Raw genomic sequence first — 72,089 nt, 5'->3', positions numbered from 1 at the left:
CGCCGGGATTTTCTGCTTCCCGCTCCGCGTTGGTTGACGTGGTGTGCTCGCGCTAGCTCCACCAGAAAAGCGCTTCTTCAGCGCAAGTAGTCGCTCCGCTACTCGGCGGCCCGCTTGGATTTTCAGAAGGTCCTCCGTTGTGCGCTCGAACCCGTTATTCTCCATCCCACTTCTGACACCAATGTAGCGTTTTTACGCCGGAAAGAATGCTGGAGAGACGAGTGAGCTTATTTGCTGCCCAAGGCAATGGCTGGGAGTACTTTATTAAGCACACAGCATGTAAGGCATGAGCAGCACCTTCACTCAGGAGCCTACATCCAATTCAGTGTCAGCCTGAACTGGAGCACATTTTACACATCACACCCCCCTCACACACAACAGGGCCGAAGCCACTAACCAAAACACCTTTCCCCATCATGGTGAACACACCGACATTCCCGCAAGGCATGCTGGCCGCCCACGCCACAATACTATATAATATTATTCAGCATTCCATATTGATCGGATCATAGGTTCTAACAATGATTTAGCAGTAAATCTTGACTTAGTTGAGTCTCTAGTCAGGCCCTGGGCTCTCAGTCTACTGCTAAGACAAAGATTTATTTAAATAATTTATTATTTGTTTAATTGTTTTTGAGCATCACTTTTAACAATAGACATAATCCCAAAGCTTCTTTGCAGAAATCTTTACATTTTGAATAGGAGTTAGAAATTTACAACGGCTAGAAATAACATTTAACCCACCTAGAGATGCAGTAAAAAAAACATGCATCATCTTACTGTCAAGGGGTGGGATATACTAGACAGTAAGTGCACAGTCAGTTCTTGTCATGGAAATTAACACTAGAAGTCCCAGAGAGCAGCCATTTGGCTTTTCTACCTATAAAACCCGCCGGACAGCCGATGGGCTGGAGGGCTTTTAGCTAATATCCTTAATCACCTGTGAACAGATGCTTTTGTTATGTAAACAAAGTGGGGCCATGCTGAGCCACTTCAAGGTAACTTGTGTTTTACCTTGCCATCTTAGGGAGAAATCAACACACATGGGTTTTTTTTCCTTTGTTGCTGAGATTTATTAATAAAAACAGTGCAAAATAAAATAAAAAACAAACCAACCATTTGTACACATATTTACAAATAATAATAAAAAGTGAGTGAGTACATTTCAGCAATCACTCACAATCATGGCACTGCCATGGTATCTTTAGTCTGCATTTACCACATGTGTATCTATAGCAGTGAACACATTGCACAGTGGCATGATTGGGTTTGCATTTGTGTTTGACCTGACACATGGCTCTTTTTACAGGGCTAGGTGTGGAGGGTTGTGTCCAAAGCAACTGTTCTTTTCTTGCCTTCTTCACAGCCATATGAGAGTTAGCCAACTCTCTTGCAAGCTTCACCAGGAAGTCCATCCGTCTTGCCTGTGTCCCGGTGCATGCTTGATACAGCACATGTGAATTCATTGCTGCCATGTCGATCGTGTTATAGAACACGGCAATTGGCCAGTGCCATGTTCCTGTGCGGACAGTGTACTCCCGCACCATCTGGTCCATCACATCCACGCCACACTTTGTGGTGTTGTAAAGGAGGACAGTGTTTGGCTTCCTTTTGGTGGTATTATCAGTCTGAACCACGCTGTGCATGCTGCTAAGAATATAGTCTTCTTTCGTTTGGCCGCATATGCCGTCAGCGTGGCAGCAGTGGTTGAAATCACCTAAGAAATAAGATTTTTATAGATTTTTTACGCACAGTGACACACTTGGAGGTGTTGATTCTAAAAATTTGAAACACAAACATAGAATCACAAAAGACCTGCAACATACCAGAGTGGTGAATTCATTGCAATCTGTGTGTCTAGCAGATTGAGGAATTTCCCGGCGAGTCCTTGTTGACTGTGCCGAGGATGGTGGTTTTCCGTCTAAGAAGTTTTTGCGCAAGTGACAACGATGTAAAGAAATTGTCTGTGATAACATTTCTGCGTGTGTCTAGGAATGGTTCCATCAGCCTCATCACTACATTTTCAGACAGTCCCCACTGGGACGATTGGGGTCCTTGCCAAGATATGGGAGGACATTGCAAATGTACTTGTATTTTAGGTCACAGAAACAGCAGGAAACAGCACGCGGGTGGACCTGTCATCAAAGCGTAGGTGTCGCATGATGTCTTGGAAGCGGTTTCGTGGCATAGTTCCAATGATCTTTGGGTTTCCCAGGTTTGCTGACCAGCAGTCACGTAGTGATGGAACCTTAGTAAGCCCCCGCAAGATGACAATTGGAATGAATGCCATTAGTTCAGGGAGGTCCATGAACCAATGAACATGCTCTGTTTGCTGTGCATGTTGAATAGTCCATTCTTGAATGCTATGAAGCATGTCAAGAGTGATAAAACACAGGAAGCTCTGAGGGCGACTCGAGATACTTTTCCTGGCCTTAGCCGTTGGCTCTCCATCTGCAGCGTATGCTTCTATTGGAGAGAAAGGGAGACGGGTCCCCACCTTTTGTTCACTGTCTCTGTCAGGTCAGTCCCCAAACAAGCTCTCTTTTTAGTTTGAGAAGCAGTCTCCTCATCTGCAGTGTGAACAAATTCAAATTGTGAGCAATGGGAAAGTCAAACAAAATCACAAATGCATGCATCGTATCGTATCCTCTTTTGTATCGGAATAATGTCTAAAATATCTTACTTACTATATCCACTTACTTTTTTTAAATGAAATAGGAAATAATATGAAATGAAATATCTTCCTAAATAAAATTTATACAATTAGGGTTAGGGTTACTAGCTAACCCTAACCCTGCACACACAAAAAGTGCAGGAGGTTCATCACCACAGAATTCTTGAGGGCAATGAAGTAGTAGGCTATGTGCAGTGAGATTTTATCCACCTCAGCACAAAAGGAAGTTCTCTGCTTTTAGCAGCCCTTCCTCCCTCCCCCACACAAACAAACAGGCCACCAGCAACCATTCGGGTTAGCCATTACTAGCTAACCCTAACCCAAACCCTGCACACACAAAAAGTGGAAACTGTAAAAAAGGTAGGGTAGATATTTCTGTCACTCCGCTCTGCTTTTTTAGTATTTTCCACTTACTTGTTTGAAATGAAATAGGAAATAATTTCCACAGGATCACACTGATCTCTGACTGCTCTTCCTTTAAATACCCTCCCATACAATGAAGCTGATTCAGTATACAGTGAAGTGTCAACAACAGCTGGGATTCCTTAAATTCCCCCGTTCTAGTATATCTCAAATTCCTGAGCAAGCACTTTTCAGAAGGCCTTTTATGGTCAGCTTCTGCACGTAAGATTGCACATTCTATGTATAGCTTTTTTTTTTTTTTTTTTTTTTTCCGGCCTGTCAGTATCACAGATAACACATAGCAGAGAGTATGTGTAGCTGTTCTATCATCATTCACAGCCATTTTTTTTAAAAATTTTTATTTATTCATTTATTTATTTATTTATTTATTTTGTTTGTTTCCCATATTATAACAGACAAGACCGGGGACCAAAAAAAGAGAAGAGAGAGTAAAAAAATAAATAAAAAAAAATCAACCCAAAAAAAAAAAAAAAAAATTAATAAATTAATAATAATAATAAAAAAAAGAATAAAAATAAATAAACAAACAAACATTTAAGGGAAAAAAAAAAAGGGAAAAGAGAGAAAAAAAAAAAGAAGGGGGGGGTGAGAGCAGCGGCCCCACTGGCCACCGCTGAGCCCGGGGCAGCCCACCAGGCCCCACAACAGAGGGGAAGAAGAAGGAAAAAAAATAAATAAATAAAAATAAATAAATAAATAAATAAAAAATACTCCCACCCCCACATTCAGTTGACTCCCAGACTACATAGAACAATAGACACCCAAGTTAGGCCCGTCCTCCTCCTGTAATGGACCCCCCCTGCAAAGAGGACACTTGCAGATGGTAGAAACACACCCACCAGCTGAAGAGGCCCCCCAGCTCCACCGATGCGTCGAAGGTCCCCGCCCAGGGCCGGGCACCAGGGCAAGCACCAACCCACATCCCAGCAGCACACCAGCCAGGACCCAGGCCCCCCAGGCCCAGCCGGAACCCCAGCCCAGAGGAAGAGCGCCCCGAGGACCCCAAACCCCCCCCGGACCTATCTCGGAGCGGTACGGCCGCCAGGCCGGCAACCTATGTCCGCCGACACGGGCCTCCCCAGCAGCGCCGCGTGCGGACGGTGGGGGGGGAGGAAAAAAAATAATAATAAAAAAATTATAGTAAATAAATAAATAAAAAAAAACACGGCCCGGGAGCCACCCGCGCCCCCTCCAGGCCAGGACCGCAGCCCCAGCGCCGGACCCCCCAAGAAACCCACCCCGCAAGAACGCCTAGACGCCCCAGGCCAGCATGCCCCCCGCCGCATCAGCAACCAGGACCAAACCGGACAGAACTGCGGCCCCCAGCCACACTAGGTAATGGAGCCGATCAAAGGAGCCCAGAGAGATTGATCTAATGTGGCAGCAGACGCCGTGTCAAGACTAATATAGTCTAACAAATGATCTCTATATTGGTTGATATTAAGATTATTTCTATTTTTCCAGTTCATGAGGACAGTCTTCTTAGCAATGCATAAGGCGGTGAAAGCCATGTGGATTGTGTTGACCTCTGTAGTGACACCCTCTAGGTCACCCAACAAGCAAACTGAAGGAGAGGCTAGAATGGAACATTTAAGACACTTTGATAAGTCTTCACAAATCTCATACCAGAATTCCTGAACAGGTGGACAGAACCATAGAGCATGTATGTAATTGTCAGGTGTGTTGTTTTGGCAGTGTGAGCAGTTGTTAGAAGCTGTAAGACCCATCCGGAACATCCGATGACCTGTGTAGTGCACTCTATGCAGAATTTTGTATTGTATTAATTGTAAACTGGGATTTCTAATCAGTTCAAAAGGTTTTAAACATATCTGAGACCAGAAATTGTGGTCCCAGCTGACTGATAAATCTGCCTCCCATTTTGCAATAGGAATCGATACTGATTCATCTATTTTGGATAGTGTCCTGTATATTTTAGATAATAATTTGGGGGTCCTGAGGTCAAGGAATTCTGCCACTCTTGGTGGTATTTGTAATTTGATATGATCGGAATAAAATTTCTTTCTTATTATAAATTTAACTTGTTGATATACTAAAAATCTGTTCTTGTTAATCCCATATTGATTGACCAATATATCAAAAGGAATAAAATCTGTCCCTTCGAATATATGTTCCAAGTATTTAATAGCTTTACCACCCCAGTCCCTGAAGTTTATCATATTATTGTTTTGTACTATGTCAGGGTTGTTCCATATGGGAGTGCGTTTGCATGGGATTAGTGAAGACTCAGTCATTTTAAGAAACTCCCACCATGCTGTCAGAGAGGAGCTGATACTGATGCTTTTGAAGCAAACATGTCGTTTGATGTTTGAGCTAATGAATGGTAGATCTGAAATCTCTATATTATTGCATAGTGCCTGTTCTACATCTAGCCAAGGCTCATCTAAGAGGGTGTGTTTTAACCACCCTGATATGTGTTGAAGCCTGTTGGCTAAGAAATAGTGGTGAAAGTTCGGCAGATCTAGTCCTCCTTTGTCCTTGGTCTTTTGTAGTGTTTTTAAGCTAATACGCAGAGGTTTACCTTTCCAAAGGAATTTAGAGATGGAGGAGTCTAGAGATCTAAATCAGTCAGTTGACGGTTTGCTTGGGATCATTGCAAATAGGTAATTAATTCTTGGCAAAACCATCATTTTTATTGAAGCTACCCTTCCCATGAGTGATATGGGTAGAGACTTCCATCTGGTTAGATCATCTTCTATCGTCTTTGAAAGTGGGATGTGGTTTAATTTTGTTAAATCTGCGAGCCTAGGTGAGACATTAATACCTAAATACTTAATATTTCCAGATTGTAGTGGAGTGGAGGAGGAGGACTGAAAGGAGCAGTTAATCGGAAGAACAGTAGATTTTAACCAGTTTATTGAATAATCTGAGATTCTTGAGAAAGAGTTTATTAATGTAATAACCTCAGAGAGAGTGGTTTGTGAATGCTGGAGAAAAAGTAACACATCATCTGCGTAAAGACTAACTTTATGTTCTATATTCTTGCATTTAATGCCTTTAATCGCTATAGTCTGTCTAATAGCTGCTGCTAGTGGTTCAATAAAAATTGCAAAAAGTGAAGGGGAGAGAGGGCATCCCTGCCTGGTGCCCCTCTTAAGATGGAAGCTGGAGGATGTTTGGTCATTTGTCCTGACACATGCTGTTGGAGAATTATATAATATTTTTAACCAGTTTATGAAGGAGTTTCCAAAACCAAATTTGTGTAAGGTTGCAAATAAAAAATTCCAATTAACCCTTTCAAAAGCCTTTTCTGCATCTAGAGACAATATTGTAATTTGAAGGTTTTTATTACATGAATAGTCTATCAGGTTAAGTAATCTGCGCGTATTTGTTGAGGAGTGCCTTCTTTTTATGAAACCAGTTTGGTCTGGATGGATTATGAGAGGGGTTACCTTCTCTATTCTTTTTGAGAGCGCTTTTCAGATTATTTTAATGTCAACATTAATAAGTGATATTGGACGGTAGCTGTTAGGCAGTACCGGATCTTTACCTGGTTTTAGTAAGAGACTAATGTTAGCAGAATTCATATTTGGCGGGAGTCTACCATTTTCCTTAGATTCCTGCAACATTCTGTTGAATGTTGGTGCCAGAATTGTCCAGAATTCTTTATAGAATTCTTTATAGAATTCCGCTGGGAAGCCGTCTGGACCTGGAGCCTTTTTATTGGGCATACTGTTCAAGGCTTCCTAAAGTTCATCTGATGTCAGTGGAGAATCCAATGCCATCGCTTGGTTGTCCGATAATTTCGGAAGAGTTATATGATCAAGAAACTGGTCAACTTCTTCTTTAGACGGGTTCATCTGTGGTGAATAAAGAGATTCATAAAAGTCCGTGAAAGTATTGTTTATTCTTTCAGGGTCATATACTGTGTCCCCAGTTGAGTTTTTAACAGCATATATAGTTGTTTTTTCTTTATTTATTTTTAACTGGTTAGCTAGGAATTTACCAGATTTGTTACCATATTCAAAGTTTTGCCAGCGTAGTCTTTGTGCTAAGAACTGAGTATTTTTATCAATAATTTCATTTAATTCTAGTTTTGCTTTACATATTTTCTTCAATATTTCCTTCTCTTGAGAGGATACATAAGCTTCTTCTAGAGATTTGATTGTTTCTTCTAATTCCTGAATATATTTATTTTCTCTTTTCTTTTTATGTGATGAGAATGAGATTATTCTACCTCTCATCACAGCTTTGCCTGCTTCCCAGAGAACAGATGCTGAAGTTCCAGGCTGGTCGTTATAGTCTAGATATAAAGCCCATTCTTTCTTAAAATAATTAGTAAAATCTTCATCTTTAAGCAATGATGTATTAAATCTCCAGTTTTTACTTGGTGGAGTGTCCTTCTTGTTTTTTAAAGTTAAAGATACAGGAGCATGGTCGCTGACAGCTATGGTGTGTATTTCTGTGTCTGAAATGTCACTCAGCAGTGAGCTGCTGACTAAAAAATAATCCAGACGAGAGTGACTGTGATGAACTTTTGAAAAAAAAGTATATTCTCTACAGTTGGGGTGAAGAGATCGCCATGCATCGCAAAGTCCGTAGTCGCTCATGTACTGTTTAACTATATTAGTGAATTCCCAATTACGCTGAGTTCCAGCTGTGCTGAGCCTGTCCCTTTCTTTATTTAGTCCAAAGTTGAGGTATCCACCAAGAATCAGTGCACAGTCTAGATGTTCAGAAAGTGCAGTAAAAAAAAGTGTGGAAAAAGGAGGGGTCATCAACATTTGGACCATATATACTGGCAATACATAACTTTTTATTAAATATAGAAAATTTAATGATTAGATATCTACCCTCTGGGTCTATAACTGTGTTGAGTACTGTAAATGTAACATTTTTATGTAATAAAATTGCTACCCCCCTTTGCCTAGAGTTATAGCAGGCTGCGAACACATTAGGGAACTCAGCTGTTTTAAGTTCATCTATAGCTGTGGGAGGTCTATGAGTCTCTTGTAGTAAACAACGTCTGCTTGTAGTCTTTTAAGTTGGTAGAATATTTTTAATCTTTTCTCTCTGGAGCCAGCTCCATTCACATTCCATGTGACAAGCCTTAGTGCACCCATGGATGTGTGTATGTAGCTAGTATTGCCTGCTGTGTGTGAAGCTTAGATGAAAGAAATATGAGCGAGCGTGTATGTGTGTGTGTGAATATGTCCTGTATGTCTGTGTGCGCTAAGAGTACGGTGTGGTAGTATTGACGCTGAGTGAATATATATTTGGTCGTGCCGTGCCGATGTGTAAAGATATAAAGTGCTGTGTGTGTGTGTGTGTGTGTGTGTGTGTGTGTAAATAAGGCGGGTGATCAGTACAGTGAGAGAGGTTAGTATTAAGAAAGACAGCAGAAGAGGGAAAGAAGAAAACAGGAGGGGATGCATGAAAAATACAAAAAATAAAAATAAAAAATAAAAAATAAAAATAAAAAATAAAAATAATAATAATAATAATAAAAAAAAAGAATAAGAAACTTGACAGAAAGAAAAACATTTATATAACCACATTTAAACGCTGTAGAGACTGACGGTATCGTGGTAACATATCAAATTCGATTACTGGAAGAAAAACGAAGAAATATAAGAAATAAAGCGGATTCTTATCTGGAATGGTGTTAGTAAAGCCAGGGAGTTGTACTGGAGTCGCGATAGAGCTGGCCGTTCACGTAGAGACGGTCCACGGCGATGACCGCTCGGGAGCCCTTCTGGATTAGAGAGCGTCGAATTGGAAACAGAATTTTGCGCCGTTCCAGGATCTCTTTGGGAAACTGGTCGTTTACGCTAAAGTCCGTTCCTTTTAACTCCCTGCCGCGACTTTTCACCTGCTCTTTCTGTTTGAAGAATCCAAATTTGGCCACGATAGGACGCGGCCTCGGAGCTCCAGGTCTCTTCGCACCCAGCCGATGGACTCTTTCGAGGGTGATGTTTTCCACTGTGTTTTCCGGAAGCTTCAGATATGTTTTCATGAAGGTTTTAATCGTAGCTTCTGCGTTTTCTTCAGCAGATTCCGGGATACCGGAAAACACCAAGTTTTCTCTCATGCTGCGAGACTGAAGATTTATGACGGTCTCTTTTATTTTTTATTTTCCTCTTTCAGATGGGTTACGTTATCAGTTAGAGACTTGACCGAGTCCCGCAGCAGTGCGTTTTCAGCAGCGAGTGTAGAAACCTGCTGCTGGCTGAATTCCAGTGATTCTTTCAGGGCCTGGAATTCACGGTGCAGGATCTCGACCAGGGACAACCTCGCGTCGAAGCTGGACAACCGCTTGTCGATTGAATCCAAGATGTCAGTAAAACTTTTCCCTGTCGGCGATGCCATTTCAGGAGAGTCTGCCGGCCGAATTTTTTTGGAAGATGGCGTCTCGCTTTTAGCTGGGGAACCTACAATCTGTGCTTTCTTCATGACTATGCTATCGTAGCACAGGTCGATGTAACCCAGGAGAGTTTCTAAATCTTCCTCGTTGTCCTCGCTGTTCATTCAGTTTTTCCGCCAAGTCTCCGGCGTCTGACTTCACCTACAGCATTTCCGGTCTGCCCTATGTATAGCTTAAATTCCTAGGCAAGCACTTAGCAATTTTACAACAAAAAATGTCAATTATATTCCGATGGGTACCTTTTGTTCCTTAAAAGTAAGTAAAATTACATAAAACCAAATAGAATTTACTCCCATATATCCCCCCTCTGGGTCCCACATTAAATGTTTTCTAGAGTGCAAATCCATGTGCTAGTTTTCCTAACACTAATCTGGTGATTAAATCAAATCACTGGATTTTACCAACCTATGTATTCGCACTCTAGAGGAGGGTCGGCCAAACGTCTCTTTCCTTACTTTGACTAGGACAAGAGTAAAAGACTCGACCTCCATGACATTATACTTCCCATAATACAATAACATAACATGAATATGTAATTAATTCAGTGCTTTTCTAAGATTATACTCGTTGGATAACGTATATAATCTAAAATGAAACATGCATAACAGTACAATTTTAAAAGTAGACATAATTTTAAACAGGCTTGTCGTAATACAGTATAATCTTTAACTCAAATACTTTGCGCATCGTAGAGGGTCGCCTTTTGGGGAGAGGCCAGGCCAGTGCTTTCACCCAAGGCATAGTTCATCATTAATCATCATCTTCATCCTCATCCGAGGTGCCTGAATCCTTTTCTGATTCTGGTGAATCACAATCAGAGCTGCAAATGTCTTTATCCTTGGTTAGGGGTATTTTTTCATCTTGCTATTTTAATACCTCTATTTTCTTGAACTGTAGCTATAATGACCAAAGATTTTAATATAGGAAGTACACAACAGAACAATAATCCTTCTACTAATATAGCAAATCCCAATAACACAAATTTAGGAAACCATGCTCCCCAAGCTCCCAGTTTTAGGTCTAACCAGTCTCATATTTTACTATCCCAGCATTTTTCAGTTACTTCACGTCTCAGCCATCAGGTGCTGTATTATTAGGGATATATGTACAACATTGATCACCGAACAGGACGCACACACCTCCTTTTTCAGCCAATAACCAATTTAATGCTTGTCTATTTTGCCAGGTCATTGTACTGGTAGCTACTAATTGCTCTCCTGATGCAGCCAAAGCATCTTTAGTATAATTAATAAATCTTTGTTGATTATAGTAAGGATAATTTATCCATTTAGCATTTTTATTAGGAGTTATCCATATAAAAATACAGCGCTCGGGAGGAATTTTGGCCCACTCATCTTTGCAGAATTGTTGTAATTCAGCTTTATTTGAGGGTTTTCTAGCATGAACCGCCTTTTTAAGGTCATGCCACAACATCTCAATAGGATTCAGGTCAGGACTTTGACTAGGCCACTCCAAAGTCTTCATTTTGTTTTTCTTTAGCCATTTAGAGGTGGATTTGCTGGTGTGTTTTGGGTCATTGTTCTGCTGCAGCACCCAAGATCGCTTCAGCTTGAGTTGACGAACAGATGGCCGGACATTCTTCTTTAGTATTTTTTGGTAGACAGTAGAATTCATGGTTCCATCTATCACAGCAAGCATTCCAGGTCCTGAAGCAGCAAAACAACCCCAGACCATCACACTACCACCACCATATTTTACTGTTGGTATGATGCCCTTTTTTTGAAATGCTGTGTTACTTTTACGCCAGATGTAACGGGACACGCACCATCCAAAAAGTTCAACTTTTGTCTTTTCGGTCTACAAGGTATTTACCCAAAAGTCTTGGCAATCATTGAGATGTTTTTTTAGCAAAATTGAGACGAGCCTTAATGTTCTTTTTGCTTAAAAGTGGTTTGCGCCTTGGAAATCTGCCATGCAGGCCGTTTTTGCCCAGTCTCTTTCTTATGGTGGAGTCGTGAACACTGACCTTAATTGAGGCAAGTGAGGCCTGCAGTTCTTTAGATGTTGTCCTGGGGTCTTTTGTGGCCTCTCGGATGAGTTGTCTCTGCGCTCTTGGGGTAATTTTGGTCGGCCGGCCACTCCTGGAAAGGTTCACCATTGTTTCATGTTTTTGCCATTTGTGGATAATGGCTCTTACTGTGGTTCGCTGGAGTCCCAAAGCTTTGGAAATGGCTTTAAAACCTTTACCAGACTGATAGATCTTAATTACTTTTGTTCTCATTTGTTCCTGAATTTCTTTGGATCTTGGCATGATGTCTAGCTTTTAAGGTGCTTTTGGTCTACTTCTCTGTGTCAGGTAGCTCCTATTTAAATAATTTCTTGATTGAAACAGGTGTGGCAGTAATCAGGCCTGGGGGTGACTACAGAAATTGAACTCAGGTGTGATAAACCACAGTTAAGTTATTTTTTAACAAGGGGGGCAATCACTTTTTCACACAGGGTCATGTAGATTTGGATTTTTTTTTCTCCCTTAATAACATAAACCTTCATTTTAGAAACTGCATTTTGTGTTCAATTATGTTATCTTTGACTAATAGTTAACGGTTTTTGACGAGCAGAAACATTTAAGTGTGACAAACATGCAAAAGAATAAGAAATCAGGAAGGGGGCAAATAGTTTTTCACACCACTGTATGTACACATTGGGATCCGCCTGATAAGCGCTTTTTACTTTATGATTGGCTTCTAAGTCACTCTTCACAGGTTGTTCTACTTCCCAATTCGTTTTTGATATCTCTTGAATCATTCGTACTCTAGCACAGATTCCTTTTCATCCTCTTGGTAATGTTGCCCTAAACAGCGTTCCCCCACAGAGCCAGAAAAAATCTGATACTGGTACTGACTAGTCATTGTAACAGAACTTTAGTGGAAACAATAATATGTGGTTCCTGCATCTATGCGTTATAGTTATATTCGCTTGCACTGTTACTGTTGCATGAAGTACAGTTTTTATAAGGACTTCGGATCGGCCTTAAAATGGCCCCATGCTGTAATTTCCTTTTGTCTTATTGAAGCATTCATAACTCAAATGTATAATCTATTTTATACTCAGAAGGGAACTCTATCTTTTTAGTCTCTATTCTTACGTCTAACTCCTGACTTTGTAGGATCCCTCTCCTTGCTTTTTTCCTCCACATAGATTGCTTTATGTATGGCAGTTAGTTTCTTCATAGATGATCTGAGTTCTAATTGTAATTGTTCTAGCGGCGGATCTTTATAGGATCCTTTAAAGTTTTTCTAAAATTACGTAGTAAGAGAGGCGAGTTGCTCGATCTGTCTGCTGTGCTTCGGTAAGCTTTTCTGGCGCCAGTGGAGAGTCTGTCAAACACACACACACACACACACACACACACACACATTGTCTGTCAGAAAGGTCTTTGTTTATTAATAGCAAAAGATAGGGTTTTTATATGTTTGACCAAACGCCTGTGCCATAGACATATGTTACTACAAAGAACATGAACCATTGTAAATGTCCTGGTAAGATCCTGAAGAATCAAAGGAAAGGAAGATAGAGAGGTGTCCGTCCAGAGACAGATCACAAGATGTTAGGGGGAGAGGGGGAAGGAGACAGAGGGGGAAAGAGACATAAAGAGAGAATGGGAAGGTAAGCATGGGACACACGTTCATACCTTAAAGAGCAGATGCAAGAGGAGACAGGAAGATTTAACATGTTAATATTAGATCTATGAGGAAGAGAGCAAGAGAGTAGAAATTAGTCCTTTATACAGTATATAAGATAACTCTAAGTTCTGCAGAATGGCACAGGCATGGGTCGACCCGTAAGCATTTCATGCAGGGTAAAGTGTGTATTTCTGTTAATCTGCATGCGATAGCTTATTTGTGCAAGAGGTAAAGCATCAACGCAGTTGAGTTTTGTACTAGCACAAATTTTGTTAAGCTTGGCTTTGAGAGTGCCGTTTATTCTTTCTACCATACCCTGGGACTGTGGATGATAGACACATCCAAATCTTATTCTCAGCTGTTGTAGTACCTGCTTTACAGTTTTCTGAATGAACCCTGATCCATTATCTGAACTGATTTCTGACGGAATTCCAAACCTAGGTATCACTTCCCTAAGGAATTTGATAACTGTTCCGGCAATCTGCAGAAGCATTGCTTCTACCCATCTACTAAATCTGTCAATTATTACAAGTATGTACCTTTTGCCTCGAGCATATTTTTTCATGTCCACATAATCCATAACCAAGTGCTTAAAAGGTCCTTCTGGTACCAGTATATGGCCAATAGGTGTCGCTGTTCCCTTTCTGACGTTATGCTTAGCACATATCTCACATGAAGCTAGGAGCTTATCAACCATAGCATGCAAATATGGAGACCAATACCCTTGTTGCTTGATTTCTTACTACCATTCCTCTAGCACAATGGTCAAATCCATGGGCATCTAAAATCAGAATGTTTAACAGTGCTGTGGGTGCTATGATCAGACCTTCATGTGACGGACTGACCCCCAAGGGACAAAAACCCTCAGGAAGTCCACAGGGTAGAGAAGAAGAAAAGTTAACATCACAACTGCAACCTAAAACATCTTCCAAGCAGCTCGGGCTCCCACCCTTGCAAGCGCTGTGCTGCCGCTGTTGGCGTCAACCGCTCATCAAGAACTCTCAACGAGACTTCGTGCCAGAACTCCAAAGTCCAGCAATGAAGAAACCCTCAGGAGAAGTTCCAGAGCGCGGCCATCGGTAACCAGGCAACCAACGCCTCACTGAAGGGCTTTCCCGACGGACGTCATCTCTACAACAGCGCAGCAACCAATCAGCAACGCTGTGATTCCCTTCGCTGGAGGCGAACCCACGGATGAGAACGAAACGTAACGCAAGTAAACAAACAAAGCTGCATACCATGCTGAAGTTGGTGCTCGTTTTATAACTAAACCGTAAGATTGAACCCAAGACTCTGCTCTTGTGACTTTCGTTGATCTAGTAACCAGTACTAGAATAACTTCATTCATTTGCACTTGCCAAACTGTTTGTGTTTTTGTGTGTGTGCGTGCGTGCGTTCAGGTTAGATCAAATAAATATTCGTTTCTTTATAAAGAAATGTTGTCTTGGTCATGTGTTTTAAAGTCTAAACATTTTCCCAGATCTTGTTACCTTGCTCAAAATTGTGAAATACTAGATTTTGTGTTATAGCCGTTGGCCATGTGATAACCAGAACTGGTAAGATTAAAATGTCTACATTTACTGGTGGACAATGCAACCGTCATGTGTTGTCTTAATCATGTAAACCCTACATATTAATGATGAAGAATGCCGGCAGCCATTCATTGTCATTAGTACGTTAAAACACTACACCAGGGTAGCTTGGACTTTTCTCCTATTTTTCTTTGTTAGTTCTTCAAACTGTAACTGAGTCAGCTTTCTTTGTAGTTATTTTTCTTAAGCTTTCAACTTTTGCTTACTTTTCCTATACTGTTCAACAGCATGTGAGACATGATCACAGAACTCTTTGTGTGATTTAGAGGTTAAGTTGACCACATCTTCCAGTTTACTTTTCACCGGTTGAGGCATGGCATTTACTATAGATTGTCTGAACAGTGTAGACAACAGTGCATCTCCTTCAGGATCACTTTCAGTTTCTTGTTTCCACCTCTTTAACTGCTTTTGAATGTACAGTGTTGGATTCTCTGTTTCTTCCAACTGATCACCTTTTAATGCTATTGAGTCTACTCTAGTTGGACATTCTGCACGCAAGCCTTGCCACACAGAAGGACGATTAGCATTAAAGACAGTTCCATCCATATGATATGTATCCACAGCCTCACTCAAGTTAGAAGAATGGAGCACTTCTTTCATTTTTCCTCCTCCCATAATCTTTGCCAACAGAGCTTTTATATCTCCTACGGACAAAAGTTTGCCTGAGGTTTTCCTTATAGGACCTTGATCCATTTCCCTGCACCCTCGTGGATTTTAGGGAGGTGATTGACAAGTCCCTCGAGATCTTGAGTTTCCCATGGTACATATTGTCCCCGTGCACCGTCAATTAAAATTGGGAATTGTTGCGCTAGGTGCCTAAGTCTACCAGTGTTCCTTCCCTTCCTTATGGTTGTATCTATTTTACTTTTTGCTTATCCTGGTGTTCTAGTGCTCCTGTCTAACCTCTCTCCACTTCCCTGCACCTTTTCCTGTTCCTCTATCTTATCCTCCTTCCCATATTACTTTTTTACTCTCTGTAGGTCCGCTCTTACTTCCTTATAACAATCTAACGGTGTGCTTTCCTCTCTATCCATCCTCGTATCCTGCCTCTTTCTTGACTTCACACCTGCCTTTCTGTAGTCTTCTTCTAAATCTACATGCCCTTCCATCTGCATTTCACCAGAGACTTCCACCATGCCCTTGAGCATAGGGAATTGACCTAGGCGTAACTAACGCTTCCTCTCTGTTATTCTGTGCTTCACTGTCTGACTTTTTTTTTACTTTTTCCTCACCTGCTTTTTCTTCTGTACCAGTTCCTCTTCTTCTTTCTTAAACAAAGCTAGTGCTCAGATAAGTAAGGCGGGGCCAGATTTTGGAGGCATTTAAAAACAAACATACAAATTTTAAAATCCACTCTATAAGACATAGGCAGCAAGTGCAGTAAAGCCAGCACAGGGGTTATATGCTCTTTTTTGCGGGTTCCTGTTAACATTCCCGCAGCAGCATTTTGAACCATCTGCAAATGTGAGAGTAGCAATTGACTAACCCCCACATTAAGTGAGTTACAATAGTCCAAATGGGAAATAATAAAATCATGGAGCACTGATTTAAAATGCTGCCTAAAAAAAAAAAAGATTTCACTCTTGCCAGTCGCCTTAACTGATAAAAACTGGACTTCACCACCGCACTAACCTGGCTGTCCAATTTAAAATCACTGTCCAACTTAAAACCAAGGTCATTTACAACAGGTTTAAAATATACTTCCAAGGGTCCCAAATAAACAGAGGATGGTTCACAGGGACCGCTGGATCCAAACACCAAAACCTCTGTTTTCTGGTCATTAAACTTTAAAAAGTTTAAAGCCAACCAAGCTTTTATATCATCTAGGCATGTCAGGAGATGTTTTATGGAGATCCCATCCTTCTGCTTCAATGGGAAATAGATTTGACAGTCATCAGCATAACAAGGAAAGTGGATCCCATGCTTTCTAAGGATGGAGCCCAGAGAAAATAAATACAATAAAAAATAACAGTAGCCCTAAAATAGAGCCCTGTGGTACGCCACATGGCAAAGAAGCAGAAGGTGATTTGAAGCCGGAAAAACTAACAGAAAAATATTTATTTGTCAAATAAGATTTAAACCAACTTAGTGCCGTGCCACCAATACCTGCTAGATCACTTAAGCGGGATATTAAGATATTATAATCCACTGTGTCAAAGGCAGCTGTTATGTCAAGAAAGACAAGAACAATGTGGTTACCGGAATCGCATGCCTCTTAATGACTCTTAATAGAGCAGATGCTGTACTTTATGGTGTTTTTTAAAACCTGACTGAAAAACTTTAAATATGCCATTTTCATCTAAAACATGTTTCAGTTGACAAGAAACCAAAAGCTCTAACACTTTGAAAAGAAAAGACATCTTGAAAATAGGCCTATAATTAGCCAAAACTGTGTGATCAAGACCACATTTCTTAAGCAGTGGCTGTATTATTGCATGTTTAAGCTTTGCAGGAACCACACCAGAGGACAAACCTCTATTTAAAATGGCAAGGACAGACTGCCCTATACTAGGAAATATTTCCTTAAAAAATTGTGGGGGAAGGAAAACCTGGGGGGAACTTGCAGGCTTAATATAAGTAACCACATCCCAAAAGGTGGTGAGAGTCACAGGTTCAAACTGAGTAAAAACAGAGGTGCAAGAGACAAAAACAGAGGAATCAGTTTCAGGAGCTGTGATAAGAGTTACAATTATTACACATATCAGATGGATCTTCACAACAGACATTTGATGGTCTTTCAGTCAATGGTCTGAAATAACACACGTGGATTATGGCTGTTGGAAGAGATAATATTTGCAAAGTATTCCCTTTTTGACTCTTTAACAGTGTTCTGGTAGCGGTGCCAGCAGTCTTTTGGAATTTGAAACGACACTAGCATTTTATCCTTTTTCCATCTGCGTTCTGCTCGGTGACATTCCCACTTAACAGCATGAGTGTGGTCATTAAACCAAGGTTCAGGTTTGATCTTAGGCTGCCTGGTTTTTAATGGAGCCAAAAAGTCCATAATGATTTGCCAATTAGAATGAAACCAGAAATGTAGCTCTTCTGCTCCAAAGGCATCAGAAGGAGCATCAGCTATCCGATAGTGTTAACTCTGCAATATTACGAACTAACCAGGGATGATCAGAAGACTTAGCGATTAGCAGTTAGCCCTTTGTAGCGTGGATGGTAAATCCAAACGCGGAAGCAAGCGAGTAGGCAGGATAACCACGTGAATTAGTCTAAGGACTAGTCCTTAGTCTAAGGAGCAAGGGAAAAACTGAAATTTAACCCGCGTCCTATAGACACACACTCGAATTAGAAAGTAAACTCAAGAAAGTGAGTACTCACGTAATGGCAGACGAACAATCTAAACCGACATATGGGCGAACTCAATGACTGAGTGATGTGAAGTGCCATCTTGTCTCCTTTAATGCTTCCTGGTTCGCGACCTTACTACTTCCGGGTCCTAGTGCCGGTCGCAACAATAGTGTGTATGACATTCAAATGTCCGGATTCATGAATATGCAAACATATCTTATTTAAAACGTTACATATTGGCAGGGGGAATTGCCAGAATTGAGAGGTTTAAAACTATTTAACAAGACCGAGCAGACATCTCTGCCTAAAATGTATTTTGCCAGCAAAACATAGAATAAATAGAAATAAAATATTTAATGGTACAAATCAAATCAGACTTCATAATCACTTTGAGTGTAATACACAAATTTACTGAATATATTATGTTTTTATCTGTATACAGTATGTGTTTGTATGTGAATATATTATATAAGTATGTGTTTGTGTATGCGTCTCATATGTACCATTCATATTAAATGCAATTCATGATAACACAGAGAGTTTCTGTTGATAAGTGTATGTTGTCAAAGTATTTGTGGACATATAATTAGGCGAAAAATATCATTTAAGGATGTCTTAAAACAGAATGCAGTAACTCTATAAGCCCGCAATCTTATTAACGTTAATTATCGCCAGCCGGCACGAATAGGCGGCTCCGTCCCTTTGCCGCCTATTCAGGGAGCCTACGGAGTGAGCGAGTAGCGATAGTAGATTTGGGCGCACACCCATCACAGGCGCACGCCGTCACAGAAAATAAAGTTGAGGATCACGATGCTCAACATCCCGGGGCCCAAGCCCTATTTAAATTAAATTAACAAATATTGTAAGTAAATAACAATAGCCCACGTTTAGAAAAGCATTTTTATTTAGATTATTAAAAAAAAATCCTGCATGTGTTTTAGGTGTTCCAGCTGCCACTGTTCTAAAGGCTCTGTCAGAGTAAATCATTCTGTAACAAACCTGTAAATTTCCATGTAAAACAGGTACATTTGTATGAATAAATTGATATGATGAGCTATTGATCAGTGACTTATGTAAACGACTTAGTTCAGATGTAAGTAAATGGAAAGAAAGTAAATGGCTGTGCTGTTTGGGGGAGGGACGTGCTAATGACGATTTGGTTTGCTGTGTGTGTGTGTGGGTGTGTGTGTGTGTGTGTGTGTGTGTTTAAGAGAGAGAGAGAAAGAGAGAGAGAGAGAGAGAGGTGTCAAGAGGTCATACATACTCATAAAAAGTCTGAAACAGAGGCTCTGCTAAAAAATGCATGCATTAAAATGGTGCATTTTAGTTTCTCCGAGTGTAAAGGTGAGAAAAGCTGATTCACAGCTGGGGAGGGTGTATTATTTGCATTTGAATGTGTCTGACATTGCAAAGCACACACAGTAACACTTGGACAATGGAATATCCCTTGCACCGGTCACTCACCAACCCAACAGTATGATTAAAGTACCCGAAATAACACAGAATTTGGACCCAGCATAAACAACCCAACGATGTGTTTACAGAAACCCAGCATTTTTTTTTTGTGTACTACTACAGTACTAACGAATAAAGTGCAGTCAAAGCCCGGGGATTTTGCGTGCTGTCGCGTTGTATTCAGAGAGTAGTACATATTTTTGTGGTTATTTTTTTTTTATTCCATGTCTGTTGTTTTATCGGTAAAACTGCTCATATCTCCGCACGCGTTTATCAGCCTTTTGATCAAAAAGCCGCACGCGCAACTTACTTTCACTTTGCACAAGACAGTGTTTATTGTTTAGTGTATATTTAAAGCGCATAAACACAATTAAACAATTGTTTTAGGCTAACATATCATACACTATTGTAGTCTTTTTGCACACGCGCGTTACACGTCATGTTCCAAGCTCCACGAGCACGGTCAAAAACTTATATCGAGCCACGCTTGGCAAGCACTTCTTTATAAAACAAAAACAATAAAAAAAAACTCTCCCTTGCGCATGCCCGATAATTCTAATACAGCGCCACATGCTGTCATAAAATAAACACTGCACATTATTAATATTTCAAAATAAAGAACATGTTAAACAATTTGGCTTGCACTATACAAACTAAGAATATATTAACCGCGATAACACATAAATTTATGCATTAATAAAACAACGTATTCAGTGGCTCATACAATCTGTATGTTCCTCATAAAAAATTATATATAAATATTTAACCGCTGTCTATCCTTACACAAGCAGTATAACTAATTAAGTGCAATTGCTTATTAACTGCTTCATCCCTTGCCATCCAATCTAGGCACTTTTGACAATGGGTACAGATTACGATCAAGCCATCTATCTTTTCAACACCAATAGACGCTCAAATGCGCTACCTCATACTGTCTTATTATGCTGCCACCTTCACAACAAAACAGACCAATGCAATGCTTATTTTATCAATTTACTATCAACAGTTAGTAAGCTGATGCATGCATTCTTTTCTAAAAACAAAGCCCATTCAAAACTACTTAATTTGAAGAGGTATTTATCAGGCGTCCTTACCACCACAGGTTATCCCAGCAAACAACACAAACTAAGCATATAAGCAAAAGCTGCTTACCTTTTTAGGTGGCCACCTGTTTGTGCTGCCCGCCAAGGATGTCCACGGTGATCAGCCACACCTTTGCCCCTTTGCCACCCTGCTCGCAGCGCCAAGATGTCGTAGAAATTAATTGTTAGAACTTTATTTATCATGCAATGACGGCCGGGGAAGACTGCAGGATTACACTGATCTCTGACTGCTCTTCCTTTAAATACCCTTCCATACAATGGAGCTGATTCAGTATACAGTGATGTCTTAACAACAGCTGGGTTTCCTAAATTCCCATTCTATGTAAATCTCAAATTCCTGGGCAAGCACTTTTCAGGAGGCGTTTTATGGTCAGCTTCTGCACATAAGAATCCCCATTCTATGTATAGCTTAAATTCCTAGGCAAGCGCTTCTAAATTTTACTACAGAGAATGTTGATTATATTCCGATGGGTACCTTTTGTTTCTTAAAAATAAGTAAAATTACATCAAACCAAATAGAATTTACTTCCATATTCTCAACATTGATTTTTAGAAGTATAAAAAATGGACAAATATAAGGATATAAATAAGTATAACGAAGGCTAGACTGTGATGGCTAGACAACTAGATCAGACCATCTCCAAAACAGCACGTCTTGTCACTGTGACATTTGACCAGGTGTACTTGCTTTTGCCTCCCCACATGCATCAATGAACCTTGACTGCCCATGACCCTGTTGGCGGGTTTACCAGTTTTCCTTTCTTGTACAACTTTTTCTTTGGACACTATAGGTGTGAGTCCTGAACTCAATCCAGTCCTCAATTGGATGTGTTTAATTACACATTAAGCACCATTACTCTGAGCATGGGGACTCCCCAAAAAATGTGTGCTGAGTCTCCTCCTCTTCACGCTGTTGATCAATGACTGGACACCATCTCACAACTCCAACCTCTTCATCAAGTTTGCGGACAATATGACTGTGGTGGGTCTCATTAGCAATAGAGATGACACTAACTACGAGAGTAAAGTGATAGCAACAATCTCTCCCTGAATGTGGAAAAGGAGATCTTACCTGGACCAACAAAACTACAGCACTGAACAAAAAAGCACAGCAGCATCTCTACTTTCTCCACAAGCTAAGAAGAGCCAGAGCCCCAACACCCATCATCACTGTGTGGTAAGGTGCTTAGAACGTGTCCTGCCAAAAGACGCTCCAGTGCATAGTGAGAGCAGCTGAGAAGATCATTGGTGTCTCTCTCCTTCCTCCAGGATATCTATAACACCTCCCTTACATGCTAAGCTCTCAGCATTGCCTATGACTGTACCCACCCAACTAAGAGCTTCTTCAGTCTGCTGCCATTAGGAAGGAGGCTATGGAGTCTCCAGGCCAAGACCAGCAGACTAAAGGATAGTTTCATGCACCAGGCATTCAGGAAGCTCAACTCCTTCCACCTTAGCCCAGCAATAAAGAACTGAACACACATGTCACTTTTGAACTCAGACCCCCCATTTTACATACATTCACCTGCACCTGTCACTGATGCAGCATTGGAAAAAACTGAATACAAATCAATGTAAAGAAACGTCTTGGGTTATTTTAATGTAACCCTAAAAAAAGCGGGAACAAGATGCTGCGTGAAAACGTTATGGAAACATCTTTTTTTGTGTTACCGGTTAGGAAGCATGTCTGTATCAAACACGCCAAAATTTTGGCTTATACAACCTCGGTCAGGTGACGTCATCTGATGAAGTGCACCTGCAGGTTATGAATAGGAGTAAACCGGAAACATCCTCAGATCAGTTTTGTCTAAAAGAACGTCCAGTCACGCAAGCAGTGCAGCATTGGAGCGCAGCATCTTGTTCACGCTTTTTTAGGGAATAGGGTTACAGCAAAGTAACCTGAGACGTTCCCTTTCAAAAGCTACACTCGATGCTGCATGAAAATGCTATGGGAACGAGAATACCGACGCCGCCGCACTGCAAGTGTCTGGGCCCCCAGGGTTGTGTTGCATGTGTGCACAATAGCCAAGGAGGTTTTGGACCTAGCTCTGGGAGGCTGACTCGAGGACATGTAGCCCGGAGTAATATGAACATCCAAACTATAAAATCCAACAAATATGTGCGGAGAGGACCAACCTGCCGCATCACACACTTGCTGCAAGGGGACACCTCTTGCCAGTGCAATAGATGAGGTAATCCCCCTGGTCGAATGAGCCCTCATTCCTAGAAGTAAAGTTTGCATATGAAAAGCTGCTGACTAGTGCGGTGGATGTAAATCTAAAAAGCACAAACTGGACACAGTAAGTAAAGTCTATCCTGCTCCGGAGCTGTAAAGGCGGAAGACAGAATGCTACAAGAACAACTGGGTGCATGGTTGAAAATGGAACTTTTGGAAGATAGTTCGGGTGAGGATGCAGAACGGCCTTGACTAGCCCAGGGGTGAAGTCTAGGCAGAATGGGGCGACTGACAAAGCCAGCAGATCTCAAATTCTTTTCAAAGAACTAATAGCCATAGAGCAAAACCATCTTGAGAGTCAGAAGCCTACGGGGCGCTGACTCTAGTGGTATGAAAGGGGCGTCAATCAGACCTTTAAGCACAATAGCTAAGACCCAAGAAGGGACCATCACTCTATATGGGGGCCTCAATCATTTAGCTCCACAAATAAAACTGGGTGTTTTCCCACAGAAACCTTGTTGGTCAGAACATGACAAGCCGAAATAGCGACTGCGGACATTCTACAATTTTTCTTGCAGGAACTCCAGTACTGAAAAAATTTGGCAGTGGACTGGGTCTACAGATCTGGCCTTTAAAAACGCACGTTTTCGGAAAAGGGATCCCACGACTTGCCGTGAGTGCGCGCGGCAAGCTGTGAAAATGCCCTTCAATACCTGTAGGGGGCAGTCGTGTTTCAGTCTAAAGTATTGTGTGTCTACTGAAGCCGAAAAATGTTATGTCTCTTAGGCGCCCATTGACGGCAAGCGACAGAGCTCATAAACGTGTCAAGCTCAAACTGATATGTATTTATTCTTCATTTTCATTCAGAATTATTATTATTAGTAGAAGTAGTTCCTTAAATTTATTATTATTATTATTATTATTGTAACGCACCCGCGCGTGTGCAAAAGGACTACAAAGATGTATGACATTAGCTTATAAACGCTTTAAATGCAGATGAGTATGGTGGCTCAGTGGTAGGTGATTCGCCCGTCATGCAGGAGACCCAGGTTCGATTCCTGGCCAGTGCTCAAAATTCGCTAAAATACCATGATATAGCCATTACATTATCAAGTTATGCTTCAGTACTAAATGCATGTTTGCAATTGAGAATTTTTTTTTCTTAAGCTATGAAACACATTAGCACTCACCTCACAGTTGCTGTAATTTAATGATTATCATAAGCAAAAAGTGTAAAACAAAGGATTCACATTTATTACATTTTCACCCAGAGCGGGATTCGAACCAGGGTCTGGACGATTTTATAGGATATACGGATATTATACAGATATTATTTAAGCAACGCCACACCATGTGGAAAGCAACAAAAATGCTTCAATTTCATTGGCTGTCACTGAGTGTCAGCTATTCACGGCTGGCCCCCGCGGAACACAGAATCCCCGGGCTTTGACTGCGCTTTCTCCATTCGTTATTACAGGGGCGGACTGGGACCAAAAAGTGGCCCTGGACTTCCTGGCCCATAGCAGCCCACACCATAATACATTGGCTCATTAATGTAGAGATACATTTTTAACACCAGTTACTAGTATACAAATATAACACAATACAGAAATCAATGCTATTTAAACATGTTATTTGAAGTATCACTGAACATATATTGGGTCAAAGAAACGAAAAAAAAAGAACATCAAGACAAACAACATATAAATCTATAAAAACAATATTTTAAAAGGAATGGCAATAAAACTGAACAGGTAAGCTGAAATAAAATCAGTAGCTCACGCTAGTAAACTAGTTACTTATTTTAATTATTAGGGTAGTCAATATTAACACGAAATAATGCTGAAAAACATTATTTCAATTAATATTGACCACCATCATAATAACTAGCACAAGTTAGTGCTGCTACTAATTTTATTCTGTTTGATTGCCATTCTTTTTACTTGGCTCTGGTAGATCAGGGGAGACGTGTTGGTCATCATCAGCATGTATTATGATGTGGGATGTGGTGCGCTGCTGGGTCCAGCCTCACTGTCCCTGACCTGTTATAGGCAGAATCTGTTCATTTGAAGCATTTCACAGCATTTACCTCTAAAGCTTTTTCTTATTTTCGCGTAACCTTTCCTTCTTCCTGCTTTTCATTCATGGAAATTATTATTAATTTGCTCAGAAAATTCGCTGCATCGAGAAAGGATCAATATCTAAAAATTTAAAGATGCCCACGTGTGTGGACAAAGAATACAAAAGTGTATAATCTTTAATAAAGTTAGCCTAATACAATATTGTTTCCAATGCTGAAGCAAACATGATTTAGTTTTAGTCTATTCATTGAATACAACGTGACAGCGCGCTCCGAGGTGAAGCGCACCCACAGTTACTGTAATCCCCCATCTCACCTTTACAACAGGTGTGAAGTCATCAAACCGGTTTCGCTGCTGGGGGAATTCACAGAATTGGGGGTTTTAAAACAAATTAACAAGACCGAGCAGACTTCAGACAGGGGGTTTGGTTGGTTAGAAGTGGCGCTGACGGGCGGGGTTACGAGTCTCGCCCGCGGAGCAATTCAGTGTAGAACCGCCACTGCCTATTTTCCACCACATCACGTACTTCCCTGATCTCCATCTCTGCGCTTTGCTTTTATAATGTGGAGCAAGCCCGAGATCATATTAACGTAGCATTCATCATTCAAAGTTATTTATATCAGTGTATAGTAAGTGTGATTTGAAAAGTGCTATAACTTCACCTGCTACAGTTTCAGCCCAGTGGAACAATCTAACTACATGTGAAGTGCCATGAAAAAGTATTTGCCCCTTCCTATTTTTTTTCTTTGCATATTTGTCACACTTGTATAGGTGGAATTTCACCTAAACACTTTAGGTGAGAACGTATAGGTTAATATGTATAGGTGAGAACAGCTGATTCACACTTGGTGAGAGTGAATAATTTGCATTTAAATGTTGTCTGGCATTGTAAGCACACGCAGTGACACTAAAAGAACAATAGGATTAATAGGAATAGGAGGCACTAAAGAGGAGGATTTTAATTTAGACTATAAAAAAATTAAACTGCTTCTATTTTTATGCGTGCCAGCTGCCACTTTTTAGTCTTATAATGCCCACATGACATGCTGGTACAGAGCTGGACATAGCTCATCCATGCCAATGATCCCGGGTTTTCACCCTGCGCTATAAAATACGAGTACGACGGCCATCCGCGGACAGCAGCTCCTGCCTCCGTCCGCTCACGCTTGCTCTTCTTTGAAGTACCTGGGGCGCGTTCCATTTGCCCCGTTTGCATGCCGCACTTCCGCGTTGTGTGTGCGCGTCTCATTCACACCGCGTAGTAAAATCCACTGTAAACCAACAAACCCCGAGTATTTTATAGCGCGGATTGTAAGCCCGTGATCTTTAGCAAGGAGAGCTCTTCTTCACTATTCGTGCCTAATTCCGCAGCCCCGCTTTTTCGCATATCTGAAGGAAAGGCCGCCTAACTAGTGAGCGAGGAGCGATATTGATTTGGGTGCACGCCGTGACAGGCTGAAAAAAATCTATTGTCCTCAAAAATGTAACAGATGAGGACTCTGATTAATGTGCAAAAACTATATAATAAAACTATATAAGACTACATGCCTTTATAAGACTCAACTTTTATTTAAGCGCACTCACAATAACAAAAAAACGTGATTTTATAAATGTTTGAAAGCAAATAAGCTGCGCTGTTCTGCATTTTTTTTGTGAACTTGAGCGCGTCAGAAAATGAACGCAAATGTTTTTTTAAATGGTCAGAGTCAGTCTGCTTGCTGTTTTCCCGACGCGTTCATATTCATTAGTCTACTTCTGCCGGTGCGCTCTGGACAACTCCATGTATGCGGCTGAGCGCTGATTAAAACTATGAAGTAAATTAAAGAGGAGAATCACAATGCCGAATCAAAGTCCTGAGCCCAAACCTCATTTAAATTAAATTAACAAATAATATAAGTAAAAAAAAAAACAATAGCCCACATTTAGAAACCGTTTATAAATTCTTTTCGACATGAGTTGGCCCGGTGTTATGCGCAGAGCGCCGAGAGATTTCCTGAAGCTCCGAAATCACTGGGGCATTTTTTCTAAATAGATGCTATTGTTAATAACTGATGGAGGTTTTGAGCTGTATACACACACATTTTTAAGGGGTTTAAAACGAATTAGTCCGAGCAGACCTACATGAAAGGTGAGAAGTGAGTAACTGCGCGCGCTGTCGCGGTGTATATACTGTACAACACACGTTTATCAACCTTTTAATAAAAACGCTGCCTTTTGTAAAGTGAAAGTACTTTACAAAAGACAAACTGCTTTATTTCAGTCATGAATTCACAATCACATCACATTCCAGCTATTATTTCCAGCCGTGGTTAAATAATGTATGAAATAATTATTAAATGCTGGACACAAACAGCAAATATGATGATTATTATAAAATGCCAGAAGAAGCTTGTGGTCATAAAATAATATTTACTTAATAATATAATATATATAGTTCATTCATGTCTTCTGATGATGTCGACACATTTTTTATGTTTTAAATAAGATATGTTGGCATATTCACGAATCAGGACATTCGCATAGTTAAGACTATCATATAGCCTATATAAATATATAAGAAACTTATTAAGAATTTTAAAGCACGAATTTGGGCATCTCATTTCATCATTATGAAAAAAATATGAAGCACATATACACACATTTATCATGAAAGATCTGTTGTAAAGCAAAATAAAATTCATGTTTGCTTCAGCATTGGGAACAATATTGTTTTAGACTAAGTAATTATACACAATTCTTCGTTGTACAGTACTTGGTCCGGCGTTTAAATAAAGTCCTTCCATGCGCCATCTGGCGGATATTCAGTGAAGCACAACACATTTATTTAAATTCCCGAATGTTGCTTACGGCAAGTCGCGGTGCGCCGCGCGCTAAATTGAGGCATCACGCGGGAAAACACGCGCAGTCTTAATGGCATCTGTACGTGGACTTCAACCTGAAATAATGTGGCGTGGGCGGGGCGGCGGCTGACGACCAGCATGCCTTGCGGGGATGTCGGTGTGTGTTCACCATGTTGGGGAAAGGTGTTTGGGTTGGTGGCTTCGGCCCTGTTTGTGTGAGGGGTGTGTGACGTGTGAAATGTGTTCCAGTTCAAGCTAGTGCTGAATTGGATGTAGGCTCCTGAGTGAAGGTGCTGCTCATGCCTTACATGCTGTGTGCTTAATAAAGTACTCCCAGCCATTGCATTGGGTAGCAAATAAGCTCACTCGTCTCTCCAGCATTCTTCCCGGCGTAAAAACGCTACAATAATAATATCACTAATTACATTAAAGATCAGCAGATTATTTGTAGTTTTAATCGTTTAACTATTTTTTAACTCTTTTCCTGACAACGACGGGTACTAACACTAGTTTTATAATAAATCCAAATCAGCTTAATTATATTTACAACTATAGTACCTTTGAGGAACACTTACATTAAAATTACTAAATCTTTATTTTTTGTGTATACACCTGTAGCCTTTATTACTTTACCTGTATCCTGTAATTATTTTATAATATGATTTTCTTCAAAATTATTAACAATATTTACAGTGGGGTTTTCTTCCAGAATGCATGTTTCACCAAGATTTTTTTTTAAACTGAATCCTGAAAACTGAATATTGAAAAATATAGAGGAAATGGCCATCAGAAACAGTACAAATGAGTTTATTTGAAAGAAAACTGTTAAATGACCTCATTTAACAGTTTTCTTTCAAATAAACTCATTTGTACAGTTTCTGATGGCCATTTCCTCTATATTTTTCAATAAGTAATTTAAAGTGAGTGAAACAGCGCCTCTCCTAAATGTTATGTGGTGAATGTGTGGTAAAACATGGTATTGCATTTTTACTGTCATATTCAAAGTGAAGCCAGGCAGAGTTGCCATCCTTTTCTTAAAGAAATGGGATTAACGTGAGACTCACTCACTTATCTTTTATACCGCTTTATCCTGTCTTCAGAGTCGTGGGGGCCTGAAGCCTATCCCAGGAGGCTTAGGTCACAAGGCAGGGTACACTTTGGACAGGGTGCCAATCCATCATAGTAAGGTGAGACAACATGTGCTAAGTAGGAAATATGGAAAGTTTGTTAAGTTCATATAACTGGACTTTTATGTTTAACTCATGTAACCTACTGATGATATGCATTTAAATAAAACATTTCCTGATTTAGTTTGTAATGAAAGCCTTTTGTATTGCTTACTGAGACTTTGCAGCACTTTAAGTGTCTTGTTGAACATTTATGAGGGGAGTTACAGAAGTTAAATGTTTAGAATCATGTGTAGACAGTAATGTGTCACTCTGTTATATAGCATGGGTTTGATACATAGCTGCCATGTAACAGAGTGATCGCACCCACTGAAAAGGGGTGGATGTGGGCCCGATCGGTCGCTGACTACACTGTTAAATTTCATATAAAAGGGTGGTGCCATTATGGCCACATATATAATGGGGGTCTCTAAATGGCTGAAATACGAGTTAGCCACTGTAAACCCCCAGAGGATCTGGAGAGGTTATATAGGCTAGCCAAATGGGTGGATAACAGTATCCATGAGCATTGACCAAACTCCCAGTTAGCTCTAGGCAAAAAACATCTCCACAGATGGGGTCAGCCCTGGGGTAAACAGTTCCAACCCAAAAATTAAGACCCCATCATGATAACATTATAAAAGACTCTGCCTGCCTGCCAAACTGTCAGGGGCCAGAAAGCTAATGTGAAGGCACTTATTGACTTATTGCGAGGCAAGCCAAGACATTGGACATACCAGTTAGCCCGCTCCCTGACACCATCCCATTGGTCTTCCTGGCTGGCCAGCCAATTAAGTAGGGCTGTGACCCAGTAGATGGCTCCAGTCATACTATTGTATGGCTTAGACATCACTCCGAGCTGATCTCATTTCTGGTAACCCGGGTGCCAGAACATAAAGTATTGCTGGGGTTTTCCTGGTTTCAACATCACATCCCGTGCATTGACTGTCCAATCTATCTGTCTCCTACTCCAGCTCCAGCGCCTCTTGCCCCAGTACGCCTTACAGCTTCCCCTAAGGGCTTTTTAGGAAGTTGGAAAGCATTCTTCAAAGAAAGAGGCTCAGTGGCACCCTCTCCAAAGACCTTTTAGTCCTTCCTTCAACCTATCTTTAAGGCCCATTAAGACCAGGAGCATGCCTCTCTCCTGATCCTCCCACTTCCCCATGCTGCATTCTTGATGGGCCTCAGACAGGGAGACAAATAATAGACTCAGTAAATACTGGACCCCAAACTCTTTAAATGTTCATAGAGGGAGGGTCTCATGACAAAATATACAGTACTGCGGTCATATTTGATTATAGGATACTAATTAAAGATGACCGCAGTACTGTCCCCTACCAATAATGTGTAAGGGTGACAAATTTAAGCACATGGCGTGTGATCATTAGGTAGCACCAGGTACTGTAACATCTGCAATCAACTGTTCAATGTAAAATAAAATCTGTCTCTGTACACTGGTGTTGACTAAGTGGCAACTTTGAAATGCATGGATTTTCACAAAATGCAGAGAGGTTTGTAAATGCAAATGTGTGAATCACATGACATTTCTTTGTGGATCACACATTCAGCATTAATAAATCACAATAGATTAATAAATAAAATATATGACTCATGTTACATTTATTTGTGAATTATGGTACTGGACTGTAGTAGACTGTTATGATCTGTAATAGGTTCGACCCATGTTGCACGGGCGACACCATAAAGCACGAACGCAAGGCGAGGTCTTACGGGAAAAGGGTAATTTATTTAGGTAAAATGAGGAAGGAAAGGGTTGAAGGCGTGAGAATGGAAAGAATGGTTGTGCATGTGCAGTTCCGGAGGCTGTGCCACACAGCTGACGATAAGTGGCGGTGGGCGGAGTGGCAGAACGGAGAACCTGGAGGAAGCGCTCCTGCACGCTCCCTCGTGACGGCGCTTCTCCCGCTGTAGATGGCCGGCTATCTAGTGAGCAAGGAGCGATATTGATTTGGGCGAACGCTGTGACGGGCTGAAAAAACTATTGTCCTCAAAAATGTAACAGATGAGGACTCAGATTAATATGCAAAAACTATATAAGAGTACATAGCCTTTATAAGACTCAACTTTTATTTAAGCGCACTCACAATAACGAAAAAACTTTATGATTTTGTTTGAAAGCAAATAAGGTGTGCTGTTATATATTGTTTTTAGTGAACTTGAGCGCGTCAGAAAATGAACGCAAAAGTTTTTTTAAATGGTCAGAGTCAGTCTGCTTGCTGTTTTCCTGACACATTCATAATCATTAGTCTATTTCTGCCGGTGCGCTCTGGAAAACTTTAGCGTTGATTTAGACTACATAGTAAATTAAAGAGGGGGATCACGAAGTCTAGGACCCAGTTCCCTACTGTAGGGCTTAAGCCAAGAGAGGAAAGATTTAGAATTAATGTCTGTGAAGAGATGGTGTTAAAGGCAGAGGAAACGTCCAGGAAAAGCAGGCGGATGTAGGAATTCTTATTCTCCAGGAGTGTAAGGGCTGTGTGGATCACTGATAAGATGGCATAATCTGCGAAGCGATTTGTCTTGTACGCGTACTGATGGGGGTCCACAGTGGCATCGATGGAGGCTTTGATGTAAATCATGACCAGCCTCTCAAAGCACTTCATGACTACCGGGGTTAAAGCTATGGGTCGGTAGTCATTTAGACAAGTCACTGTTGAACACTTTGGGACTGGAACAATGGTGGCAGTCTTCAATCAGGTGGGAACAGACACAGTTGACAGAGAGGTGTTAAATATGTCAGGTAACACTTCTGACAGCTGGTGAGCACAGTCCTTAAGTACCCTCCCGGGTATGTTATTAGGGCCTGCAGCTTTACGGGGGTTAATTCTTTTTAAAATTCCCTTTCCGCTGGCTGTCGTTACTCTAAGGGGCATGTCATCAGAAAATGATGGGAGCTTGGTACAGGGAGGAGGGTTGTCGTGTTCCTCGAAGCGGGCATAGAATGAGTTTAGTGTATTTAGCAGGGAGGGGTCCCTGGGGCATTGTGCATCTTTGGTGTTTTAGTCTCTGATGCCCTTAATGCCCTTCCACAAACTCTGTGGATCGTTGGAAGTAAGGTGACCCTGGATTTTTTGGGCATATGTGACTTTAGCCCTCACAACGCCTGCCGTCAGTTGTTTTCTTGCCAACTTTAGCGCTGATGCATCACCTGCCTCAAATGCAGTATCCATAGCTTTCAGCAGAGCCTTTACTTTAGCATTTAGCCAGGGCTCCTGATTAGAAAAACAGGTAATTGTCTTGGTGGTGGTTACATCATCAGCACATTTGGATATGAAGCCAAGGACGGAAGAAGTATTCATCTCGGTCCAGCTTATCCCCGTAGGTGGCTGCATCTTTGAAGATCTGCCAGTCAGTACACTGAAAGCAGTCCTGGAGAACAATATCTGCATCACTGAGCCATACAGTGATCGTATTCTTTGTGTGTATTGACCTCCTCAGCAGGGGGTGATAGGGTGGCGCCAGCAGTATGGATATGTGATCAGAAGGGCCAAGATGTGGGCGGGGAAGAGCTCTGTATGCACCGCAGATGTTTGTATACACACAGTCCAGAGTATTTTCTCCTTGTGTTGTAATTTTCACATGCTGGAGAAATTTGGGCAGAGTGTCCGTCAGTTTCACATGATAAAATGCCTCTGGGTGTTTAGTCTGCAGCAAGCTGATGGTATCATGAAGCTCCTGCAACGCTACGTTAGCATTAGCACCCAGCGGGATGTAAACAATGGTGACATACACAACATTAAACTCCCGCGGCAGATAGAATGGCTGACACTTTGTTGTCATGAACTCTATCGACTCGGAGCAGTGACTTTTCACCAAACTACTGCTTGTACACCAACCTTTATTCACATACACACAGAGTCCACCTCCCCTTTTTTTCCCCCGACCGCTGGTCGCTGTCCACACGGAAAAGCCGAAAGCCATCAACTTGAAAGACTGAGTCCGAGATGTTTTGGTTTAGCCAGGATTACATTAGGCAGAGAACAGCGCAATTCCTCATCTCTGAGTGAGCATTAATCCTCAAATGTAGCAGGTCCATTTTATTATCCAAAAAGCGGATGTTGGCCAAGAAGAGAGTTGGAAACGGAGGTCGGCTAGCCTTTAACTGTACAGACGTTGCCGGCCACTTTTTTCTCTTCTGTCTGCGAGCACAACGTTTCCTATTGCCCGCTCTGCTACGCCACTCCGTTGTTCTCAGAAGCCGCTGTTTTCAGAGTTCAGATTTTAGTCTTGGTGGAATAGAAATAATCGAACTATCTCTAATGTACAACAGTTCAGGTACAGTACGCTATATTTCCCTTGTGTTTTCAGCACTGAAAAAGCAATATCTGTTGTATCTGGTGTGCTATTTAGAGGCTTTGTTCCGGGAGCTCGAGAAGCCGCTGCATCAGCATGCGCCACCATTGTATTCTTCACATAATCCAGCTTTTTGTTAGTAGGCTGAGGTCAGAGCACATGGTGAGCCATTATAGGGCACCCCTGAAGTAGACAGGGTTAAGGGCCTTCCTCAAACGCCCAAGAGCGGCAACCTGATGGATCTGGGGCTCAAACCACTACCCTTTCGACCAGTAACTCAAAGCCTTAATACATTGAGCCATTAGGTAGCACCAGGTACTGTAACATCTGCAATCAACTGTTCAATGTAAAATAAAATCTGTCTCTGTACACTGGTGTTGACTAAGTGGCAACTTTGAAATGCATGGATTTTCACAAAATGCAGAGAGGTTTGTAAATGCAAATGTGTGAATCACATGACATTTCTTTGTGGATCACACATTCAGCATTAATAAATCACAATAGATTAATAAATAAAATATATGACTCATGTTACATTTATTTGTGAATTATGGTACTGATCTGAATTCATAATATATTATACAGCAAGATGGCAGCGCGTGTACATGCTGTGGCTTCTCTCCCTCCCAAAACATTGGTGTCTTAGTGTTTCAAGTCGCAGTGTTTTTGTTAAGTCTTCAACTCGTCCATCTATCTTAAAGGGCACATACAGTCGTAAGCTTCTGTTAGATATCGCTAGATCCACAGTTTTAAAGTTAAAACTGAGCAGCAGTGAGCGTGGAACAGCTGCGGGACATCGGTCTGCTCCAGAGGCCTTTGCCATCACTGACCACCACTTCAGCAACCCACCCAGAGTGGAGACACCACAGGCGGCGTGAAAGAAGGCAGAAGAGGGGGAAGCGCGGAGGTATCCAGGCTAGGCTAGCGGCTAACCCACACAAGCCGACTATTCCTACCATCATACTGGCCATCATACACTCTTTGGACAATAAGGTGAATCACATTCAACATCTACGCACAACCCAAAGGGCTGCAAGAAACTGCTGTGTTTTAGTATTTACTGAAACATGGCTCAACAATAGCATTCCGGATAGCGCCGTTTAGCTCGACCAGCTAACGTGCATTCGAGCGGACAGAGCTTTCGCTAAGAGCGGTAAAACCCGTTGGCGGTTGACTTTGTGTTTACATCAGTGATGCGTGACATGTGACAGCTCTATCTCTCTGCTGATTGAGCTGAATGCATTTTTTCCCGTTTTGATACATACAACAGCACCACATCACAGAAACGCCCACTTCCTTCCGGCGACCATGTGATGACGCTTTCCCCAGATAGCGTGAGAAGATCCTTTTGCAGGATCAACGCACGCAAGGCCCCAGGTCCTGAAAACATTTCTAGCTGCTTATTAAGAGTGTGCAGGGGAACTCACGGATGTCTTTACAGACATTTTTAACATCAGTCAGGCTGTTATCCCCACATGCTTTAAAACTACCACCATAATCCCAGTTCCAAAGAATACATCTCCCGCCTGTTTTAATGACTTTCACCCAGTTGCACTTACTCCCATCATTATGAAGTGCTTTGAACAGCTAGTCATGCAGCAGATCAAGTCTGCCCGCCTCCCCTCCCTGGTTCCCTTCCAGTTTGCTTATCGGTCCAATCACTCAACCAATGATGCCATTGCTGCGGCCCTCCAGTCAGCGCTACCCACCCATCTCAGAGCTTTGTTTAGTCTGCTGCCATTAGGGAAAAGACTAAGGAGTCTCCAGGCCAAGCAGACTGAAGGACAACTTTATTCATCAGGCGATCAGGAAGCTCAATTACCTCCCAGCTCTGCCTCCTGTGTGCTCTTCGGCCTTTCCCAGCCTTGTTCTCTGACTCCTTCATTTCACACACACACACACACACACACACACACACTCTCTCTCTTTCTCTAACACACTCACACACACATACACACACTTGCACCTGTCACTTTATGCACCATTGGTCTGTCCACTACCTTAACCCAGGAAAAAAATAACTACATAATAAGGTACATACCTTTTTATATTGTTTTTCATACTGTCTTATATTGTTTTATAAAATGTCACTTTAAACAACTAAAATAAGCACATTTGCACTACTCTTATTGCACTGTTCCGTTTTGCACCATATCGGCCTTCTGTGATATTAACTGTCCCCTCTTGCAGGACAGTTACTCAGTTGTCTTGCCACTGTTGTAGTTTAAGTTTGTGTTATTTTAAATGTTATTTGTAAAGAGGATCGAGAGAAGCGTAATTTAAACGCTTTATATGTATGCACTGTACATGTAGCAGAATTGACAATAAAGTTGACTTTGAAGTGTGTGTGCGATGGCAAGCAAAAGACAATGCATGACGCCTCTGCTCATTTTCCTGTTAGAACTGACACTCTTGTGGTTTTTGAGTTTGTAGCTATCTTAGGTATGTTTGCGTAATCCAGGAAGTACTTTTAGTACTCATAGTTATTGACAGAATCATTGAGCTCAGCACACATACACACACACATACACAACACCGTTTGTGGGTCTACTGCAAATTCTACTGAAGAAGAGATGAAGATGCTGCACTTGGCTCTGATTCTGCATTCGCTGTCTGGTATGAAACATCCCATTATTGTTCAGAGTTTTAACTGTGTGATGATTGATATTGTAGTGTGTACGTTTGGTTATTAGATTATACACTACCAGTCAAAAGTTTGGACACCCTTTCCAATTCCATGGTGTTTCCTTATTTTTATTTCTTCCTACACTGTAAAGCAATGATGAAGGTGTCCACAATATAAAATAATCTTTGAACAGTTGCTTTACAGAACATAAGTAGCATTCATAATGGCTTTTAATCTGAGGTGCTGTTTGTTAATGATCTGATAGTGAGCTGATCATAGGTTCTAACGATGATTTAGCAGTAAGTCTTGACTGTCATAATTGGGTGTTACAGGCTGTTGTTACCGCCGTGGGTTAAGAAGGGCAGGCATGGGCACAGAGGGTTTAACAGATAACCAGAGTCTTTCATTGAAAACCAACCAAACAAACAAACAATACTTTCCCAAAACTAAGTAAACACATAAGCTCTTTAAACTTAGCACACACTCACACTGGTTCTCTACACCCAACACACACACGCAGGTTCTCTACACCCAACACGCAGGTTCTCTACACCCAACACACACACAGGTTCTTCTAAGCCTGGCATCCAGCCTTGCGCTCCCAAGAGGCAGTGGCAACTGTCAAGGGGTGAAAAATACTAGGCAGTAAGTGTGCAGTTAGCTCTCAACATTGATTTGTTAGAAGTATGAAAAATGGGCAGATATAAGGATATAAGCAACTATAACAAAGGGTAGATTGTGATGGCTAGACAACTGGGTCAGACCATCTCCAAAACAGCAGGTCTTGTCACTGTGACATTTGACCAAATGTACTTGCTTTAGCCTCCCCACATGCATCAATGAGCCTTGACTGCCCATGGCCCTGAAGCTTTCCTTCTTTGGACCGCTTTTTGCTTGGACACTTTTCAATTCAATTTTATTTGTATAGTGCTTTTAACAATTGTCATTGTCACAAAGCATTTTTATTGCCTAGGGGTTTGATAAAGAGGGGGTAACGTGCTTGCAGTGTTGCCAACTCGTCAGTAGAAGTCGCTAGAAGTCGCTAGATGATTACGTCATCACGTAATTTGCATAATGCACGCTGCACAGTGTGAAAAAGCAGCTTTACATGCTTCTCCAATGTGATCACATGCCAGCATAGAACAGTGTTCAGCGATAACTAATGCCATGGTGGCTTCAGCTTTTTTTGAAGAGTCTTTTTTTTTTTTTTACGATAAATGGCAGTTTGTTTCGTGTGAAACTATTGTAAGGCTTTGCCTTTTGTGTATGTTTCTGAGTTGACATGTGTTTTTTTTTATATCGCAAAGTTTGGCATAAAAATCAGTCTTGCAATACAGACAGTATGCCCGTGTATTATCTCCAATAAAAGGCTTCAACCATCCATTGAATTCAGGATTTGATTCCCACTCCTTTTGAGAGTATAGTTTTGACTGAGACTCCTGCGAGAGGACAGGCCTGTCTGTGAGTGCTTTGGGACTGGGGAGGGGCCGGCGGCGGCAGCTGCTGTGGCAAGTTGAGAAGAGTCAGTACAGACACATCAGAGTCTCCAAAAGTCTCCAGTAACACAAGAAAAAGTCGCCAGATTTGTCGCTAGTCGCTTTTTTAAAAAGTGTCGCTAGAGGGATTTGAAAAGTCACTAAATATAGCGACAAAGTCGCTAAGTTGGCAACACTGCGGGCTTGTTGTTAGACATCGTTCCATTTATTTATTTATTTTATTTCTCTTATATATTTATTTCATTTATGTAAATATTTATTCATTTATTTATTGTAAGATGTTTTTTATTTGAAAAAAATATGTTTGGTCAGGGGATTCATTTCAAGGTGTTTGTGTTTAACTATTAATACAGGGCGATTTATTTATTACCAACAGGGAAACAGTGAAACGTCTAATCAGTGTGGTAAAAAAAAAAAAAAAAAAAAAACACATGGATCACTGTTATTTTTGTAATTTACTTAAGGAGAAGAAGAATAAACATTAAAACGTTGTTGTGAATATGCGAGCGAGTCTAAGAAAAGAATAATAAAGGGAGACAAAAGCGAGGTATGCGGGTAAACGGTTTTACCGCGTAAGCTTGTCCGATGTTAAACACATGTAGCGCATGAACAGCGAGGTCTCGTCTGGTGCGGAATGCGCACAGAGTTTGTTGAAAGGGGAATCAAACGGGTTTTCTCTCGGGCGTTGTGATTGCCCGCTTCTGCGTGTGACGAAACCCCGCCTCCACCTCTTCTGTATAGTCGCAAAAGGTGTTTATTTTTCAGTGTTCATCTAAATCTGTTGTTTTATCCACATTTTAGGTAGGACTGTGCCTATTTTGTTTTTTAAAAAGTTCTCTAACATTGTAGCTGAGGTGACCGTGTGTAGTGATTAGTAATAATAGAAGAAACAAAAGCTGATCCGTGAATCATCAGTGCACTTTGTGCCATTAATTTTGTGCTTAATTGATCCAACAGATTGGTTAAAAGTCTAGCTGGTTTCACATACCATATGCATATATATGCTTATATACTGTATATGAGGACCATGTGTTAAAAACCTGGTACTATACTTTTCTTGAAAAGAATAAATCTCTTTTCTGTTTGTCATAGCAGGCCTTGTAATGATATAGGGGTGTTAGTTAACGTCCATTATCAGATTAGAATGTATTTAAAGTTTAGCATTGTTTAGAAAATGTTTACGCCAAGTGTGTGTGTGTGTGTGGGGGGGGGGGGGGGGTGGTATTAATATCTAGGTAGGGAAACATTCACACACAGGGATAAAAATACCTTACAGTTTTAATTTGATGTTGCACTATTTAATTCAATTTAATTTTATTTGAATAGCGCTTTTACCAATTGGCATTGTCCCAAAGCAGCTTTACACAATCAAAAGAATTATATAAGTTTGTATGGAATTTGAATGTGTATGAATCAAAATGATCAGATTGTCCTTGGTGAGCAAGCCGAGGGTGACGGGGAAAAACTCCCTGAGATGGCAATAGGAAGAAACCTTGAGAGGAACCAGACTCAACAGGGAACCCATCCTCATCTGGGTGAAACAGAGAGCAGAAATTGATCTGCATCCATACTGTGTGTTAGTTGGCAGGCAGTTCAGCATAACAGTTGATGTTATTTGATGTTAATATGGAGTCCAGTTAGTTATTGAAAACTCAGGTAGACTTGTATGAAGTTCCAGTCCTGAACTAACGAACTGTCAAGTCCTCAGAGAAACAGCTGCCAACACCAGTCGAGGCCAAAACCGTCTTCTAGGTAGAGAGAACCATCCCCAGACACCAGACGCATCCCAAAGAGACACACGGGGCATCAATGTGACGAGATCTCCAATCAGAAGCGGGGCACCAGGATAGGTCAGACAGGTCCGGAGGGCAGAGGGAGTCTGGATCACTGGCAGCTCAGGAACAACATGTGTAGCTCGACAGAGAGAGGGAAGGAGAGAGAGGAGAAAAGAGAAAGATAACAGAAGAAGAAAGATAACAATTAGGTCTGGTCACAGTCATATAATGTATAATGTAAATGTATATTTACTGTAGAGTGCAAGCAGAGTCTGGCAGGACTAACTATGACAGCATAACTAAGAGGGGGAGCCAGAAGAAAACACAGACATGAGGGCTCCCTGAGATGTAAAGCGACCAATCACCTCACCGTCAACAAACCTGAGTAATCAATGAGAGTGGGGAGGACAGCATCTAAACATACATAGTTCACCATAATACTCTACATCCATGAGTCCCCCAGATCTGCTCCTTTACCTAAGGCAAATCTATTTATAAAAATGCTTAATTAAATAAATAGGTTTTTAGCCTAGACTTAAACACTGAGACTGTGTCTGAGTCCCGAACACTATTTGGAAGACTATTCCATAATTTCGGGGCTTTGTAAGAAAAAGCTCTGCCCCCAGCTGTAGTTTTCATAATACGCGGTACTGATAAGCAGCCTGCATCCTTTGATTGAAGTAGGCGTGGCGGATCGTAAGAAATAGCAGTTCACTCAGATACTGCGGTGTGAGACCATTTAATGCTTTATATGTCAAAAGTAGTATTTTAAAATCAATGCGAAATTTCACAGGGAGCCAATAAAGTGAAGATAAGATAGGGGTGGTGTGCTCATATCTTCTGGTTCTAGTGAGGACTCTCGCTGCTGCATTCTGGACTAGCTGAAGCTTGTTTATGCACCTAGCTGAACAACCAGACAGTAAGGCATTGCAATAGTCCAACCTTGAGGTAATAAAAGCATGAACTAGTTTTTCTGCATCGTTTAGCGACAATATATTTCTTATCTTGGCAATATTTAAAAGGTGAAAGAATGCTATCCTGGTAATATTATCTACATGAGCTTCAAATGAAAGGCTGAAATCTATAATCACACCAAGGTCTTTTACTGTTATACATGATGGAACAGAAAGGCCATCTAAAGTTACAGAGTGATCTAGAATCTTACTTCTAACTATATGCGGTCCTATGACTAGAACTTCTGTCTTATCTGAATTAAGCAGAAGGAAGTTAATTAGCATCCAATCTCTTATGTCCTGCACACATTGCTCAACTTTAGTAACCTGGTTTATCTCATCAGGTTTTGCTGAGACATATAGCTGTGTGTCGTCAGCATAACAGTGAAAACTAATACCATGCTTACGGATTATGTTGCTGAGAGGAAGCATGTAAAGGGAAAAAAGCAATGGGCCTAAAACTGAACCCTGTGGAACACCAAACTCCACTAGAGAACATGCAGAATAATTACCATTTAAGTCTACATACTGATACCAATCGGTCAAATAAGATCTGAGCCAGGAGAGGGCTGTACCCTTAATTCCTACTACATTTTCTTATCTGTGAAGAAGAATACTATGATCAATGGTGTCAAAAGCTGCACTGAGGTCGAGTAATACAAGCATAGTTACACAACCCTGATCAGAGGCCAATAGGATGTCATTTACTACTTTAACGAGTGCTGTCTCTGTGCTGTGATGAGGCCTAAATCCTGACTGATACAGTTCATGTATGCCATTTCTATGTGGATATGAGCATACAGTAGCTGCTCCGCTACTATCTTTTCCTGAATCTTAGAGATAAAGGGGAGGTTTGATATTGGCCTGTAATTGGACAGCTGACAAGGGGTCAAGGTCAGGTTTCTTAATAATGGGTTTAATAACTGCTAATTTAAATTCTAACCCAATGCTGGATGAAAAATTAATTATTCTCAACAGGGGTTCTGTTATTGCTGGTACTATCTGTTTAAGAAAATGTGTCGTTACAGAATCTAATATACAGGTTGATGAGTTTGCAGAAGAGATAAGTGAAATTAGTTCATTCTCTTCAAGGGGAGTAAAGTATTATAGGTTCTGATCTGACATAGTTAGTTTAATATCTGCATCAATTACATTGTTTGGTTTCAAAGCCTCAATTTTATGCCTAATATTTACCATTTCATTATTAAAAAAGTTCATAAAGTCCTCACTATTGTACGATGTTGTTGTGGAGATTTCTGCAGTGGTCTTATTTCTGGTTAATTTGGCTACAGCAATAAATAAAAATCTAGGATTATTTTTGTTATTTTCTATAAGAGTGGAGAGATACGTTGATCTAGTTACACTAAGAGCTTTTCTATAGTTCAGGATGCTCTCCTTCCATGCTAACAATTTAGTTTGATGCCATTTACTTTCTAATTTCCAAGCGGTCTGTTTTAAAGTGTGTGTGTGGTCGTTATACCAGGAAGCGAGTTTCCTATCTCTAATAATTTTTCTTTTAACTGGAGCTACATTATCTAAGGTATAACAAAGGGTCACTAGACCCTAACATTTAAGTTGAGTTAGCTTTCATTGCTCTCAAAATAACTGATAATGTGAGTTACACAAAGTATTTTCTTCAAAATCTTAACAAAACCGATCTAATGTGAACACATAAGTAAATGTTCTTAGGTTGTTCTTGAGGGTTAAGTCTTTTTTTTTCTGTCACTAAACCAGTAGTTAACTGTCATTGCTAGGTGTAAATATAATGTAATTTTAGAATTTTTTTTAGAAAACTCTTCTAACACATCTGAGATAAAAATTGTACTTTTAGTTTTTCTTCTTCTTTTAGATTTTGTCTTCCATTACAATATTTCTTCACCTAAGTTAAAAGTAATTAGACTGGAACTTAAGGTACACAAATTATTTATTAAATTATTAATTATTTTTGTAAAGAATCTAACAACATACTGTATCTTAGTTAGAAGTTGATACTAAATGATTAGACTTGTTTCCTGTCATTAAACTTACACGTATGATATTTCTTTTAGGTTCTGTTAGTAAATGTTGTGAGCAATAATTTTATTTTAGAAACTTTATAAAAAAAAACTGAAATGTAAAAATAGAAGTTCTTGATTTTTTTAGACTTGGTTCCTTTGTCACTAAACTTTCAAGCTTAAAAGATCAGTTAAGCATCAAGGCTATGTGTAAGTATAATGTCATTTTAGAAAACTCTTCTAACACGTCCTAGACAACAGTTGTTGTTTTTGATGTTTTTTTTTTCATTACAATATTTCTTCACCTATGAAAGTTAAAAGTTTTCTGCACCAGAATTTTAGCTACACAAATTATTATTATTTTTTTTAAAATAAAAATTAAACTAAGAATATCTAAGAAAAAAGCTGGTGTCCTTTTTGGTTTTGTTTTAGTGGATTTTAAAAAATTAAAAACAAATGCACAATGCTTCACTACATCTCATTGGGATCCACTAAAGATCCCTCAATCAGGACTCCTGACCTCAATCTAATCCTAGCACCATTACTTTGAGCATGGGGGCCCCCACGGATGTGTGCTGAGCCCCCTCCTCATTATGCTGTTGACCCATGACTGCACACCATCTTACAGCTTTAACCCCTTCATCAAGTTTGTGGACAACATGACTGTGGTGGGTTTCATTAGTCATTAGGTGAGCTGTCTGGACAGGTGGTACACAGAAAACAATCTCTCCCTGAATGTGGAAATGGGGATCTCTCCTGGACCAACAACACTGCAGCACTGGCCAAGAAAGCACAGCAGCATCACTACTTTCTCTGCAAGCTAAGAAAAGCCAGAGCCGCAACACCCATCTCGTGCACCTTCTACAGGGCACCATCAAAAGCATTCTGACCAGCTACATCACTGTGTGGTAAGGTGTCTGCAACACGTCCTACCGAAAGACGCTCCAGCGTATAGTGAGAGTAGCTAAGAAGATCGTTGGTGTCTCTCTCCTCCCTCCAGGATATCTACAACCTCTGCCTCACACGTAAAGCTGTTAGCAATGCCCGTGACTGTACCCACCCAACTCAGAGTTTCTTTAGTCTGCTGCCATCACGGAGGAGACTACGGAGTCTCCAGGCCAGGACCAGCAGACTGAAGGGCAGTTTCATCCATCAGTGGATCAGGAAACTTAACTTCCTCCACCTTAGCCCAGCAATAAAGAACTAAACACACATGTCACTTTTGAACTCGACGCCCGCGTTTTACATACATTCACCTCCACCTGTCACTGGTGCAGCACTTCAGAAAAAACTAAATACATATGTTACTTTAAACAAACTAAAAGTGCATTTGCACTACTTTTATTTGCACTACTTTTATTATGAGCTTTCTGTTGTGTGTTATCTGTTTTTTTTTCCAGAACGGATAAAGTAATTTGTCTTAACTACTGTGATAGTCGTTTGTACAAACGACTATCACAGTAGTTAAGACAAATTACTTTATTGGGGATTTTTTAAATTTTTTGGTTTAACACTATTTTGTTCTTTAACAATTAAATTTTTGTACTTATTATTGTTTGTAAGTGGTTTGAGAGTAACATGATTTCAATTCTCTATATGTATGTACTGTACACATACAGTAGCAGAATTGACAATAAAGTTGGCTTTAAGGCCACATGTTTGGGCCATTTCAGATGTAAAACAAGCAGTCCAATCATGGCTCCGGCGTACTGAAAAACATTCTACCTTTATGGTATCAAGTGAAACACTTAAATAAGTACAGTAATGTAGCAGGGAATTATATAGATAAATAAAGGGAGTTTTTACTTTTAATACTGTGTTCTTTTATTCTGTACAATAAAAGTCCTGTTTTTTACTTGACCACCCTTTGTACTTTTATAATGGAAAGATGAAACAGACTTACCGTTACCAACCCATAACTGACTGGTATATAAAGGAAATCTCAGCACTTTATCATGTGTCAAAGTCTCATTTATTCCCTCTTTACATCTCTACACAGGTGTTCTCACTCAGGACAGCGGTGAGAGTGTGACTTATCCCAAGCAATCAATCTGTGCTGTAAGAGGATTCAGTGTCTCCATTCCCTGTAGTTATGGTTATAGAAAAAATCCAGATGTTAAGATGAAGAAAATGCTTTGGTGCTCAATGAACTCAAACACAGATGTGTGTTATAACCCACCGTATGTTTATGACAGCTCATCAAACACCAAGTCAGACTTTGAGTACGTTGGAGACGACAAATCAAACTGCACTTTGTTAATCCACAATGTACAGTTCAGTTACTCTGGAGAGTACAGATTCAGACTTGAAACCAATCATGCTTCATACAAATACACAGGTCTTCCAGGAGTAACTCTTAAAGTTTCTGGTAAATTTAAACATTTAAAATAATTTTTTCTTTTTTTTAATATTGTTTAATAATACAGTGGAACCTCGGATTGCAAGTAACGCAGTTTTTAATCAATTTTGACTTGAGAAAAGTCTTGGTTTACGAGTACTGAGTATCATGTATCACGCAAGCGCTTTTTGTTTTGACGCCGAGCGTCACGTGATCACAACTAAGTTTTTTTGATAAAACTTATTTTATGTCTTTTCGTAAATGTGTGTGTGTGTGTGTGTGTGTGTGTGTGTGTGTGTGTGTGTGAAACTCAAATAAGAGAGGAGGAAGGGTTACTATGTAAGACGAGAAGAGACAGGGGGGTCTGATTCCTCCTCTTCTCTTACTTTGGCTTCACACACACACACACACACACACACACAGCGCCTGTGCGCACAAACGGAAACACTCATCTGTTGGGATTTATTTTTACTTTATGTTCTGTATTATTCATTTTATGTATTAATTTTTTTGGGGCTGTAAAACGAATAATTTAAGTTTCCATTATTTCTTAAGTGTTTTGAAATACGAGCCTGCTTTCAGAACAAATTATGCTTGTAATGCAAGGTTCCATTGTACATGTTCATCTGTGTATGAAATCCTGATTGAGTGACGTGGAGTCTTTCCTGCTCTCTGAAAAAGATTTAAAGGTGTCACTAATCAGGCTGAGTGGAAACGGAACCCTTAAACAAGGAGACTCGTTAAATCTGATGTGTGATGTGAACTGCACACACAGTTCCTCACAGTTTGTGTGGTCTAAGAACAACGAGCAGTTAAACACATCAGGACCCGTTCTTCACTTTCCTGCTCTAACCGTGAGGGATTCTGGGAATTACACCTGCACTTGGAAAACCAGCGAGACGTCAGGATCTAAAACCATCAGCCTTCAGGTCGAGGGTGGGTCCGTCTGCTCACAACACTCCTGAATGTGTGTGTGTCGGTGTGTGTTGGAATATTTGGAGAAATGTCTAAAATTATTGATCTGTACATGCTTTGTCTCCAGTGTAGAACTTGAAGGAGAGATAGACTATCTGTTTTAAAATCGTACCTTTTGAAATCTTGATGCATTAATGTAAACACTTATTTCTCAGGTGATTGGGGAGTGAAATATCCAGAGGCGGTTTGTGCCGTGAGAGGGTCTAGTGTCTCCATTCCCTGTAGTTATTATTATCCTAAGGGAATTCAGGTGACACAAATGCTTTGGTGCTCGATGAACTCCAACACAGGAAGGTGTACAGACCCTCCGTATGTTTATAACAGCTTATCAAATATCAAGTCACACTTTAATTACGTTGGAGACGACAAATCAAACTGCACTTTGTTAATCCACAATGTACAGTTCAGTTATTCTGGAGAGTACAGATTCAGATTTATAACTGATTGGATTGATGGTGAATGGACAGGTGAACCAGGAGTGACTCTACAAGTTGCAGGTAAATTATCTTTATGTACATAGTGAACTTTCCAAAAGGTTCCACTGTAAAGGAGGTTTTTATACCATCAGTTACAAAAACTGTTTTCAGCTGCTAATACATTTAAATGTAAGGACATACCATGGGCATGCTGTATAATAATAATTGACCTGTTACATGCAATCAGTCATCACCTTCTGACCATCAAAATCGATGATTCAGTAGTGCTGTGGTATAAGACATTACTGTATATAGAAAATACATATTAATAAAAATACAGAGGAGCCTTGGATTGCGAGTACCTTGTTTTGTGAGTTTTTTGCAAAACAAGCTAAAATTGTAAAAAAAAAAATTTAACTTCGTAAACGAGCGAGGTTGAAATACGAGCAGTATTGTGGGTAATCATCTCTCATGTTCGGTCTCAGCATGTGTGCGTCACTCATATAGTCAATATCCATGTGCGCATGTACAGTTTACTCTAACACTGTGATCATGTGTGTGCACATGAAGAATTTTTCATTGTGTGTGTGTGTGTGTGTGTGTCTGTGCGTGCATGCTTGTGTAAGTGAGAGTCTTTGATGGTAAACTAGTGTGTGTGCACGCACATGTGTGTGAAAGTCCTCCTACACAGTAGTCCTACACTGGTCTGAATCACTAAAGCTACAATTCTTTTCAAAGGTAAAGTGCTAGTTAATTTGTTTTATTTTTACCTAAAATTTAGTATTTAGTATTTTTGGATAAATATTTTTGGATTGTAGAACAAGTCGTCAGAATTTCCATTATTTCTTATGGGGAAAATTAACTTTGCTATACGAGTGTTTTGATATACAAGCACAGATTTGGACCGCTCACAAACCAAGGTTCCAGTGTAATGCAATATTTTTTAAAGAAATATAATTTATAAAGAATAAACTAACAAAGCATATTTAAAAAAAAATGTTGACTCAGCAGCTCAAATTTTAGTATTCAGCTGTATTATAATTATTGACCTCCTCTCTGTGTCTGATTGACTGACGTGGAGTCTTTCCTGCTCTCTGAAAAAGATTTAAAGGTGTCACTAATCAGGCTCAGTGGAAACGGAACCCTTAAACAAGGAGACTCGTTAAATCTGCCATGTGATGTGAACAGCCTTCAGGTCGAGGGTGGGTCTGTCTGCTCACAACACTCATGAATGTCTCGAGTGATTACTGAAGGAAATAAAGTGACTCGTGTTCAGTTAAATATTCACTTATTAAAAATTCACATTCAAAAAACAGAAATTCCTGATGATTGGTCAGTCTGGATCATTGTTGGTGTGACAGCTGGAGTGATTTCCATCATCTTAGTCATCTTAGGAGCTGTGATTTACAGCAGGAGGTAAAACTCTGCATGTTTTTACACAATAAATTTATTTACAAAAATGTAAATTTTGATTTTGACTTTAAAACTGTTCACTGAACATTTAATGCCAAATAATGTGTAGTTTGTGCTTCATAAATATGTCTGTGTGTGTGTGAGAACAGGAGTGTCCACATTGAGAAGCAGATAAATAACGATTCTAACATCTACGCTAATGTCCAGAAGAAAAAGGATGATGATTTTGAGATCTACGCTAATGTCTAATAGCAATGAGCTGACCACAGTTTCACACTTCATGTGCAGCTTTGAGTCTTCTGCTGGTGAACTTCCTCTGTAAGCTAAAATTAAAGGTCTAACCACAAATCGCTTTGTTGCATTTATTCTTGAAGTTGGCTTTGAAAGATGTTTTTATACATTTAAGAAGTTTTTTTTAACAAGAAAATTAAATATTCTTCTAAAAAAAAATTCCAGCTGTTTTACCTGACCTGATAATTTACTGCTTTTTATGATCTTTTGTATTATTAAAGTAATGTTTAAAGTGAGCCACGACTCATCAGGACGCAGTACACACTGCTTTTACACTGAAGTCTTTATACAGTAGTGAGCCATAAATACATCACATTTATACTGGATTAGATTATTACTTGTATTTTACTTCAACTGATATACAAATGAAACCTACACAAACTAAGACACAAACCAACACACACTGTACTCACAGCATATTAAATGAACACTCCCAGTGACTATGTGTTAAACCACAGCTTTCACATCTCTTATCTCTAAAGAATGAGGCATTTTCTTATTAAAGCCACAACTAAAGAGCCAGGCCATGAAGCCATCTGACTTTTCGAGTCTGTAGTAGACTGCTGCTCTCATTTTAATGGAACAAATTAGGAACAAATTCCTTACAGTAGTCAGCCAGCCCTCGGAACTGCCCCACCCCCTTTTTGGGCTTGGGTTTCGGGCAAGCAGCAATTGCTGTAATGTTTTAAACTTTGGGGTGCATCTGGCCATGACCCTAGTGGAAGCCCAGATCCCATTATTCTACACACATTTTTTGAGTTTGAGATGAGCCTGTCAGGCACGGCAGAAAGATGAAGAGAGATAGAGGAGCAGGACACAAGTGCCAATTGCAGTGCCAAAGGGGCGTGGCTCAGACTCGCGTGGCACGCAGGCAGTCGAGCACTTCCAATAACGTAATTCAGAGCCGGTGCTAAAGGTCGGAAAGCCAGTATAATCAGTCAGCGGTGCGTGAATCAAAAAGGGAGCGAGTGAGACGTAACCGTAAACCAAAGCAAAAGGTCAAAACCAGCCGGGAAGCAAACAGCAAACGAGGTCCAAAAACGATAGACTAAAAGCGAATACCGAGAACAAGCGAGGTCGAAAACGGAAACAACTTACACGAAAAGAAACGTGAGAAAACTGGGCTCTGAAGGCACGCAATAATCTGGTAGCGGGACAGCGCTCTGCGCTTCCTTAAATGCCGGGAAAAATTAGTTGTGAATGGGAAGCCAGGAGGAAAACATAAGCATGTGAGAGAAGACATGACAGCGGGGAAAGAAAGGAGAAATGATGGCAGTTGAGATAAAAACGTGACAGAGCCCCACGTACCTCAGTGATCTTAGGAGTAATCTAGGGTCTAGGCTACTCTGTCCATGGCGTGAAAGTGGACTATTTTGTCTACAAGGTGCTGAGATGCTGTGGACAGCTGTAAGAGGCTGCCCTTGTTATGGCGATGTAGGAAGGGGAAATACCACACTGGGATGGATTCTTTCACCATGCACCCCACGTATAGGGTTAAACACGTGCCAGAGGGTGTCATCATGTGGCTAAGTCCTTTCTTCTATGATATGTTTTCATGATGTGCAGCTGATGTTAATGGCACTGCCTCAGCCAGTGTAGTGCATTCTACACTCCACTTCCTGCTATTGACCACACATGGCCTACTTTGCCATGGGAATTTAAAAGGAACATAAACAAACAAAAGATAACTACAAAAGAAAAGCCTAAGAAACACAGGTGAACCTAATTTAATGATAAAGTGAAACACGTACGCACGTAGACACACTAGGGGGAGACAAATCGGCGGCTCAGTAATGCGGAGAAACAGATCTTATTCCCTGGGACCGAGGTGGCACAGGTGTGACACTGACATTGTAAAGCACACACAGTAACACTAAAAGAACCTACAATAGGTAGGGACTAAGAGACCCTGGTTATACTGCATAAATATTATTTAGTAAAACAAAATTCCTAAAAGAAAAAAAAAAAAGAAAACTCTTATTAATCCATTACACAAATGTTAGACGTTATATTCTGAAAGTCTATTTTTCAGTTATTTCTATATTTAAAGTTTAAAGTCTTTAAATGTATTTTTTAAATAACACCAATAAACAGATACAATCAGAGAGAGGCTATATTCAATTCAATTTTATTTAAGTAGCCCTTTTAACAATGGTCATTTTCACAAACTTATGGAAGTGTGTATGTGTGAAAAAAATGTGTCTAGATATTAATGAGATTTCCTTAAGAAGTCCCTTTTGAGTAAGCCAAGGGTGACAGAGACAGTGGCAAGGAAAAAACTCCCTGAGATGGCAATAGATGGCGCCGGTGAGGTCGGCTGCCGTCATGACTGCTTCAACCTATTTTATTTAGTTTTTGTCTTTTAAGTAAATTTTCAACTTTAAAACGGCAAATTCATTACCATTGAGTGCATTAAGTACGATAGAAATACTCTTATTTCTATTGGTTTACAATGTACTCATAATTCAACGTCTTTAACTCCGGCTGGCTTGTTCTGGATTTGTTGAGATGTACTGGGTATCATCAGCATAACAATGAAAACTAATCCCATGTCTTCTAATGATGTTACCCAGGGGAAGCTAAAACTGGAGGGTTTTACACACACACACACACACACACACAATAATGGATTGAGAATAACTGACTATTAAATGGCGGACCTTACATGTTAGATTACTCGTTACATCAAAAAAGTAATTCAAATACTCTAACACGTTACACCCAACACTCCGACAAGCTGAATGGTCATCAAGAGTTTTGCATGTCTGTAAGTTGTTGTTAAAGTCTTCATAATTTATTAAAACATTTTTCAAAAACAATAACACCACAATATCTAAACTCAAAACATAGTTGTATATTTTATTTGTTGATATTTTATACATTATTAAAAGTAGAAAATGTAACATAGATTTGATAGATTAAAAAATAAAATTAATTTTAAAAATACAACACAAGACTTCACTGGCTTGGTTATCATATAGACTATAGGAGAATTAAAAGTAGTTCCTGGAAAAAGTGTGGTTTTGAAAAGTAATCAAGATGCCAAAACCACTATGAGACTCAGATGGTGAGAGGCCTCATGAAACATCCCCAGGCCCCATGATTCATATCATAATTTAACATCAACTTTTTAGGCCTACCCTAGTAAAATAAAAGTATACTAAGTATATTAAATCCTAGCATGCCAAAGCATACTTAAATGTACTTGCAGCCAGACTAATGACTAGTATACTTGAAGTTTGCTATTTTGGAACAACTAATTTTGTACTAAGTGTATTTAAGTTGTAATTAAATTGTACAAAAGCACAATTTTAAGTGTATTAAGTATACTTTTGTGTGCTAAAGTGGAACAACTTTAAGTATACTTAGTACACTTAAAGTATATGCCTGTGTGTGTACTAACGTACATACCTGACAGTAATTAATACAATTTAAGTATATATTTAATATAGTATAAGTACATTACAGCTATTTTGACTGTGTTACAAATACATAATTAATATACTATGAGTATATATTTTTATTACAGCAGTAGCTGTTATACTTCTTGTCAATTACAAATACTAAAAAAGTACACTTTGTGGTTAATACAAAAATACTTTATTATATTATACAGTACATAAAACCTTCTATATTACAGTATTGCAAATGTATTACCAGTACACTAAAGGTGTTTAGGATAATTTACAAATGCTGAATGTATTTTCTACACTATAACATGTTTTTGAAAAGCAGTACATTAGTACAGTAATTATGAGGAGTACTATTAAGGAGATTTTATTCATGAGTTCAACAGATTTAATTTGCACAAGTTTTTAACAATCACACAAACTAAAATTTAAACTGTTGTGTGAGCACAGACAGACATTAGTATTAGAGTATACAGGTACAGTATTAGTTTAAACCTGGTGTGTGTGACACAGACAGACATCAGTATTAGAGTATACAGGTACAGTATTAGTTTAAACCTGGTGTGTGGACACAGACAGACATCAGTATTAGAGTATACAGGTACAGTATTAGTTTAAACCTGGTGTGTGGACACAGACAGACATCAGTATTAGAGTATACAGGTACAGTATTAGTTTAAACCTGGTGTGTGGACACAGACAGACATCAGTATTAGAGTATACAGGTACAGTATTAGTTTAAACCTGGTGTGTGGACACAGACAGACATCAGTATTAGAGTATACAGGTACAGTATTAGTTTAAACCTGGTGTGTGACACAGACAGACATCAGTATTAGAGTATACAGGTACAGTATTAGTTTAAACCTGGTGTGTGAACACAGACAGACATCAGTATTAGAGTATACAGGTACAGTATTAGTTTAAACCTGGTGTGTGGACACAGACAGACATCAGTATTAGAGTATACAGGTACAGTATTAGTTTAAACCTGGTGTGTGGACACAGACAGACATCAGTATTAGAGTATACAGGTACAGTATTAGTTTAAACCTGGTGTGTGAACACAGACAGACATCAGTATTAGAGTATACAGGTACAGTATTAGTTTAAACCTGGTGTGTGGACACAGACAGACATCAGTATTAGAGTATACAGGTACAGTATTAGTTTAAACCTGGTGTGTGGACACAGACAGACATCAGTATTAGAGTATACAGGTACAGTATTAGTTTAAACCTGGTGTGTGGACACAGACAGACATCAGTATTAGAGTATACAGGTACAGTATTAGTTTAAACCTGGTGTGTGGACACAGACAGACATCAGTATTAGAGTATACAGGTACAGTATTAGTTTAAACCTGGTGTGTGGACACAGACAGACATCAGTATTAGAGTATACAGGTACAGTATTAGTTTAAACCTGGTGTGTGACACAGACAGACATCAGTATTAGAGTATACAGGTACAGTATTAGTTTAAACCTGGTGTGTGGACACAGACAGACATCAGTATTAGAGTATACAGGTACAGTATTAGTTTAAACCTGGTGTGTGGACACAGACAGACATCAGTATTAGAGTATACAGGTACAGTATTAGTTTAAACCTGGTGTGTGGACACAGACAGACATCAGTATTAGAGTATACAGGTACAGTATTAGTTTAAACCTGGTGTGTGACACAGACAGACATCAGTATTAGAGTATACAGGTACAGTATTAGTTTAAACCTGGTGTGTGACACAGACAGACATCAGTATTAGAGTATACAGGTACAGTATTAGTTTAAACCTGGTGTGTGACACAGACAGACATCAGTATTAGAGTATACAGGTACAGTATTAGTTTAAACCTGGTGTGTGACACAGACAGACATTAGTATTAGAGTATACAGGTACAGTATTAGTTTAAACCTGGTGTGTGACACAGACAGACATTAGTATTAGAGTATACAGGTACAGTATTAGTTTAAACCTGGTGTGTGACACAGACAGACATCAGTATTAGAGTATACAGGTACAGTATTAGTTTAAACCTGGTGTGTGACACAGACAGACATCAGTATTAGAGTATACAGGTACAGTATTAGTTTAAACCTGGTGTGTGGACACAGACAGACATCAGTATTAGAGTATACAGGTACAGTATTAGTTTAAACCTGGTGTGTGGACACAGACAGACATTAGTATTAGAGTATACAGGTACAGTATTAGTTTAAACCTGGTGTGTGACACAGACAGACATCAGTATTAGAGTATACAGGTACAGTATTAGTTTAAACCTGGTGTGTGACACAGACAGAATACAGGTACGGTATTAGTTTAAACCCGGTGTGTGGACACAGACAGACGTCAGTATTAGAGTGTACAGGTACGGTATTAGTTTAAACCCGGTGCGTGGACACAGACAGACGTCAGTATTAGAGTGTACAGGTACAGTATTAGTTTAAACCTGGTGTGTGGACACAGACAGACGTCAGTATTAGAGTGTACAGGTACAGTATTAGTTTAAACCCGGTGTGTGGACACAGACAGACGTCAGTATTAGAGTGTACAGGTACAGTATTAGCTTAAACCCGGTGTGTGGACACAGACGTCAGTATTAGAGTATACAGGTACAGTATTAGTTTAAACCCGGTGTGTGGACACAGACGTCAGTATTAGAGTGTACAGGTACAGTATTAGTTTAAACCCGGTGTGTGGACACAGACAGACGTCAGTATTAGAGTGTACAGGTACAGTATTAGTTTAAACCCGGTGTGTGGACACAGACAGACGTCAGTATTAGAGTGTACAGGTACAGTATTAGTTTAAACCCGGTGTGTGGACACAGACGTCAGTATTAGAGTATACAGGTACAGACAGACGTCAGTATTAGAGTATACGGGTACAGTATTAGTTTAAACCCGGTGCGTGGACACAGACAGACATCAGTATTAGAGTATACAGGTACAGTATTAGTTTAAACCTGGTGTGTGGACACAGACAGACGTCAGTATTAGAGTATACAGGTACAGTATTAGTTTAAACCTGGTGTGTGGACACAGACAGACGTCAGTATTAGAGTATACGGGTACAGTAATAGTTTAAACCTGGTGTGTGGACACAGACAGACGTCAGTATTAGAGTATACGGGTACAGTATTAGTTTAAACCTGGTGTGTGGACACAGACAGACGTCAGTATTAGAGTATACGGGTACAGTAATAGTTTAAACCTGGTGTGTGGACACAGACAGACGTCAGTATTAGAGTATACGGGTACAGTATTAGTTTAAACCCGGTGTGTGGACACAGACAGACGTCAGTATTAGAGTATACGGGTACAGTATTAGTTTAAACCCGGTGTGTGGACACAGACGTCAGTATTAGAGTATACAGGTACAGTATTAGTTTAAACCCGGTGTGTGGACACAGACAGACGTCAGTATTAGAGTGTACAGGTACAGTATTAGTTTAAACCCGGTGTGTGGACACAGACAGACGTCAGTATTAGAGTGTACAGGTACAGTATTAGTTTAAACCCGGTGTGTGGACACAGACGTCAGTATTAGAGTATACAGGTACAGTATTAGTTTAAACCCGGTGTGTGGACACAGACAGACGTCAGTATTAGAGTGTACAGATACAGTATTAGTTTAAACCCGGTGTGTGGACACAGACGTCAGTATTAGAGTATACGGGTACAGTATTAGTTTAAACCTGGTGTGTGGACACAGACAGACATCAGGATTAGAGTATACAGGTACAGTATTAGTTTAAACCTGGTGTGTGGACACAGACAGACGTTAGTATTAGAGTATACAGGTGCAGTATTAGTTTAAACCTGGTGTGTGGACACAGACAGACGTCAGTATTAGAGTATACGGGTACAGTATTAGTTTAAACCTGGTGTGTGGACACAGACAGACGTCAGTATTAGAGTGTACAGGTACAGTATTTGTTTAAACCTGGTGTGTGGACACAGACGTCAGTATTAGAGTGTACAGGTACAGTATTTGTTTAGAGACTAAAAACAGGCCGAGAGCTACGGAGCATTATACCACAAGCAAAGTACAGAAGATTTAGCAACAACACATTAGACAATACATTCTATAGTTGAAACGATGTACTTAATTGCAAATTACCTAACAAACGTAGTGCACTAAATATAAACAAGTGTAGCTTTATGATAATGCGCGCACAGAAGAGACAGAGTTTAATCACACATAAATTATCTTGCAGGCGCAAAAGTGATTTTCAGCGTGCAAAAATGAGCGGGCGCGCACTAGAGCGTAGTGCACTTATTATAAGCAAAAACACATTTAAAGTACATTTAAATTTAACTGATAATATACCGAGACTACCGTATATTAAACATCGTATTCTAATGTGTACTTTCTGTACATTTGTACAATCATTTTTTTATATATAAAAAATACATTGAAAAACAAGTTTAAATAAGTATAATTCGGAAATTAAATAAACCTTTCACTTAAAGTGAATTTTCCTATAATATATTTTTGGAAAGTGTACTATAATACAATTATTTTAAAGTTTATTTGAAGTTTAATTCCAAAATTTGGTAAAAGCATGATGTTAGTAGACTTTTTATGTATTATATACTTTTTGTTAGTATATTTGCAGTGTATTATCGAGGATTTCAATATATTTGTAATCCACTGAAGAGTATTTTTGGTTCACTGGGGAAGGTTTCTTCCCATCACCATCTCAGGGAATTTTTTTCCTCAACACCCTCGGCTCGTTCGTCAGGGACGATCTGATCATTCTGATTCACACACACTCACGTCTCATATAAACTTAAATAATTCTTTTGATTGTGTAACACTGCTTTGTGACAATGACAATTGTTAAGGTCAACAGCACCGGTGGGGTCGACGATGCCAAGCACTTTATTTCTCTTCCGTTTTGTAAATGAAATCATATCAGCAATGCAGAAAAAAATATGTACACAAACAGTATATGTTTTATTGCCAAATAAATGTTTGTTAATTAATTAATGTAAAAAAAAAAACAGACGTATGTCAGATTCTTGTCTCCATTCACATGCAGGCGTTATGTAAACGGCTCTATTCAGATGTACGTAAAGGCTAATTGCTGCGTTGTTTGGGGGAGTGATGTGCTGATGAATGTCTGTCAATTTTTTTTCCTTACATAAATATATCGGCTCATTTTGATCAGGTGATCAACAGTGTAAAGTGAAAGTGTGCACCGAAGTGAACGGCTTCATTTCACTCATAACATATTCAGATTACGACATAGCACAATGCATGGGGTCTGTGAATGCCTGAAATATGCTGGTGAATAAGTCTTATAGTGAATGTAAAATGTTTGCATGTTGTTTCATGTTGCAGAGTTTTGATGAATGCAAATGCTGATGAATGTGTACGCTGATATCTCAGATTTATATAAGATTTATTAACAAAAATACAGTACACTAAAGGTGTTTAAAATAATTTACAAATACTAAATGCATTTTCTACACGATAACATGTTTTTGAAACACATCACATTACATTACTGAGGCAGATTTTATTCATGATTTCAACTCAATCAAGATTTAATTTAAAAAACCTTGTCCTATAGTTTATTTCTGTTCAACAAAACATCAGATTGTCTCAAACACACAAACTAAAATATAAACTGTTGTCTAAAGAAAGACAGACATCAGTATTAGAGTATAGTATTAGGGTGCAGTATTAGTTTAAACCAGACAGACATTAGTATTAGAGTATACAGGTGCAGTATTAGTTTAAACCCGGTGTGTGGACACAGACAGACATTAGTATTAGAGTATACAGGTGCAGTATTAGTTTAAACCCGGTGTGTGGACACAGACAGACGTCAGTATTAGAGTATACAGGTACAGTATTAGTTTAAACCCGGTGTGTGGACACAGACAGACGTCAGTATTAGAGTGTACAGGTACAGTATTAGTTTAAACCCGGTGTGTGGACACAGACAGACGTCAGTATTAGAGTATACAGGTACAGTATTAGTTTAAACCCGGTGTGTGGACACAGACAGACGTCAGTATTAGAGTGTACAGGTACAGTATTAGTTTAAACCCGGTGTGTGGACACAGAAGTCAGTATTATAGTGTACAGGTACAGTATTAGTTTAAACCCGGTGAGTGGACACAGACGGACATCAGTATTAGAGTATACAGGGACAGTGTTAGTTTAAACCCGGTGCGTGGACACAGACAGACGTCATTATTAGAGTATACAGGTACAGTATTAGTTTAAACCTGGTGTGTGGACACAGACAGACGTCAGTATTAGAGTATACAGGTACAGTATTAGTTTAAACCTGGTGTGTGGACACAGACAGACGTCAGTATTAGAGTATACAGGGACAGTGTTAGTTTAAACCCGGTGCGTGGACACAGACAGACGTCAGTATTAGAGTGTACAGGTACAGTATTAGTTTAAACCCGGTGTGTGGACACAGACAGACGTCAGTATTAGAGTATACAGGTGCAGTATTAGTTTAAACCCGGTGTGTGGACACAGACAGACGTCAGTATTAGAGTGTACAGGTACAGTATTAGTTTAAACCCGGTGTGTGGACACAGACAGACGTCAGTATTAGAGTATACAGGTACAGTATTAGTTTAAACCCGGTGTGTGGACACAGACAGACGTCAGTATTAGAGTGTACAGGTACAGTATTAGTTTAAACCCGGTGTGTGGACACAGAAGTCAGTATTATAGTGTACAGGTACAGTATTAGTTTAAACCCGGTGAGTGGACACAGACGGACATCAGTATTAGAGTATACAGGGACAGTGTTAGTTTAAACCCGGTGCGTGGACACAGACAGACGTCATTATTAGAGTATACAGGTACAGTATTAGTTTAAACCTGGTGTGTGGACACAGACAGACGTCAGTATTAGAGTATACAGGTACAGTATTAGTTTAAACCTGGTGTGTGGACACAGACAGACGTCAGTATTAGAGTATACAGGGACAGTGTTAGTTTAAACCCGGTGCGTGGACACAGACAGACGTCAGTATTAGAGTATACAGGTACAGTATTAGTTTAAACCCGGTGTGTGGACACAGACAGACATCAGTATTAGAGTATACAGGTACAGTATTAGTTTAAACCTGGTGTGTGGACACAGACAGACGTCAGTATTAGAGTATACAGGGACAGTGTTAGTTTAAACCCGGTGCGTGGACACAGACAGACGTCATTATTAGAGTGTACAGGTACAGTATTAGTTTAAACCCGGTGCGTGGACACAGACAGACGTCATTATTAGAGTATACAGGTACAGTATTAGTTTAAACCTGGTGTGTGGACACAGACAGACGTCAGTATTAGAGTATACAGGTACAGTATTAGTTTAAACCTGGTGTGTGGACACAGACAGACGTCAGTATTAGAGTATACAGGGACAGTGTTAGTTTAAACCCGGTGCGTGGACACAGACAGACGTCAGTATTAGAGTATACAGGTACAGTATTAGTTTAAACCTGGTGTGTGGACACAGACAGACGTCAGTATTAGAGTATACAGGGACAGTGTTAGTTTAAACCCGGTGCGTGGACACAGACAGACGTCAGTATTAGAGTATACAGGTACAGTATTAGTTTAAACCTGGTGTGTGGACACAGACAGACGTCAGTATTAGAGTATACAGGGACAGTGTTAGTTTAAACCCGGTGCGTGGACACAGACAGACGTCAGTATTAGGGTATACAGGTACAGTATTAGTTTAAACCTGGTGTGTGGACACAGACGTCAGTATTAGAGTATACAGGGACAGTGTTAGTTTAAACCCGGTGCGTGGACACAGACAGACGTCAGTATTAGAGTATACAGGTACAGTATTAGTTTAAACCTGGTGTGTGGACACAGACGTCAGTATTAGAGTATACAGGTACAGTATTAGTTTAAACCTGGTGTGTGGACACAGACATCAGTATTAGAGTATACAGGTACAGTATTAGTTTAAACCCGGTGCGTGGACACAGACAGACGTCAGTATTAGAGTATACATGTACAGTATTAGTTTAAACCTGGTGTGTGGACACAGACAGACGTCAGTATTAGCGTATACGGGTACAGTATTAGTTTAAACCTGGTGTGTGGACACAGACGTCAGTATTAGAGTATACAGGTACAGTATTAGTTTAAACCTGGTGTGTGGACACAGACAGACGTCAGTATTAGAGTATACAGGTACAGTATTAGTTTAAACCTGGTGTGTGGACACAGACAGACGTCAGTATTAGAGTATACAGGGACAGTATTAGTTTAAACCTGGTGTGTGGACACAGACAGACGTCAGTATTAGAGTATACAGGTACAGTATTAGTTTAAACCCGGTGTGTGGACACAGACAGACATCAGTGTTAGAGTATACGGGTACAGTAATAGTTTAAACCTGGTGTGTGGACACAGACAGACGTCAGTATTAGAGTATACGGGTACAGTATTAGTTTAAACCCGGTGCGTGGACACAGACAGACGTCAGTATTAGAGTATACGGGTACAGTATTAGTTTAAACCCGGTGCGTGGACACAGACAGACATCAGTATTAGAGTATACAGGTACAGTATTAGTTTAAACCCGGTGTGTGGACACAGACAGACATCAGTGTTAGAGTATACGGGTACAGTAATAGTTTAAACCTGGTGTGTGGACACAGACAGACGTCAGTATTAGAGTATACGGGTACAGTATTAGTTTAAACCCGGTGCGTGGACACAGACAGACGTCAGTATTAGAGTATACGGGTACAGTATTAGTTTAAACCCGGTGCGTGGACACAGACAGACATCAGTATTAGAGTATACAGGTACAGTATTAGTTTAAACCTGGTGTGTGGACACAGACAGACGTCAGTATTAGAGTATACAGGTACAGTATTAGTTTAAACCTGGTGTGTGGACACAGACAGACGTCAGTATTAGAGTATACGGGTACAGTAATAGTTTAAACCTGGTGTGTGGACACAGACAGACGTCAGTATTAGAGTATATGGGTACAGTATTAGTTTAAACCTGGTGTGTGGACACAGACAGACGTCAGTATTAGAGTATACGGGTACAGTAATAGTTTAAACCTGGTGTGTGGACACAGACAGACGTCAGTATTAGAGTATACGGGTACAGTATTAGTTTAAACCCGGTGTGTGGACACAGACAGACGTCAGTATTAGAGTATACGGGTACAGTATTAGTTTAAACCCGGTGTGTGGACACAGACGTCAGTATTAGAGTATACAGGTACAGTATTAGTTTAAACCCGGTGTGTGGACACAGACAGACGTCAGTATTAGAGTGTACAGGTACAGTATTAGTTTAAACCCGGTGTGTGGACACAGACAGACGTCAGTATTAGAGTGTACAGGTACAGTATTAGTTTAAACCCGGTGTGTGGACACAGACGTCAGTATTAGAGTATACAGGTACAGTATTAGTTTAAACCCGGTGTGTGGACACAGACAGACGTCAGTATTAGAGTGTACAGATACAGTATTAGTTTAAACCCGGTGTGTGGACACAGACGTCAGTATTAGAGTATACGGGTACAGTATTAGTTTAAACCTGGTGTGTGGACACAGACAGACATCAGGATTAGAGTATACAGGTACAGTATTAGTTTAAACCTGGTGTGTGGACACAGACAGACGTTAGTATTAGAGTATACAGGTGCAGTATTAGTTTAAACCTGGTGTGTGGACACAGACAGACGTCAGTATTAGAGTATACGGGTACAGTATTAGTTTAAACCTGGTGTGTGGACACAGACAGACGTCAGTATTAGAGTGTACAGGTACAGTATTTGTTTAAACCTGGTGTGTGGACACAGACGTCAGTATTAGAGTGTACAGGTACAGTATTTGTTTAGAGACTAAAAACAGGCCGAGAGCTACGGAGCATTATACCACAAGCAAAGTACAGAAGATTTAGCAACAACACATTAGACAATACATTCTATAGTTGAAACGATGTACTTAATTGCAAATTACCTAACAAACGTAGTGCACTAAATATAAACAAGTGTAGCTTTATGATAATGCGCGCACAGAAGAGACAGAGTTTAATCACACATAAATTATCTTGCAGGCGCAAAAGTGATTTTCAGCGTGCAAAAATGAGCGGGCGCGCACTAGAGCGTAGTGCACTTATTATAAGCAAAAACAAGTAATTATGAATAAGTACATTTAAATTTAACTGATAATATACCGAGACTACCGTATATTAAACATTGTATTCTAATGTGTACTTTCTGTACATTTGTACAATCATTTTTTTATATATAAAAAATACATTGAAAAACAAGTTTAAATAAGTATAATTCGGAAATTAAATAAACCTTTCACTTAAAGTGAATTTTCCTATAATATATTTTTGGAAAGTGTACTATAATACAATTATTTTAAAGTTTATTTGAAGTTTAATTCCAAAATTTGGTAAAAGCATGATGTTAGTAGACTTTTTATGTATTATATACTTTTTGTTAGTATATTTGCAGTGTATTATCGAGGATTTCAATATATTTGTAATCCACTGAAGAGTATTTTTGGTTCACTGGGGAAGGTTTCTTCCCATCACCATCTCAGGGAATTTTTTTCCTCAACACCCTCGGCTCATTCGTCAGGGACGATCTGATCATTCTGATTCACACACACTCACGTCTCATATAAACTTAAATAATTCTTTTGATTGTGTAACACTGCTTTGTGACAATGACAATTGTTAAGGTCAACAGCACCGGTGGGGTCGACGATGCCAAGCACTTTATTTCTCTTCCGTTTTGTAAATGAAATCATATCAGCAATGCAGAAAAAAATATGTACACAAACAGTATATGTTTTATTGCCAAATAAATGTTTGTTAATTAATTAATGTAAAAAAAAAAACAGACGTATGTCAGATTCTTGTCTCCATTCACATGCAGGCGTTATGTAAACGGCTCTATTCAGATGTACGTAAAGGCTAATTGCTGCGTTGTTTGGGGGAGTGATGTGCTGATGAATGTCTGTCAATTTTTTTTCCTTACATAAATATATCGGCTCATTTTGATCAGGTGATCAACAGTGTAAAGTGAAAGTGTGCACCGAAGTGAACGGCTTCATTTCACTCATAACATATTCAGATTACGACATAGCACAATGCATGGGGTCTGTGAATGCCTGAAATATGCTGGTGAATAAGTCTTATAGTGAATGTAAAATGTTTGCATGTTGTTTCATGTTGCAGAGTTTTGATGAATGCAAATGCTGATGAATGTGTACGCTGATATCTCAGATTTATATAAGATTTATTAACAAAAATACAGTACACTAAAGGTGTTTAAAATAATTTACAAATACTAAATGCATTTTCTACACGATAACATGTTTTTGAAACACATCACATTACATTACTGAGGCAGATTTTATTCATGATTTCAACTCAATCAAGATTTAATTTAAAAAACCTTGTCCTATAGTTTATTTCTGTTCAACAAAACATCAGATTGTCTCAAACACACAAACTAAAATATAAACTGTTGTCTAAAGAAAGACAGACATCAGTATTAGAGTATAGTATTAGGGTGCAGTATTAGTTTAAACCAGACAGACATTAGTATTAGAGTATACAGGTGCAGTATTAGTTTAAACCCGGTGTGTGGACACAGACAGACATTAGTATTAGAGTATACAGGTGCAGTATTAGTTTAAACCCGGTGTGTGGACACAGACAGACGTCAGTATTAGAGTGTACAGGTACAGTATTAGTTTAAACCCGGTGTGTGGACACAGACAGACGTCAGTATTAGAGTATACAGGTACAGTATTAGTTTAAACCCGGTGTGTGGACACAGACAGACGTCAGTATTAGAGTGTACAGGTACAGTATTAGTTTAAACCCGGTGTGTGGACACAGAAGTCAGTATTATAGTGTACAGGTACAGTATTAGTTTAAACCCGGTGAGTGGACACAGACGGACATCAGTATTAGAGTATACAGGGACAGTGTTAGTTTAAACCCGGTGCGTGGACACAGACAGACGTCATTATTAGAGTATACAGGTACAGTATTAGTTTAAACCTGGTGTGTGGACACAGACAGACGTCAGTATTAGAGTATACAGGTACAGTATTAGTTTAAACCTGGTGTGTGGACACAGACAGACGTCAGTATTAGAGTATACAGGGACAGTATTAGTTTAAACCCGGTGTGTGGACACAGACAGACATCAGTATTAGAGTATACAGGTACAGTATTAGTTTAAACCTGGTGCGTGGACACAGACGTCAGTATTAGAGTATACAGGTACAGTATTAGTTTAAACCTGGTGCGTGGACACAGACGTCAGTATTAGAGTATACAGGTACAGTATTAGTTTAAACCTGGTGTGTGGACACAGACAGACGTCAGTATTAGAGTGTACAGGTACAGTATTTGTTTAAACCTGGTGTGTGGACACAGACGTCAGTATTAGAGTGTACAGGTACAGTATTTGTTTAGAGACTAAAAACAGGCCGAGAGCTACGGAGCATTATACCACAAGCAAAGTACAGAAGATTTAGCAACAACACATTAGACAATACATTCTATAGTTGAAACGATGTACTTAATTGCAAATTACCTAACAAACGTAGTGCACTAAATATAAACAAGTGTAGCTTTATGATAATGCGCGCACAGAAGAGACAGAGTTTAATCACACATAAATTATCTTGCAGGCGCAAAAGTGATTTTCAGCGTGCAAAAATGAGCGGGCGCGCACTAGAGCGTAGTGCACTTATTATAAGCAAAAACAAGTAATTATGAATAAGTACATTTAAATTTAACTGATAATATACCGAGACTACCGTATATTAAACATTGTATTCTAATGTGTACTTTCTGTACATTTGTACAATCATTTTTTTATATATAAAAAATACATTGAAAAACAAGTTTAAATAAGTATAATTCGGAAATTAAATAAACCTTTCACTTAAAGTGAATTTTCCTATAATATATTTTTGGAAAGTGTACTATAATACAATTATTTTAAAGTTTATTTGAAGTTTAATTCCAAAATTTGGTAAAAGCATGATGTTAGTAGACTTTTTATGTATTATATACTTTTTGTTAGTATATTTGCAGTGTATTATCGAGGATTTCAATATATTTGTAATCCACTGAAGAGTATTTTTGGTTCACTGGGGAAGGTTTCTTCCTATCACCATCTCAGGGAATTTTTTTCCTCAACACCCTCGGCTCGTTCGTCAGGGACGATCTGATCATTCTGATTCACACACACTCACGTCTCATATAAACTTAAATAATTCTTTTGATTGTGTAACACTGCTTTGTGACAATGACAATTGTTAAGGTCAACAGCACCGGTGGGGTCGACGATGCCAAGCACTTTATTTCTCTTCCGTTTTGTAAATGAAATCATATCAGCAATGCAGAAAAAAATATGTACACAAACAGTATATGTTTTATTGCCAAATAAATGTTTGTTAATTAATTAATGTAAAAAAAAAAACAGACGTATGTCAGATTCTTGTCTCCATTCACATGCAGGCGTTATGTAAACGGCTCTATACAGATGTACGTAAAGGCTAATTGCTGCGTTGTTTGGGGGAGTGATGTGCTGATGAATGTCTGTCTATTTTTTTTCCTTACATAAATATATCGGCTCATTTTGATCAGGTGATCAACAGTGTAAAGTGAAAGTGTGCACCGAAGTGAACGGCTTCATTTCACTCATAACATATTCAGATTACGACATAGCACAATGCATGGGGTCTGTGAATGCCTGAAATATGCTGGTGAATAGGCCTTATAGTGAATGTAAAATGTTTGCATGTTCTTTCACATTGCAGAGTTTTGATGAATGCAAATGCAGATGAATGTGTACGCTGATATCTCAGATTTATATAAGATTTATTAACAAAAATACAGTTTCTCTTCACATAATCCCCCAGAAATACAACACAAATATAAACTCGGTAAATAAACTTCCATGATTTTGTAAAGCTGCTTTGCAACAATAATAGTTAAAACTGCGATACAAATAAAATAGAATAGAATAGAATAGAATAGAATTGAATAGAATCTAATTGAATTGAATTGGCCAAAACCAGCATTGAATCAGGAATCTTCAGACCTTCACTAACATCTTCCCAACTTAGGCATTTAATCCAAGGAACACTACAGTCGTACTCTATGAGTTAAACATGCAGACTTGTTTTATAGCCACCTAAATTATGAGTGGCGTTCGAGTCAAACCAGGACTTATGATTAAATGTCTGGTAGATGAAGGAGGTAAAGTGATTGACATTTACAGAAGACTTCAGTCTGAACATTTCTCAAGTGGAATGCCTGGTTCCTGGAAATCATTAGAAAACTCGTCACCAACTCACAGAAAAGACGCATCTGTGGGAACCATCACTTGTGCATTACAGGAATAGGAACAGGTTACAGGAACAGTGTGGCTCTGGTGTCCTGAGAGGACATTCTACCCTGATGGTGTCCAAGCACTAGTGAGACACTGGGATAAGTGTATTAGTGTATCAGGGGATTATATAGAGACATAAAGGGAGTTTCAGGACTGTATTCTGTCATTCTGCATGATCAAAAGTCCCACTTTGACTTGAACACGCTTTTAAAGAATTTTTTATATATGGAACCTTCAGGGAATTTCCACTTGTGTTTAAACTCAGTTTAAAAGTTTCGAGGGCTAAATGTGGAATATTGATTATCAAACGCCCTGACACACATCAGTACTGGAGCGGGCCGTGTGATTCATCAGCATAAAGCTTTTCATTTCATGAACACTTTGGTTTTGTCCACCAGTTCAGTTTCAATGAAAATTACACAAATAATTTGTGCAAAGTTTATTTGATAAAATGTTTACAGCCATTGCACATTGATCTACAGAAGATATACATAAGCAGACAAATAAAGGACTATTTTGACCATGCATTAATTTACCCTGTACATTAAAAAGCTGTTGTTCCCATACATTTATCTATAGATTTAAAGGTATTAAATAAGAGACTATCCTTAGAACTATTTAGACATAGAGAAATGTTCAGGCATTCGCCCTCATTAAATCCCAGTTTCAATCAGTCAAAATATTTATATTGCTCATGACTGATGATTTTTTATCCAAACGGTTCTCCCTTTATCCCTTTATTCCTTTATCCCTTTATTCCTTTATTCCTTTAAGTTAAATTTCATGTTACATATTCATGTATTCACTGCAGTAAAAATAGATCAGATAGTTAGAAATAATCACAGAGGTTTTTAAATCAGGTCTAATGACGCAATGCGACTGTAAGTAGGAGTGATAGAAGTGACATCCACATCATGGAAAGTGGGCTGCCGATCACTGGGGACATGGAGTTACCTGCAACACACAAATATGTACAGGACATACAATTAAATTCACAAAAACGTATTCAAATCTAGAATACATCAATAATTATAAACTACTGTTAGGGTGAGTTTGTTTGATTTGAAATTAATAAACACGAATTAGTGAGTAACACAGTAAAGTGTCTACTGACCAAAGGTCTGGGTGACAGTGACGGAGTTCGAAAGCACAGTAAAGTTCAAGCTGTTCAGTCCATTGATCAGTGTGTTCCTAATACTGGTGACATTAACATCTGAACCATTAGAATTGATAAACAGGAGGCTCTGGACCACGGTTGAACCATTGCTGAAAGGACAAATGTACGGATGAGGGTTATTTATACAGATTATTTATACAGATTATTTATACAGATTATTTATACAGATTATGATGTAATCCTTAATAAACAAACAGATAAATTTTCAGAGCCGTGTCTTCTTTCCTACCTAAATGTGAGAATCTGCATGCGGGCGAAGTTCGAATAGGCTGTTCTGTATAAGGGTTCGATCTATAAAGAAGAAAAGTAAATCAGTAAATCAGGTGATCAAAAAAAACATCAAAGCCACTGATACACACTTAAACACTGTTACAGAAACAGTAACCCATGTTCAGACTTACACATGCTCAAATTCATACAGAATTGTGTAATTATGCAAATTCAATCTGGTTTTACTGAAATGAAAAAAAAATTTAAAAAGGGGACAAAAAAGTCAGACATGCCCTGCACACACACACACACACACACACACACACACTAAAACATACCTGAGAAGTGATATTTGAAGCGTATGCTGCAAACAGTGAGGAGGACGTATCAGCCAGCGCTGCGAAGAAGGTGCTATTGATGCTGAAGATCAAGCTGAAAACTTGACTTATTGGTGAAGCAGTCGTGGTTGTTGGGGTCGCTGTAGTGTTGGGTGTTTCGGGGAAAAAGTCAGAGAAATTGAGCATGTTTAGAACAGAATAGTGGACAATAGGAGTTCAAATGGACTATATACGGTTTATTACTGTAAATGAAGACGGGACTGTGAAGCTTAAGTAGTTCTGATTATTATTGTATCCCTGAAGTTTAAAACTAAAGCTCTTGCCAGCAAACAGAACGCTTTGTTAATAATTTCTCCATTTCTCAGGTCAAACCTGACTGTTAGAATTTTCAAAGATTAATATGTAAGTTTATCATTATCTATTTATTAAAGCTTGAATTAAAATATAAAATATTAAACAAAAACAAGTGTATACTCACTCTCCTTGACACTGAGCGAAGCTGGATCAACCTGAAAAGTGAAGTTGCTAAGTGACTCGTTGAAGGCAGATATCACGTTGTTGGCATTAGTAGATGAACTGAACGACAACTCGCTATTTGTATCAATGGAACCATTCCTGAAAAGACACAGAATAGTTTATAAACTGATTTAACTTTGACTAAACACTGTCACATTGAGATTTAAATTCACACAATAAAAGCTACAAACATGGAATCTAGCAACAATTACTTCAGACATACTGTACGTATTATTAGTAATATCAGCTAACACATTTTTAAATCAGTCCAAGAGTTTATAACTGATACTAGGAAAGCCAGCCTCTTTCACAATCTAAATACAGAGGTTTAGGGATAATAATAATAATAATAATAATAATAATAATAAAGAAATAAATAACAGGACCCACTGCTAGGACCCAGTGGATGTCAAATTTAATCATTAAAATATGTATAAAAAGTAATCAGATTCTTACTTAAATGAGAGAATTCTAATGCGGAGGAAGTTCTTAAATTTTGCCTTGTATATTGGTGTCACCTAAAAAAAGACAAAGAAGAAAAGTGACCAAAAAAACATCAAACCCAGTGATATCTCTGTTATTTAGACATAAAGGATAAAGTGTTGAGATTTACAAAAGCTCAGATTTGTACATAAGTTAAACCTGGCATTAATAAGGTGCATTATCTCTAAAACCCACCTGATCTGTGATATTTTTAGCCAGTGATATGAACTCTGGAGAACTGGAATTAGACAGCGCTGGAACAAATGTTTGAAGGATCTTAAAGCTCAAGCTGAAAGTCGCAGCCGGTGCAACTGTTGTAGTGATGGTTGTAGTGCCGGTTGTAGTTGTGTTTGCAGTTGAATTTGTGGTTGTTGTAGTGCCACTTGTAGTTGTGTTTGCAGTGGAATTTGTGGTTGTTGTAGTGCCGCTTGTAGTTGTGGTTGTAGGCGAACTTGTGGTTGTTGTAGTGCCGCTTGTAGTTGTGGTTGTAGGCGAACTTGTGGTTGTTGTAGTGCCGCTTGTAGTTGTGGTTGTAGGCGAACTTGTGGTTGTTGTAGTGCCACTTGTAGTAGTTGTTGTAGGTGAACTTGTGGTTGTTGTTGTGCCACTTGTAGTAGTTGTTGTAGACGAACTTGTGGTTGTTGTGGTGGCTGTTGTAGTAGTTGTTGTAGGCGGACTTGTGGTTGTTGTAGTGCCCGCTGTAGTAGTTGTTGTAGCCGGACTTGTGGTTGTTGTAGTGCCGGCTGTAGTAGTTGTTGTAGGTAAACTTGTGGTTGTTGTAGTGGCAGCTGTAGTGGTTGTTGTAGCCAGACTTGTGGTTGTAGTTCCAGTTGTTTGTGAAATTGCTTTCGGAGCCACTGATGATGTTAAGAATAGATTAGTGGACCATAATTCAATTCAATTCAATTTTATTTGTATAGTGCTGTTAACAATTAACATTGTTGCAAAGCAGCTTCACACAATCAAAAGAATAATTGAAGTTCATAACAAACTTAAAAATCTAAATTGGAAACAGTTGATCCTGACTCACTGATCTGTTTACTCTACGATACGGATAGTTTGTGAAGCTGTGGGTTCATTCAGATGTCCATAAAACAGACAAATGAAGACCCAGTCACAAGTTTAAGGTTATTTAATTTATAGTGCTCGTGACAATAAAGCTTAAAGATAACATTGGTTTATGGAGTTGGATTCCTCACACAATGAAGCTGCTTAGCACTAATCTTCAACAGTGGTCAGAGAATGGCATGGAACGCTGTGCAAAATATTGCAGCAATAAAATGGAAAGTATTTTAGGATGTGGAAAAACAGAACAAGAAAAGAATGAAGTTTGTGAATGTGAAAGCAAACAGTCAGCAGGTACACCGATCAGCCATCACACTAACACTGTAACTGGGTTATACCCCAGTAAACTGGGGACAGGATTATGGACATCCAAAGTTCACCCATGGCAGAGTGGACCAAAGACCAGCCCGTCCAGAGCCAGCCCACAGAAAATCACTTAAAATAGTCAATGCTGTCTGCAAGCACCAGAACACCGAGTGCACCACAGTTTAATGCCAATCAGATGAAGCCCCAAGGAATGCACCGGACAAACAGGTCCAATCCACGGAGACTCCATCCCACAACCCACAGCAGCACAAGGGTCCGACAGACACCACAGCACCCACTAGAGGCCGTGTGGAGCCGCCTCGACAGCACAAGGGCAGCCCACAACAATCAACATGTACAAGGACATTAACCCACAGACAGACACTCCATGTCTCTAATGTCTCTAAGGTGAATAGGGACACTGATAACTCCTTCATGATAAAGTGCTCAACTAGTGCTAGACACAACACACCAGTGTAGGGGATTACTGAAGACACCGTACATGTTAGAATGAAGAGCAGATTGTAAAATAAATGTGACTGTATCACTGTCTGTGACTGAAATAAGACTTAAATCTTTAGGGGGGAAAAGTGAAAGACTTACAAATTAGGCACATGAAAGTCAGCATAATCCACCAGTCCATCGTGCTGTTATAACCTAAAAATAAATACAAACAGATTAAGTTAAAGTTAAACAAAGGACATAAAATTTCTATGAGCAGTGAAAAACAATGTGCTTATGTAGCTCTAATGTTTTAACTCCAGCCTACAGTAATGAACAATAGACAGATAGATATTGATCAATTAAATGCTAAATAAAAATGTTTTTTTTAAAAAAGGTTAAAATGTAAAATAATTTGTAAACTTTTATATTATCTTTCAGTCTGTGATCTTTTATTGATAAAATAAAGTAATGACTCACTTGTGTCCACGGATATCAGGAGTGCAAGAGTTCTAGTCTCAGTGTCAGTGTCAGTGTGTAAAACACAGGCAGGTAATTGGACTATTTAAGCAGAGGATGTTTCAGTGCATGTACATTAATAATGACCAACCCATGATGTCAAAAGGGCCTGAGAGCCAATCACAGCCTGGCTGCTTGTCATATATCTTCAGAACCTGAAAAACAGCTTTTCTAACAAAAGAATGTCCTGCTTTTTTGCTGAATTTCTTTTAACAAGATAAAGATGATGTCCAAAGTAAAGTCGAGAAAGTGATGGTAACCTGTGCTAGATTTTTTTTATTTATGTATTTCAGAAGTTCACCTTGTACACTGTTACCCCACACCAGTGTCTCCTTGCTTTAGGCCAAGAAAAAAGACAAAGATTTTCTAACATAAATATTTTAATTAAACAGAAATAATATTTTGACTCCTGATTTACACTATAACATTTATGTTCAGTAATTATGATTAATTATGATAACCCTAACCCTAACCCTAACCTTAACCTGTCACAAAATCAACCAATACTGCTGTGCTTAAGATACATAGCCTTTGATGATTAAAGTGAAAATTTCTGGGAGGTGTTTGACCAATCAGAGTTAATCAGTCTGTACTGCTTGTGTGTTTTAACGTTTCCCACAGCAACATTAGTGTAATAGTACTGTAACTCGTCAACAAGAACAAGGCGTGCTTGTCTCCTGCTCCACCGACAATCCTTTGCTCAAGAGGAACGCATCTTGCTTGGGCTCTCTTCCCAAGAACTTCTTAAGCATGTCGGATGCATCTTCTGAACCTCCGGGCTTCATGATACAATTCCTGTAGTCCAAAAACAAGTGAACTTGGTCGTACCGAGACAGAAGACACCCAGCTGACCGGCATTAACAAGAGCAAGTGCTCTGATTATAACTGCCAGATCACTCATCTAACATGTACAGAACACACTGATGATGTAGAACTTCATCATGCTCGTGTAGTGAGTGACCACAGACCTGTTATCAAAAGCCTCTTTAAAATATCAGCCAGCGTTTTCTGTAAAAGCCGACGCCAGTCCATGTGTGTGTGCGGCTCAGTCACTGCAGTTAGGAATGCATTAGCACTCTCCATCACTAAATCTGAGAGGTTACTCTAGACAACAGTCCTCAGGCCTGTGGAGATATTTTCTGGCAAAGCTGGACACTTATTACATCTCAAGAAATAGAAAACCCACCAAGCATAGGGAAAACATGCAAACTCCGCACACACAGACCCAAGGCGGGTATTGAACACGGACCCTGGAGGTGCAAGATGACCTGCTAACCACTACACCACACTGTGTCTCTGTGGGTTGAGGGTTCGATTCCCACCATGGTTCTGTGGGTGTGGAGATAGCATGGTCTCCATGTGCGGGATGTGTTTTCTCCGGGTACTCTATGTGTTTCCCCCTAGTGGTTATGCTGGTGCCCTGCTATGAATTGTGTCCAGTGTGTACTGGGACAGGCTTCAGGCCTCCGGCGACCCTGTACAGGATAAGCAATATAGAGAGCGAGTGAGAGTGTGAGAGATGCAGTGAGGACAGTCGGTATGGTCTAGTCATGGGTGGACACTAAACAGCAAAGAAAAACTATTCCAGTATCTCAGAGTCGGGGAAGTCACATGATTTAGATAAACAAAGTCCGCTACAACGGTCAGATCTATAAGTCTAACACATGGATGCAGCAGACTGTAATTATACACCACTGTTTACTATAAAAGAAAAAACAACAAACAAACAACAAACAAACACACAGCTTTATTTCATACATACTTCAACAAATACACTTAGGAATAAGA

At 39.5% G+C, this 72,089-nt stretch overlaps 1 protein-coding gene and 1 long non-coding RNA gene across 2 annotated transcripts; one reads left to right on the top strand and one right to left on the bottom strand.

Moving 5' to 3' along the window:
* The first annotated feature begins 46,808 nt into the window (after window positions 1-46,808).
* On the top strand, window positions 46,809-47,508 carry LOC128513972 (uncharacterized). The gene is made up of 3 exons (XR_008356424.1): window positions 46,809-46,925; window positions 47,040-47,139; window positions 47,286-47,508. It is a non-coding gene; the product is annotated as an uncharacterized LOC128513972 (long non-coding RNA).
* An 18,600-nt stretch (window positions 47,509-66,108) lies between these two features.
* Window positions 66,109-70,358, bottom strand: LOC128514258 (uncharacterized). The gene is made up of 9 exons (XM_053488024.1): window positions 70,263-70,358; window positions 69,945-69,998; window positions 68,166-68,827; window positions 67,944-68,005; window positions 67,450-67,586; window positions 66,972-67,111; window positions 66,653-66,714; window positions 66,361-66,512; window positions 66,109-66,200 (listed from the first exon to the last, which is right to left on the bottom strand). The coding sequence occupies exons 2-9, from the start codon at window positions 69,982-69,984 to the stop codon at window positions 66,109-66,111; spliced, it is 1,347 nt and encodes a 448-aa protein (XP_053343999.1). The 5' UTR covers window positions 69,985-69,998; window positions 70,263-70,358.
* Between the last annotated feature and the right edge of the window lie 1,731 nt (window positions 70,359-72,089).

This window comes from Clarias gariepinus, chromosome 26, assembly GCF_024256425.1.
Source record: "Clarias gariepinus isolate MV-2021 ecotype Netherlands chromosome 26, CGAR_prim_01v2, whole genome shotgun sequence".
Taxonomy (NCBI): domain Eukaryota; kingdom Metazoa; phylum Chordata; class Actinopteri; order Siluriformes; family Clariidae; genus Clarias; species Clarias gariepinus.
This window is presented reverse-complemented; position numbering and strand designations above follow the sequence as displayed.

Excerpts from the sequence above, each read along its gene's own strand:
- LOC128514258 (XM_053488024.1), bottom strand. The coding sequence starts at position 69,984 with ATGGACTGGTGGATTATGCTGACTTTCATGTGCCTAATTT. Across the intron at positions 68,828-69,944 it reads GACTTTCATGTGCCTAATTT|TGGCTCCGAAAGCAATTTCA; the intron begins GTAAGTCTTTCA and ends TAACATCATCAG. Across the intron at positions 67,587-67,943 it reads ATTAGAATTCTCTCATTTAA|GAATGGTTCCATTGATACAA; the intron begins GTAAGAATCTGA and ends GTGTCTTTTCAG.